Source organism: Miniopterus schreibersii (genome assembly GCF_964146895.1).
Source record: "Miniopterus schreibersii genome assembly, chromosome: Y".
NCBI classification, from domain to species: domain Eukaryota; kingdom Metazoa; phylum Chordata; class Mammalia; order Chiroptera; family Miniopteridae; genus Miniopterus; species Miniopterus schreibersii.
Genome location: NC_138120.1, coordinates 10110412 through 10182500, shown reverse-complemented (window position 1 = coordinate 10182500; position 72089 = coordinate 10110412).

The window sequence follows — 72089 nt, the reverse complement described above, 5'->3', positions numbered from 1 at the left end:
TTGGTCATGGTGTATGATCTTATTTAATGTATTGCTGGATAAAATTTGGTAATATATTTTCTGAGGATTTTGGCACCTATGTTCATGAGGGACGTTGGTCTGTGAAATTCTTTATTTGCAGGATCTTCATCTGGTTTTGGGATTTATTATAATACTGGTCTCATAAAAATATCTCCCTCCTCTGGAATTTTCTAAAATATTTTGAGGAGAGTGGGTTTTAATTCTTCTTTAAATGTTTAGGTAAGCTCGCATGTAAATCCATCTGGCCCCAGACACTTGTTTGCTGGAAGTTTTTTTCTTATTACTTCTTCAATTGCATCCATTTTTACTGGCCCTCCAGGTTTTCTGATTCTTTCCGATTGAGTTTTAGCAGATTGTAGTTTTGAGGAATGTGTCCATTTTACGCAGCTTCCCCACTTTATTGTTGTGCATAGTGTTTTCTTAGTATTCTTTCTGTTTCTGTCATGTCAGTTGTTATATCGCCTCTTTCACATCTGATTTTGTTTTCTTGGGTCCTCACCGTTTGTTTTTTGGTGCGTCTGGCTAAAGACTCATCGATCTTATTTCTGTCAGAAAACTAGTTCTTACTTTCATTGATATTTTGTACTGTGTTTTTGGTCTCTGTGTCGTTCATTTCTGTTCTGATCTTCACTATTTTCTTTCTTCTACATCTCCTCGAAATGTTCAGGTCCTCTTCCCTTTTTAATATTGGGTTGTTGTTTTTGTTTTGTTACTTACATAAGAAATAAAAATGACTTTACATTCTGAATTCTGTGTTTTATTTTAATCTCTGATAGCAGATTTATGCCCCTTCAGAAATTGATGTAGAATATACGTCATCTAAAACTAAACATTTTAAACTATACGCTCCAGTGGTTTTAAAATTGGAATAATGTAGAACTGTTACAGCATAACAAGAAGCTAGAAAAATTCCAGGACAAGTTGAAAGGGAAACTGAGATAGATTTTTAGACAGCAGTTTGAGTTAAGCCTATCTTCCCTAAGCCAAAGGCACTGGAGAATAAATAGTTTGTATTAGATGGGAAAGATGCAGAAACCCAGGTGCAGAGACTAGGGCACAGGAAACCACCTGGACAGGAACCCCCAGAGGCCTACAAGGGACAAAGACTGGGAAAACAAGAACTTTGTCCCCAGGTAATCTATTCTCCCAGAGCATGTCATGGGTCATGCGGTGGAGACCCCCTAAGCATTCCTCCCTAAAGATACCTTTTAAGTCTCAGTTGTATTTCAGCTCCAGGCCCATAAAAGCATTAAGACAAGACAAGTGGCATTGGAGTGGACTCAGGACCAGACACATTGACAAATGAGGCCCTTCCTGGCATGGACTAATCAGTGGCGACCAGCACCCTGAAAGGGCACCCCTGGAAAGCTGATGAATATTCTCTTGAGAACTCCCCTGAAGCCTCCCATAAGATTTTCCACCTGCAAGGGAGATAAATATGCTCAGGACAAAGGACCAAGTGTGAGCTCCCCTACACCACAGGAAAGCGTGACAGCGCCAGTTTCCTCCTTCCTTCTGCGGGGGCCCCATGGTGCTTTCAACCAGGGGAGCAATGGGCAGTGGCAGCTCATCCCAGGCTTGTCTTCTGAAACTGTCTGAAAGGTCTTGGAAATGTGTCCAAGGCCCCCTTTTCTCTGACTTCCCAGTGAGCAAAGGCAGCCCAGCCTAGGCTATCCTGTTACTTCGTCTATGCACCTGCCTTGGTTCACCATCCTAAGTACATTTTTATTACAGCCATTAAAGCTTTGGGTTTTTTTCTTCATTTTTTTCTCTTGATTGAAATCTTTCCTTCAAGATGACAAGAGCTGAGGCCTTCTGCCTGTATCCCCTGTAACACAACCGTCATCTTTTCACTTCGGAAACCTTAATGTCAACATAAAAGAAAGCCTCATCCCATTTAAAGAGTATACCCAATTCTACTCTGGACTATTTCCTCATTTACACTGATGTCTTTCCCATCTCCATGGCTATGCTATTGCTATTGCCGTTGTTGTTAACCCTCACTAGAGGATATTTTTTTCATTGACTTCCAGAGAGAGTGGCATGGAAGAAGGGGTAGAGAGAGAGAGGTGCCTCAGTGTTAGAGACACAGACATTGGTTGCTTTTCTAATTCGCTGCACACCTGGGATGAGGAATGAATCTACAACCTAGGTATGTGCCCTCAACTGGGAATCAAACCTGAGACCCTTCAGTGTGCAGGCCGACACTATACCACTGAGCCCCGCTGCCCAGGGTAGATATGCCTTTTTAAATATGAAGTTTGTAGGTATATTTAACTTGAAATTGGTAGAGGTTTTAAAATGATTTCTTTAGTTTTACTCATGTTTTCATTGGTGATTTGCCACTATTATATTACTGGCATTAATTTTGCAACAGTTTGTATGTAGCAGGGAGGAAACACTTTTAGATCAGGGTCCAAATAGAGTAGTGTATACGAACTTTTTTTGTTAAAAACTTTTATAGCAATGAGAACCAGAAAAATTTCTACTAAACTATCTAACACTACAACTGAAAGATTTAGAAAGAGAACAGAAAACAAGAAAGGGCCCAGAGGAAGTAAAAGGAAGAAAATAATAAAGAACCAGAGCCTAAATAAATAACGTAGAGACTAAAAAATTAAAAAAGGTCAATGCAACCAAGAGCTTGTCTTTGAATAGACAATCAGTGTGATGAACTTTTAACCCAACTCACCAAAAACCAAAGACAGAGGTCAAAAATAAATAAATTGAGGAACAAAAGAAGTGAAGTAACAACTGATACCACTGAAATACAAAGGGTTGTAAGCAAATACCCTGAACAACTATATGCCAACAACCTGGATGAAATAGACAAATTTCTGGAAATACACAACCTTCCAATACTCAGTGAGGAAGAATCAGGCATGCTGAACACGTTGATAAAAAATGGTGAAATTGGAACAGTGATTTTTTAAAAAATGCCCAAGAGAAAAAGGGCCAGGCCCAGACAGTTTCAGAGGGGAGTTTTATCAAACATTCAAAAAATAATTCAAATTGTTCCAAAAAGTCCGAGAGGAACAAACACTCCCAAGCTCTTTTTAGGCAGCCTGAATAATCCCAACTACAAATCCAGGTAAAGACCTTGCAAAGAAAGAATTACAGGCCAATATCCGTGATAAACAGAGATGCTAAAATCTTCAAACAAATATTAGCAAATTGGATCAAGCAATATGTTAAACAGATCACACCCCATGACCAAGTGGGGTTTATTCCAGGGATGCAGGTTTGGTACAGTATTCACAAATCTACAAATGTGATGCATCACAGGAACCATTTGACAAACAAAAATCTCATGATCATCTCAGTAGGTGCAGAAAGAGAAACAAAACCCAGCGCCCATTTTTGAGAAAAACTCTCAGCACAGTGGGGATAGAGGGATCATGCCTAAACACATTAAAGTCCTTATAGGACAAACCTTCAGTCAACTTCATACTCAATGGGCAAAAACTAAAACATATCCCCTAATAAGAGGAACAAGACAGGGACGTCCACTTTCACCATCTTTTATTCAACAGAGTGTTGGAAGTCCTTGCCACAGCGATCAGACAAGGAGAAAACATAAAAGGCATCCAAATTGGAAAGGAGAAATAAAACTGTCACTGTTTGCAGATGACCTGATATTGTATGCTGAGAACACTAAAGACGTCACCAAAAGACTTCTAGATTTAATAATAAATGAACCCAGCTATGCAGCAGGATGGAAAATTAATGCCCAGAAGTAAATGGCATTTTTAAACAACATTCATGATCTCTCAGAAAGAGAAACTAAAACAAACAAACAAACAAACAAAAACACATTTAACGTGCAACAATAAAATTAAGATACTTAGGAATTAACTTAACCAAAGGGGTGAAAGACGTGTACTTGCAAAACAAATATGTTCAAAAAAGAGATAGAGGAAGCTATAAACAAGTGTAAGAATATACCATGCTAATGGATTGCTAGAATCAACCTCATTCAGATGTCCGTACTCCCCAAAGCAATCTATAGATTCAAACTATTCATAAAATACCAATGTCCGATATCACAGACCTAGAAGAAGTAGTGCAAAAATTTAAAGGACACAAAAAGGACAGGACCCCAAATCGCTGCAGCAATTTTGGGAGGAAGAAAAAAGTGGAAGGAATCAAAATAATACATATCAAGATATAGTAAAGCCATTTTAATCGAAACAGAATGGAACTGGCAGAAGAACAGACTTAATGACATAAATGGAACTGAACAGAGAACCCAGGAATTGACCCAACTCATTACACTCAATTGAGATTTTACAAAGGAGGCAGAGCATACAGTGGAGTAAAGGAAGTCTCTTCAATAAATGGTGTTGGGAAAATTGGACAGGAACTTTCAAAATAATGCAACTAGACCACTATCTTGCACCGCACACAAGGATCAACTCCAACTGGATAAAAAACTTAAAGGTAAAACATGAAACCATTAAAAATCCTAGAAGGAAATGGAGGCAGCATGATCTCAGACATCTCTCATTGCAATATGCTTACCAATACACTGCCTAGGGCAATGGAAGCAAAGGAGAAAATAAACAAATGGGACTACAGCAAAATAAAAAGATTCTGCACAAAGATACCATCAACAAAATGCAAAGGGAACTCATTATATGGGAGAACATATTTGCCGATGATACATCTGATAAAGGGTTACTACCCCTAATATTTTAAGAAACACACCTTCACAAGAGGAAGACAAACGATCCAATTAAAAAACGAGCAAAGACCTAAGTAGACACTTCTCCAAAGAGCGCATAAACATGTCCAAGAGACATATGAAAACTGCTCAGTGTCACTAATCACCAGAGAGATGAAAATTAAAACAATAATGGGGTATCACCTGAGGTCTTCCAGAATGGCTATGTTTTCAATAAGTCAATAAACAGAAAGTGCCTGTGAGGGTGTGCAGAAAAGCTCACCCTAGTATACTGCTGGTGGGAATGCAGACTCGTGCAGCCTCTATGGAAAACATTATGACATAGGAGGTTTTCTCAAAAATTGAAATACAGAACTGCCATTGAACCCAGTGGCCCCACTGCTTGGAATATGTCCTACGAAACCAGGAACATCGATCAGGAAGAATATATAAACCCCTCTGTTCAGAGCAGCACAATTTACAATAGCTCACAGGAATGGGTACATGAATCTGCTTTGATTCTGAGTGACGGTAGACATGCACACTCCTGCATCTTCCTTCAGCTTCCTGCCTGAACATGATGCCACACTGCAGTTCTTCAGACTTTCTGTCTCTTCCCAATGCCGCAGTGGCCTGGCGTCATAGGCTATCCTTCCGAGCCTCAGGGTGTTCATGTGAGAGAAAAATGTCCCAGCTACCTGACAACCCAAGGGGGAGCCCCACTGGCATCTCCTCACATGTCCTCTAAGTGCCTTCTCCTGGTTCCAACATCCTCAAGTAGTCCTTACTGATTTTCTGGCAGAGCAAAAAGTGATCGTCCAGAGACGGCAGGGATCTGACTAAAAATCCAAAAGCAGGGGAACACACCAAGCTCTCTTAGGGCATTGCAAGCAAGCCTCCACCTCAGCAATCCTGTCAGACCCTGCCACGCTGTGGGCAGAGAACTAGTTGAAGTAGTTAAGGCTGCTGTTCTGGTGCCTGGAGCTGTTGGCCCATCGTTCATAATGCTGGCACCACTGAATGCAAGAGGCATAGGATGCACTGTATCCTGCAGCATGAGGAGTGTGTGGAGAAGGGCACATCACCTTTCAAGTTCTATGCACTTCCTGCTGCTGCCCATAGAGAGAGCCTGCTCCCGCCTGTGATGGTAATGAGATACTCCTTCACAGTGGCAGTACTGCATTAGTATGATTTGCTACAAAAGGACAGTTAACCTTGCCATCATCCCTGGCATGTCTGGCTCCCTCCACCTGCAGAAGGAATGTGGGTGGGGGTTAGGGACATCTCACTCCTGGACACCCAAGTGTCCCTGCTTACATGGACAGGTTATATTCTCAAGGCCCCTCCCTTTCCAGCACCAGTACCTGCAACATCACCTTCACATTGATCGTGTGGCTATGAAAGAACTAAAACATGGAGATCTACAAAACAGCCTGGCTTGGCCTGAACCACCTATCTTCTGGCCCCATTCCTTCTGCATAAGAGGCACAGAGGAACACAGAGGTTCCTGGGGTTACAGGTGCCTGCACCCATGCGGTCACACTGATTCCTCACAGGCTTTGATATCCCCACACCCTTGCCTGCACACGGCTTCACAGGATACCCTGATTCACGCACGTCACACGTTCCTGCCTCTGATGGAGGACTTGGGCATGCCCACACCATTTTGGGCTACTAAAACAGCTCTTCCAAACTGTGACTGGACAGAGGGCATCACGCTACTCAGCCCCGACCCTCACTGTCAGCCTCAGTGTATGGGCCTCAGAACTGTGGTGAAACATTCCTGAGGAAGCTCTATGTTACCCGAGCATTTGCAGCTTTCCCAGGGTTTGGTGTCTGGGGGGCTCTTGCTTACGGCTACTCACGTTTCCCACTTCAGAATCCATTTTCTCTACCGCTTTCCCACAGATCCACAGTGACCCCTAGTAATATCCACAGGGAGAAATGCCCGGGACATTACAGACTGCCCAGTCTGTGGGATATCTGAGGCTGAAGTGACAGGCAAAGGGAAGAACTGTGGCTGGAGAGGACTGTAGCCTACATTCTGGTAGAGTTGGGTGATCAGGATAACTACGGCCAAGATACGGTCTCAATCTGACTCCTTTTACATCAGTTCTCTTGTTTTTGTTTCCATTACTCTTGCTCTTTCTGTCTTTTGCTCATTCTGACTCTTTCTTCCATCTACCCATTGGGTTTCAGTGACCCGTAGAAAGAACGACTTGATGCTGCCTAAGGGTTTCTTCATTGCAGGAGAAAGGCTCGGTCTGAAGGAACAAAGTAAATAAACAATCATATTCACACGAGGCCATTGTTATGTGAGGAAATGTAATACCGTCAAAAATGCACAAGATGTACTGGCTGTGGACATCATGGTCCAGAGATTGCCCAACACAACTTCACGTACATGCCTGTGCCTCTGTGTGTGTTGTGTGTGAGGGCTATAGAACACTCTGCATCTTATTGTCCCTCTGGGCATTTACCCTTCCAGCTGGGGATTCGACCCCAAGTGAACCTAATATCCAGACTGACTGCTCACATGCCTTTGCTCTCTTCCCCACAACTCCTACATGCAATTTATACTCCCACTGGCTAAGTGTGGTTCTGAATCCTGGGCTCAGAGGATGATTCTCGCAGCAAATACAGTGCTCTCATACTTCTAGGGAGGGATTCTGCTTCAAGTGTGAAATGCACTGGGAAGCCTCCCACCGCGTTGCCTGCTGTCAGTGTGTGAGCTGACCTCCGACAGAAAGGAACCTGGAAATCCATCATCCTTTCGGAGCTCGCAGTGGACATTCAGGCCCTTGCTCCCAAATCCCTTTCCTTGAGCTACCTTATGTCCCTGGGTCCATTAGTATCACCCACTTCAATGGACTTACTCTTAGTTCTCCCTCCTCCCCAGCCTCCAGCACACAGAAAGAATTCTGTCTTCTCATACTGTCCTAAAGCATAACAACTTAACCGCCACTGCCACTGCACAGGCCCAGCCCTCACAGGCAATGGTCATTCACAGGCAGCCAGTTGTAATGCCCCAAACTAGGGACAAACACCACAGAGACAGACGCTATTGATGCTCTTGATTTATGTGTTCCAAGAACACACGACAAACAGACAAACAGAGCTGATGCTCCTGCTTTAACTTTCCATTTCATACCATGCTCCCGATCTCTCTGTGACTGAATACCTGGTCACACAGACATTCTGCTCCATTGTCCTGTGCAGGAACATAATGTCTGCTTGAAAACACATACTCATGTCAAAACCTTCTTATGTGCACTTCTCTATTTGAAGGAAAATGGATGGTCCCTCCTATTTAACTCACACTGTGGGAGATACCCTAACACAATAATTGACTATCATCTCCTAGCAAAATTCCTAAAGAGTATAGTATAATTATTGGTGGCCCTAACATGAAGAGTCGGTCATTGCTGAAATTAGGATCTCTTAAATTTCCTGCTGCCTTGTGTTGGATGCATCACACCACACCACCTTTTTAATGAGCAATGACCTCAGGATCACCCAGTTAGGAATTTGGACACACCTAAGGAAATATTTGATGGTTGCAATGATCCATAAAAGGAAGTGGTGGCACAGCAGCCTCAGCCTTTGTATGAAAAGACTCCTGGACAAGTGTGGGAAGGGTCAGAGGAAGGACATCATGGGAGCCTCCATTTAAGGAATAGTAGACGGGCCTAAGGGTGAGGGAGGTGGCCTGGAGCGAGAGTTCAGAGGAGTGGGTCAATGAATCTGCTTTGATGCTGAATGATTTTGCACATGCACACTTCCTCATTTTACATCAGGTGTCCCTGTCTGAATATAATTCCCACTGCAGTGCTACATACTTCCTTTCTCAACCTGATTCTCTGAGGACCTGACATAACAGGCTCTATTCCTCCCAGTATCAGGGCGTCCATGAGAGAAAGCAATGACCCAGCTACCTAGCAAACTAGGGGCGAGTGTCCAGGAACAGTCCCCCTCACCTGTACTCCTCTACCTTCACTCTCCTGGGGCCAAGCTCCTCGCACAGTACTTGAGATGATTAGACCACACTTCTATTACTGATGTTCTAGTAGGGCAAACAGGACTAGTCAGAAGAAGCCAGGGATCTCACTTTACGAACCCAAGAGGTAGGGGAACCCAAAGCTCTCCTTCTGCATTGCCACCGAGGCCCAACCTCAGTATCCTGTCATATCCTTCCAGGTCGCAGCATTTTTCTCCTAAATAACATTGTCGGGAATGCTGGAAAGGCATTCTCACGCTTATCCAATAGATGGCAGCTTTTCGTTTCAAATCATGTTATTGGGGATGTTGGCAATTCATTCTCATGCTTGTCAAAACATGGCAGCTTTTTTTTACAAATAAAGTTACTGAGCAGGCTGGCAATGCATATCCACACTTGTCCACGAGATGGCAGCATGACTTCACATGTCATTTCATTCGGGATGGTACCACTGCATTCCCTCGTTTCTCCACCAGGTGGCAGCACTTTTCCACCAAATGATTTCATTGGGCATGCACGGTAGGCATGCTCAGGTATGCCCAAGAGTTGTTTGCATTTACCTCAAAATGTCATTTCTTTCGTGATGCTGGAAATGGATTCTCATTCTTGAACAGTCACAGCATGCAGTTATGTCCGCACGTGCCAAAAGGCGGCTTCTAACAGAAAAATACAGTTTGCACATACTTCTACAAAGGGAATTTGGTTTAACTGTGAAATGAACGTAAAACCCCGGCCTGGTTCCCTGCTGTCTCCCTAAAGCGAGGGTATGGCAAACGCATCATCCTTTATAACTTATCACTGCAAATTCCGACCCTTGCACACAAGGCCTTTCCTTGAACTCCCTTATCACCCAAGGGAAAATGGTAAACTCTATTGGACTTTCACTGATTTCTTAATCCACCACAGTCTCTACCACACAGAAAGAATTTTGGCTTCTGATACCATCAGAAAACACAACTTAGCCACTTCTGCAATTGTAAAGGCCATGCATTCACGGGGCGGGTAATTCAGAGAGTCCATTGTCAAGGCAAACAATACATAAACAGGCACATTAGATGCTCTCGCTTTATCTTGCCATTTATTCCATGTGCTGCATATATCCATGGCTGAATGCCTTTCCACAGGGACATTCTGCACCTAATTTCTACGCAGGAAAAGGATCTTTGCTTGAAACACCTTTTAATCTGAAAAAGCTTCTCACGTGCACTACTTATATTGGAAGGTCCCTCCTATAGTTCTCACACGTTAAATACGTGCAGTTAACACAGCAAATCTGGTATCATCTCCTCTGAGGATAATCAAAAAGTATTTAAAAATCATGTCAAGCCCAAACCTGACAAAGTTGGAATCTCTTCCGTTTTCTCCAGCCATGCATTCAACAGTTCCCACCACAACTTGGTTGTGATGGGCAGTGTACCCAGGAAGGCCAGCGATACAATTCAGTAAATACTTGGTGGTTGTGATGATCAATAGAGGGATGTGGTGGCACAGCAGCCTCAGCATTTTCATGAAGGAGGATACTGGAAAATTGTGGAGGGGGTTCTAGGAAGCACATCACAGAACTTCTCTTTAATGCATGGTAGGCAGGCCTGAGGGTGGTGTTGGTGACCTGAGGTGTGAGATCAGAGAAATAGGCCAAAGAATCTACTTTCATTCTGAGTGACAGAGGAAACAGACATGACCTCATCATCCTTCAGCCTCCCCCAAGTGAACATGATTGGCACTGCAGTGCTCAGAACTTCCAGCCTCATCCTCATACCGTGATGATGTCACAGGCTGTATTTCTCCCAGCTTCAGTGTGTTCATGTGAGAAAACAATGTCCCAGCTACCTGGCAATCCAGAGGCAAGTGAAGAGTTGGTCTCTGCTCACCTGTTATCATCTATGTCCCCTCTCCTGATGCCAACATACACTCATAGTTCTCACTGTTGATCTGGAAAGGAAAAATGGGCTCCACAGGAGAGGGCAGGCGTCTAAACCACAAACCCAAAAAGCAGGGGATCACACCAAGCTCTCTAATGGCATTTCCTGCAAGGACCCACCTAAGCAATCCTGTCAGATCCCGAAACATGGTGATCAGAGACGAAGTTGAAGAAGTGAATGCTGCTGTTCTGCCTGCAGTTGTAGGCCTGTCGTTCATACTGCAGGTACCACTGAATGTGAGTGGAATGGGTCACCCTGTATCCTGCAGCTTGAGGAGTGTGTGGAGAGGAACCTGTCACCTTCCAACTTGGACACACTTCTTGCCGCAGGCCATGCAGGGAGCCTCCTCTCTCCTGTGATGGTTATGAGAGGATCCTTCACAATCACAGTATCGTGGATGTAGGGGTTTTTGTGAAAGAGCAGCACAGTCTTGCAGCGATTGCTGCCATGCCAGGCTTCCTTCACCTGCAAAAGGATAGTGGATCCGGTTTAGGGTGATAACTTATTCCAGAACTCCCGCCTATTCCTTCCTGCAGGGATAGGATTTTTTCACAAGCTCTCTACCTCCCCAGCCGTGGTCTGCACAGCCTGACCTTCAGATTGATCATGTGGCTGAGCATGGTTTCATCTTGGTCACTGATAATGGCTGACAATTCCAGATTGTTGACAAATTGCAGCAGGTCAAAACGCCTGCACGCTGCAAGCTGAACATGAAACAGCTACAAAAAGGAGCAGATCCTTAAAGCAGCTTGGATTGCTCCCACCTCTCTAACCCCTAGCCCAGCTCCTTCACCATAAGATGCAAAAAGAGAGCACAGTGGTTCTTGTGGGCTCCATGTGTTTATACACACACGGGCACACTGTTTTCCTCACAGCCTTTGACCTCGCCTACATACTTGCCTGCTGAGTGCTTAACAGGATACCTTTATTTGTGGACATCACTCATTCCTGCCTCTCACTGACTTGGATATACAGAGGACTTGGACACGCAGCCCCCCTCGAGTGCAGCATTACCCCAAGAAGAACCTGAGTGACACAGAGCAGTGTGGAGGCAATGGCCCTTGTTCTGCGCATGAGTCTGATCTGGGACGGCGCTCCTGAAGCCCAGGGAGAGTTTTTGTGGTACTGGTGAGATAAAAGGGTGTCTCTGAGATTTTGGATCACACTGTTCTCACTATCCTGAGCTTCACTCCAATGTGTCTATTTGATTCTGAGCTACCGATCCCCACTAATACATTTCTCATGCACTAGGGCAGGCATATTGCGTTCCCTTCTGTAGAGTCAAGGATACACTATTGACTCAGCATCTGGCAATGCACTGAACGTTTGTGCTTTTCAGTTCTAAACAGGGCTGCCGCCGCTGCCAGGTACTGGGCTTGAGCCAGCAGAAGGATCTGCTCACTTGTAAGTTCACGGGCTACATTCCTAACTTAAGTGCCCGGAGCACATCCAGTGGGGACCAGGTGCACTTCCCACTGAGCCAATCCTCTTCGTGCTCCTGCTCGACTGGCTCTTCTTGTGGATGTTTTGTTTCTATCTGTGCCTGAGGCTCAACATCAACCACCACCTTCATGACATTTATGGCGTCCTCTCACCCAGGACAAACTGCTCCCTGCCAATTAATTCCTCCTCAATCAATTCCTTCTCCTCTCCCTGCTCCACCCTGTCTGGCCCTTGTAGAAACTCATGATACATTTCCTCTGCCAAAGCATAACTTACCCACTTCTGCAACTGTAAGGCCCAGCCCTCCCAGGGACTGGTCGATCATTCCAAGGCAGCCAATCGTAAGGCTCAAACCAACACACAAACAACAGACAGACAGACAGACAGACAGACAGACACGGTACTTGCTCTTAATTTATCTTTCTAACTACATGCCATGCTCTGGATGTCTCCGCATCTCAATGCTTTCCCACAGGGACATTCTGCATCTATTTCCTGTGCAGGGAAACAATGTTTGCTTGAAAACACATATTTCGCTGAGAAAGCTTCTCATGTGCACGACTCTTCTTTGAAGTAAAATGGACAGTCCCTCCTATTTATCTCACAGTGTGGGAGGTCCCCTGAACACAACAAACCTCCTATTGTCTCCTCTGACTATTACTAAAGAATACTGAATAATCCCCAATCTGTAAAATGGGTCACTGCCGCCAGTGGGATCTCTTAAGTTTCCACCAGCCCTGTGTTCAACATGTGCCGCCACAACCCGTTTATAACGGGCAGTGTTTTCAGGATGACCTGTGGAGGAATAAGGAGACACTTAAGGAAATATATGGTGGTTGTGATGATCAATAGAGGCAAGTGGTTCCAGAGCAGCCTCAGCCTTTGCATTCTCATGCTGAAACACCACGTGGCAGCATTTTCTCCTCAAATGGTATTATTGCAGATGCTCACTCTGAATTCTTACTTTTGTCCAGAGGCGGCAGAAAGTTTCTTACCAACGATTGTTCTGGGGATGCTGGCAATGCATTCTCACACTTTTCCACCAGGTGTCGGCATGATTTCACGAGTAATTTTATTGGGGATGCTGGAAAAGCATTCACAATTCCATTCAACAGGTGGAAACATTTTCAACAGGATGAATCCATTGGTGAACTCGTGGATGCATTCTCACGTTTACCCACCAGGTGGCAGTATTGTTCCAACTGAGGATCATATTTGGGATGCTTGTGGAGATGCAGAAGATGCATTTTCTCGTTTGTCCACCAGGTGGTGGCATTTTGACACCACGAGATTTTATTGGCTATGCTGACAATGGAAGCTAATGTGTGTCAAGCAGGCAGCAGAATTATTTTACCGCACGATTTCGCTGGAGATGCTTGCAATGGTTCTATATTTATCAGTTGGCGTCAATATTCCACTAGTGAATATCAGGAATGTTCTGGAAGTGCATTCTCACGCTTTTCCACCAGGTGGCAGAATTTTCCCACAAAGTACTTTTACTGAGGATGCTGGCAAGGCATTCCCACGTTTTTTTCTACAGCTGTCTGCATTTTCCCTCCACTGTCCCATTTTGGGGAAACTGGCAATGCATTTTGGCGCTGAAACATGAGATGGCAGCATTTTTCCACCAACGATTCTGTTTGAGATGCTGGCAATGCTTTCCCACGTTTGTCTTAACACGTTTGTGGAAGCATTTTTACTACCAAATTATATTATTGGGGGTGTTGAAAATTCAGTCTCAAGTTTGTAAAAGACTTGGCTACATTTTCCACAAATGTGATTATTTTGTGGATGTTGACAAGGCATTCTCACGTTTTAACAGCCATTGAACCTACTTTCCCAAAAATGATTCTATTGGGAATAGTGGCATGGCACTTTCACTTTTGTTCAATAGCTGGCAACACTTTCACCACAAAGTATCGTTTGGGGAATGCTGGAAGCACGTTCGTCCAACGTACTTCGTAGAAGTACTTTTCCACAAAATGATTTTATTGCGGATGCGGGCAATGCATTCTTCAGTCTCTCAAACAAGAGGCCACATTTTCCACCAAACGATTACTTTGGTTGTGCTGGCAATGCATTCCCACATCTGTCCACAAGGTGGCCACTTTTGTTTACCAAGGGATTTTCCTGAGAACGCTGGCAATGCATTCCCTTGCTCGAATACCAGGTGACAGCATTTTCTCCACAAGTGATCTTATTGGAGATGCTGTAACTGCATTTTCACATTTGTAGAAAGGTGACTGGTTTCTTATTTACAAATGATTGTTTTAAGGCTGCTGGCAATTCCTTCTGACACTCAAACACCAGGTGCAGTATTTTCCCACCAAATGATATTATTGAGGATCCTGGCACTGCATGCTCCTCCTTGGAGAACAAGTGGCAGCTATTTTCCACCATGTAACTTCACTGGGGCTTCTGGCGATGCATTTTCACTTTTGTCCAATAGGTGGAAGCATTTTCCCACAAGTGATTTCACTGGGGATGCTGGCAATGAACACTCACACAAGTCGACAAGATAAGGGCATGTTTCCCACAAGAGATTTTCATTGTGAATCTTGGCAATGTATTTTCAAATGTGTCCGCCATTTGGCAGCCAGCATCATCTCAGAAGGGATTTTCATGAGGATGCGGGCAACGCATTCTCACACTTGTCAAACATGTGGCGGCCTTTTTCCAACAACTGATATTATTGGGGCTGCTGGCAATGCATTGTGAAGCCTGTTTACAACAAGCCCGCATTTTTCCACCAAATGTTATTATTGCACATAAAGGCAATGGTTTCTCCCGCTTGTCCACCCGTTGGCACCTTGACATCACAAGTGATTTTGTTTGGTAAGCTGAGAATGCATTCTTACGTTTGTTCAGCCAGTTGCGGAATTTTTCCACCAAGTGACTTTATTGCTGCTGGCTGTACATTCTCACGTTTGTCCAACTATTCGCCGCAGTTTTCCCCTAAAGTGATATTGTGTGTGTGGGTGTGGATGTTGGTTTTGAATTCTCACACGTGGACATTGGCTATCAGAATTTTAGGCCCAAATCACTTTATTGTGATTCCAGAGCATGCGTTCTCACTCTTGTCCACCAGTTGGCACCGTGATCTCAGTAGGGGTTTCATTGGGGATTCTGGGAAATCATTCATACAGTCCTTTAGCACCTGGTGGCCTTTTTCTCAAAGAGTGATTTTGTTGGGGATGCAGTCAATGCATGCTTCACCTTGTCCACCAGGGGGCAGAATATTTCCACCAAGTTTTTTTTAAAGGGGATGCGTTTAATGCTCTCCCACTTACCTCCACAAGGTGGCAGCATTTTTAAAACAAATGCTTTTCTTGGGAATGCCGGGAATGCTCTCTCACATTTGTAAACAATGTCAGGTAATTTCTCATCAAACGTTTTTACGGGAGATGCCTGAAATACACTATCACCTTTTATTCAAAGGGGCAGCATTTTTTCAACCAAATAATTTTACAGGGGCTGGCAATGGATGCTCACGTTTGTCCCACACTTGGCAGCATTTGTCCCACCCAGAGAAAGTTTTTTTGCGGGGATGCGTGGCAGCGTTTCGCCCCAAATGATTTTATTGAGGATGCCTGCAAGGCAGTCTCAGGTCTCTACATGAGGTCACAGTAGTTTTCAACCACATGATTGGATTGGGGATACTATCAGCGCATTCTCACCCTTTTGCATTTTGCCGACAGAGAGGTTTTGTGGTGATTCTGACAATACATTCTCAGACTTATCTGAGAATTGGCAGTATTTCCGTACAAATGACCTTACTGGGGATGCTGGCAATGTATTCTCACGATTGTCCACGGAGGACAGCATTTTCAATCAAATAATTTTATGGGAGATGCTACGCAGCCATACTTGCACTTGTCAACCAGAAGGCAGGTTTTCCCCAGTATGATTTTATTGGGCATGCTGGCACTGCATTCGTAATCTTTTTCATAGGTGGCAAAACTTTCCCCAAAACTTATTATTTAGGGGATACTGGCAATGAATTGTCATTCTCAAGCATCCGTTGGCAGCATTTTTTAGCTAATGATTTTGTTGGGGATGCTCGCCGTGCGTTTTCCTATTTGTCGACCAGTGCACCTGGTGCCCGCTGGAGGTGCTCCAGGCACATAAGTTAGAGATGGAGAATATGGACTTGCAAGGAAGCAGAGCCTAACGGAAAATCTTGATAATGCATTGCCAGATTTCTCAGTAAAATCCCTGTGAGAGCTCAGTTCCGTATTATGTTCGAACGTTGGAAGCAAATGCCAGGATCCCCAATAAAATTGTTTGGGTCAAAGATGCCGCTTCCATGTGGGCAAGCGTAAGACTGCCTTGACGTTATTCCCAATAAAATCATTCTAGGAACAGTGCTGCCTCTTAATGGATAATCTTGAGAATGCATTTTCAGCATCTACAAAATAATCACCAGAGTGAACACATAGGCCATCGGCTGGACAAATGTAAGAATGCCTTCTGAGCCTACCAAATAAACTTGCATAAATGTCCAGTGTTGGGTCCTAAAAAATGATGGATTTCTAAGTATCCTCCCTGTAGGGAGTCGGTCACACATTAGGAACAGGCAACCAGGTGGGAGACTTCACAGTTGAACCAAAGTCCCTCTCTAGAAGTATGACTGCACAGTGTTTTGCTGAGAGAATCAGTCTCTGAGGCCGAAGATCCCAAGCGACATTTAGCAAGGGGTGGAATAAGGTGCACAGATACCTGTGGCGAATTGAGTCAAGGCGTGTGGGAAGTCAGAAGTGTATTAGGTTCATTTGGGCAAGAATCCCCTGCTGGAAGAGTAAATGAGCAGAGGGACAATAAGAAGGAGAGTGTGCCACAGCCCTCACACACAAGCACACACAAGCACACACACACACATGCACACACACAGAGGCAAAGGCATGGACATGAATTTGTGTTGGGCAATCTCTGGACTATGATGTCCACAGTCAGTACACCTTGCCCGTTTTTGACACTTTTTACGTTTCCTCAAATGGAAATGGCCTCCTGTGAATATGATTGTTTATTGACTTTGTTCCTTCAGACCAAGCCCTTGTGCAACCAACTATTCCTTAAGCAATATCAAGTCATCCTTGCTACTCGTCACTGAAACCCAAGGAGTGGATGAGAGAAAGTCAGAATGAGAGAAAGACCAAAAGAGCAAAAGCAACGGAAACAAATAAAAAGTTACTAATCTTAAAGCAGTCAGACTGAGACCTTATCTTGGCGGTAATAATCCTGATGATCCAACTCTACCAGAATGTAGGCTACAGTCCTCTCCAGCCACAGTTCTTCCCTTTGACTCTCACTTCAGTCTCAGATATCCCTTATACTGGAATAGCCTCTACTGCCCGGGCATTTCTCCCTGTGGATATTACCAGGGGTCCCTGTGGATGTGTGGGAAGTGTTAAAGAAAACGAATTCTGAAGTGGGAAACGTGAGTTGCCTTAAGAAAGAGCCCACTAGACACCGAACCGAAGGAAACCTAAAGATGCTAAGGCAAAATAGGACTTCCTCAGGAACGTTTCTCTACAGGTACAAGGCCCATACACTGAGGCTCACAGTGAGGGGCGGGGCTGAATACGATGATGCCTGCTGTAGTCTCACAGTTTGGAAGAAATGTTTCAGAAGCCCAACAGCAAAGGGGAGCGAGTGGGGTGTCCAGGAGCCTTTTCCACGCTACCTGACCACATCCCAAGCCCCTGTCTGTAGGCTCAGTGAGACCACACTGAGCACAGCAAGAACCCATATCCGGACCTGAAGTGTCTGTCTTTACTGTATGGCTTATTCTTGACCCTTTGGTCAAATATTAATTGACCATGATGGCATGGGTCAATTTCAGGATTCTGTACTTTTCCATTGATCTATGTGCCTGTTCCTGTGCCAGAAGCAGGTTGTTCTGATCACAGTGGCTTTGCCCTACAGCAGGATATTCAGTAATGTGATCCTACAACTCTGTTCTTTCTCAAGAATACTGTGGGTGCACGGGGTCTTTTTTGGTTTCCTATAAATTTTCGAAACATTTTTTCCAGCTCTGTGAAACACACTGTTGGGATTGATGACAATTGTGTTGAATTTATAGATTGTTTTGGGTAGCATGGATATTTTGATAATGTTAATTCTTTCAGTCTATAATTCTTTCACTCCTTTGTATCTTCCTCTATTTCTCTTTTCAATGTCCTGTTTCTGAATACAAGTCTTTTACATCCTTCTTTGACTTTACTCCTAGGTGTCTTATTTTTTCAGTTGCAATGGTAAATGGTATAGTCTTTTTCTAAGAGTTCATAATCGGTGTAAAAAAAATGCCATCAATGTGTTGATGTTAATTTTGCTTCCAGCTTCCTTGCCAAATTCATTAATTATATCCACAAGTACTCGGTGGACTCTTTAGTTTTTTATGTACAATATCATGTCATCTGCAAGTAATGACAGTTAACCTTCTCTCTTCCGATACGGATGCCTTTTATGTTCTCTTTTTGTCTGCTCGCTGTGGCTAGGACTTCCAGTAGTATGCTGAGCAGTAGTGGTGAAACGGGCAACCGTGTCTTATTCCTCTTCTTAGGGGATATGGTTTTAGCCTTTGCACGTTGAGTATGATTTTGGCCCCAGGTATGTTGTATATGGCCTTTATTATGTTGAGATATATTCCCTCTATTTCCACTTTGCTCCCAGTTTTTTCCAAAATGGGTGCTGGATTTTCTAGAATATTTTCTCTGTATCTATTGATATGATCATAAGATTTTTGTCCTTCATTTTGTTTAGCTCTCACATTTCTTGATTTGCGAATATTATACCAGCGCTGCGTCTCCAGAATAAATCACACTTGGTCATGGTGTATGATCTTATTTAATGTATTGCTGGATAAAATTTGGTAATATATTTTCTGAGGATTTTGGCACCTATGTTCATGAGGGACGTTGGTCTGTGAAATTCTTTATTTGCAGGATCTTCATCTGGTTTTGGGATTTATTATAATACTGGTCTCATAAAAATATCTCCCTCCTCTGGAATTTTCTAAAATATTTTGAGGAGAGTGGGTTTTAATTCTTCTTTAAATGTTTAGGTAAGCTCGCATGTAAATCCATCTGGCCCCAGACACTTGTTTGCTGGAAGTTTTTTTCTTATTACTTCTTCAATTGCATCCATTTTTACTGGCCCTCCAGGTTTTCTGATTCTTTCCGATTGAGTTTTAGCAGATTGTAGTTTTGAGGAATGTGTCCATTTTACGCAGCTTCCCCACTTTATTGTTGTGCATAGTGTTTTCTTAGTATTCTTTCTGTTTCTGTCATGTCAGTTGTTATATCGCCTCTTTCACATCTGATTTTGTTTTCTTGGGTCCTCACCGTTTGTTTTTTGGTGCGTCTGGCTAAAGACTCATCGATCTTATTTCTGTCAGAAAACTAGTTCTTACTTTCATTGATATTTTGTACTGTGTTTTTGGTCTCTGTGTCGTTCATTTCTGTTCTGATCTTCACTATTTTCTTTCTTCTGCATCTCCTCGAAATGTTCAGGTCCTCTTCCCTTTTTAATATTGGGTTGTTGTTTTTGTTTTGTTACTTACATAAGAAATAAAAATGACTTTACATTCTGAATTCTGTGTTTTATTTTAATCTCTGATAGCAGATTTATGCCCCTTCAGAAATTGATGTAGAATATACGTCATCTAAAACTAAACATTTTAAACTATACGCTCCAGTGGTTTTAAAATTGGAATAATGTAGAACTGTTACAGCATAACAAGAAGCTAGAAAAATTCCAGGACAAGTTGAAAGGGAAACTGAGATAGATTTTTAGACAGCAGTTTGAGTTAAGCCTATCTTCCCTAAGCCAAAGGCACTGGAGAATAAATAGTTTGTATTAGATGGGAAAGATGCAGAAACCCAGGTGCAGAGACTAGGGCACAGGAAACCACCTGGACAGGAACCCCCAGAGGCCTACAAGGGACAAAGACTGGGAAAACAAGAACTTTGTCCCCAGGTAATCTATTCTCCCAGAGCATGTCATGGGTCATGCGGTGGAGACCCCCTAAGCATTCCTCCCTAAAGATACCTTTTAAGTCTCAGTTGTATTTCAGCTCCAGGCCCATAAAAGCATTAAGACAAGACAAGTGGCATTGGAGTGGACTCAGGACCAGACACATTGACAAATGAGGCCCTTCCTGGCATGGACTAATCAGTGGCGACCAGCACCCTGAAAGGGCACCCCTGGAAAGCTGATGAATATTCTCTTGAGAACTCCCCTTAAGCCTCCCATAAGATTTTCCACCTGCAAGGGAGATAAATATGCTCAGGACAAAGGACCAAGTGTGAGCTCCCCTACACCACAGGAAAGCGTGACAGCGCCAGTTTCCTCCTTCCTTCTGCGGGGGCCCCATGGTGCTTTCAACCAGGGGAGCAATGGGCAGTGGCAGCTCATCCCAGGCTTGTCTTCTGAAACTGTCTGAAAGGTCTTGGAAATGTGTCCAAGGCCCCCTTTTCTCTGACTTCCCAGTGAGCAAAGGCAGCCCAGCCTAGGCTATCCTGTTACTTCGTCTATGCACCTGCCTTGGTTCACCAGCCTAAGTACATTTTTATTACAGCCATTAAAGCTTTGGGTTTTTTTCTTCATTTTTTTCTCTTGATTGAAATCTTTCCTTCAAGATGACAAGAGCTGAGGCCTTCTGCCTGTATCCCCTGTAACACAACCGTCATCTTTTCACTTCGGAAACCTTAATGTCAACATAAAAGAAAGCCTCATCCCATTTAAAGAGTATACCCAATTCTACTCTGGACTATTTCCTCATTTACACTGATGTCTTTCCCATCTCCATGGCTATGCTATTGCTATTGTCGTTGTTGTTAACCCTCACTAGAGGATATTTTTTTCATTGACTTCCAGAGAGAGTGGCATGGAAGAAGGGGTAGAGAGAGAGAGGTGCCTCAGTGTTAGAGACACAGACATTGGTTGCTTTTCTAATTCGCTGCACACCTGGGATGAGGAATGAATCTACAACCTAGGTATGTGCCCTCAACTGGGAATCAAACCTGAGACCCTTCAGTGTGCAGGCCGACACTATACCACTGAGCCCCGCTGCCCAGGGTAGATATGCCTTTTTAAATATGAAGTTTGTAGGTATATTTAACTTGAAATTGGTAGAGGTTTTAAAATGATTTCTTTAGTTTTACTCATGTTTTCATTGGTGATTTGCCACTATTATATTACTGGCATTAATTTTGCAACAGTTTGTATGTAGCAGGGAGGAAACACTTTTAGATCAGGGTCCAAATAGAGTAGTGTATACGAACTTTTTTTGTTAAAAACTTTTATAGCAATGAGAACCAGAAAAATTTCTACTAAACTATCTAACACTACAACTGAAAGATTTAGAAAGAGAACAGAAAACAAGAAAGGGCCCAGAGGAAGTAAAAGGAAGAAAATAATAAAGAACCAGAGCCTAAATAAATAACGTAGAGACTAAAAAATTAAAAAAGGTCAATGCAACCAAGAGCTTGTCTTTGAATAGACAATCAGTGTGATGAACTTTTAACCCAACTCACCAAAAACCAAAGACAGAGGTCAAAAATAAATAAATTGAGGAACAAAAGAAGTGAAGTAACAACTGATACCACTGAAATACAAAGGGTTGTAAGCAAATACCCTGAACAACTATATGCCAACGACCTGGATGAAATAGACAAATTTCTGGAAATACACAACCTTCCAATACTCAGTGAGGAAGAATCAGGCATGCTGAACACGTTGATAAAAACTGGTGAAATTGGAACAGTGATTTTTTAAAAAATGCCCAAGAAAAAAAGGGCCAGGCCCAGACAGTTTCAGAGGGGAGTTTTATCAAACATTCAAAAAATAATTCAAATTGTTCCAAAAAGTCCGAGAGGAACAAACACTCCCAAGCTCTTTTTAGGCAGCCTGAATAATCCCAACTACAAATCCAGGTAAAGACCTTGCAAAGAAAGAATTACAGGCCAATATCCGTGATAAACAGAGATGCTAAAATCTTCAAACAAATATTAGCAAATTGGATCAAGCAATATGTTAAACAGATCACACCCCATGACCAAGTGGGGTTTATTCCAGGGATGCAGGTTTGGTACAGTATTCACAAATCTATAAATGTGATGCATCACAGGAACCATTTGACAAACAAAAATCTCATGATCATCTCAGTAGGTGCAGAAAGAGCAACAAAACCCAGCGCCCATTTTTGAGAAAAACTCTCAGCACAGTGGGGATAGAGGGATCATGCCTAAACACATTAAAGTCCTTATAGGACAAACCTTCAGTCAACTTCATACTCAATGGGCAAAAACTAAAACATATCCCCTAATAAGAGGAACAAGACAGGGACGTCCACTTTCACCATCTTTTATTCAACAGAGTGTTGGAAGTCCTTGCCACAGCGATCAGACAAGGAGAAAACATAAAAGGCATCCAAATTGGAAAGGAGAAATAAAACTGTCACTGTTTGCAGATGACCTGATATTGTATGCTGAGAACACTAAAGAGGTCACCAAAAGACTTCTAGATTTAATAATAAATGAACTCAGCTATGCAGCAGGATGGAAAATTAATGCCCAGAAGTAAATGGCATTTTTAAACAACATTCATGATCTCTCAGAAAGAGAAACTAAAACAAACAAACAAACAAACAAAAACACATTTAACGTGCAACAATAAAATTAAGATACTTAGGAATTAACTTAACCAAAGGGGTGAAAGACGTGTACTTGCAAAACAAATATGTTCAAAAAAGAGATAGAGGAAGCTATAAACAAGTGTAAGAATATACCATGCTAATGGATTGCTAGAATCAACCTCATTCAGATGTCCGTACTCCCCAAAGCAATCTATAGATTCAAACTATTCATAAAATACCAATGTCCGATATCACAGACCTAGAAGAAGTAGTGCAAAAATTTAAAGGACACAAAAAGGACAGGACCCCAAATCGCTGCAGCAATTTTGGGAGGAAGAAAAAAGTGGAAGGAATCAAAATAATACATATCAAGATATAGTAAAGCCATTTTAATCGAAACAGAATGGAACTGGCAGAAGAACAGACTTAATGACATAAATGGAACTGAACAGAGAACCCAGGAATTGACCCAACTCATTACACTCAATTGAGATTTTACAAAGGAGGCAGAGCATACAGTGGAGTAAAGGAAGTCTCTTCAATAAATGGTGTTGGGAAAATTGGACAGGAACTTTCAAAATAATGCAACTAGACCACTATCTTGCACCGCACACAAGGATCAACTCCAACTGGATAAAAAACTTAAAGGTAAAACATGAAACCATTAAAAATCCTAGAAGGAAATGGAGGCAGCATGATCTCAGACATCTCTCATTGCAATATGCTTACCAATACACTGCCTAGGGCAATGGAAGCAAAGGAGAAAATAAACAAATGGGACTACAGCAAAATAAAAAGATTCTGCACAAAGATACCATCAACAAAATGCAAAGGGAACTCATTATATGGGAGAACATATTTGCCGATGATACATCTGATAAAGGGTTACTACCCCTAATATTTTAAGAAACACACCTTCACAAGAGGAAGACAAAAGATCCAATTAAAAAACGAGCAAAGACCTAAGTAGACACTTCTCCAAAGAGCGCATAAACATGTCCAAGAGACATATGAAAACTGCTCAGTGTCACTAATCACCAGAGAGATGAAAATTAAAGCAATAATGGGGTATCACCTGAGGTCTTCCAGAATGGCTATGTTTTCAATAAGTCAATAAACAGAAAGTGCCTGTGAGGGTGTGCAGAAAAGCTCACCCTAGTATACTGCTGGTGGGAATGCAGACTCGTGCAGCCTCTATGGAAAACCTTATGACATAGGAGGTTTTCTCAAAAATTGAAATACAGAACTGCCATTGAACCCAGTGGCCCCACTGCTTGGAATATGTCCTACGAAACCAGGAACATCGATCAGGAAGAATATATAAACCCCTCTGTTCAGAGCAGCACAATTTACAATAGCTCACAGGAATGGGTACATGAATCTGCTTTGATTCTGAGTGACAGTAGACATGCACACTCCTGCATCTTCCTTCAGCTTCCTGCCTGAACATGATGCCACACTGCAGTTCTTCAGACTTTCTGTCTCTTCCCAATGCCGCAGTGGCCTGGCGTCATAGGCTATCCTTCCGAGCCTCAGGGTGTTCATGTGAGAGAAAAATGTCCCAGCTACCTGACAACCCAAGGGGGAGCCCCACTGGCATCTCCTCACATGTCCTCTAAGTGCCTTCTCCTGGTTCCAACATACTCAAGTAGTCCTTACTGATTTTCTGGCAGAGCAAAAAGTGATCGTCCAGAGACGGCAGGGATCTGACTAAAAATCCAAAAGCAGGGGAACACACCAAGCTCTCTTAGGGCATTGCAAGCAAGCCTCCACCTCAGCAATCCTGTCAGACCCTGCCACGCTGTGGGCAGAGAACTAGTTGAAGTAGTTAAGGCTGCTGTTCTGGTGCCTGGAGCTGTTGGCCCATCGTTCATAATGCTGGCACCACTGAATGCAAGAGGCATAGGATGCACTGTATCCTGCAGCATGAGGAGTGTGTGGAGAAGGGCACATCACCTTTCAAGTTCTATGCACTTCCTGCTGCTGCCCATAGAGAGAGCCTGCTCCCGCCTGTGATGGTAATGAGATACTCCTTCACAGTGGCAGTACTGCATTAGTATGATTTGCTACAAAAGGACAGTTAACCTTGCCATCATCCCTGGCATGTCTGGCTCCCTCCACCTGCAGAAGGAATGTGGGTGGGGGTTAGGGACATCTCACTCCTGGACACCCAAGTGTCCCTGCTTACATGGACAGGTTATATTCTCAAGGCCCCTCCCTTTCCAGCACCAGTACCTGCAACATCACCTTCACATTGATCGTGTGGCTATGAAAGAACTAAAACATGGAGATCTACAAAACAGCCTGGCTTGGCCTGAACCACCTATCTTCTGGCCCCATTCCTTCTGCATAAGAGGCACAGAGGAACACAGAGGTTCCTGGGGTTACAGGTGCCTGCACCCATGCGGTCACACTGATTCCTCACAGGCTTTGATATCCCCACACCCTTGCCTGCACACGGCTTCACAGGATACCCTGATTCACGCACGTCACACGTTCCTGCCTCTGATGGAGGACTTGGGCATGCCCACACCATTTTGGGCTACTAAAACAGCTCTTCCAAACTGTGACTGGACAGAGGGCATCACGCTACTCAGCCCCGCCCCTCACTGTCAGCCTCAGTGTATGGGCCTCAGAACTGTGGTGAAACATTCCTGAGGAAGCTCTATGTTACCCGAGCATTTGCAGCTTTCCCAGGGTTTGGTGTCTGGGGGGCTCTTGCTTACGGCTGCTCACGTTTCCCACTTCAGAATCCATTTTCTCTACCGCTTTCCCACAGATCCACAGTGACCCCTAGTAATATCCACAGGGAGAAATGCCCGGGACATTACAGGCTGCCCAGTCTGTGGGATATCTGAGGCTGAAGTGACAGGCAAAGGGAAGAACTGTGGCTGGAGAGGACTGTAGCCTACATTCTGGTAGAGTTGGGTGATCAGGATAACTACGGCCAAGATACGGTCTCAATCTGACTCCTTTTACATCAGTTCTCTTGTTTTTGTTTCCATTACTCTTGCTCTTTCTGTCTTTTCCTCATTCTGACTCTTTCTTCCATCTACCCATTGGGTTTCAGTGACCCGTAGAAAGAATGACTTGATGCTGCCTAAGGGTTTCTTCATTGCAGGAGAAAGGCTCGGTCTGAAGGAACAAAGTAAATAAACAATCATATTCACACGAGGCCATTGTTATGTGAGGAAATGTAATACCGTCAAAAATGCACAAGATGTACTGGCTGTGGACACCATGGTCCAGAGATTGCCCAACACAACTTCACGTACATGCCTGTGCCTCTGTGTGTGTTGTGTGTGAGGGCTATAGCACACTCTGCATCTTATTGTCCCTCTGGTCATTTACCCTTCCAGCTGGGGATTCGACCCCAAGTGAACCTAATATCCAGACTGACTGCTCACATGCCTTTGCTCTCTTCCCCACAACTCCTACATGCAATTTATACTCCCACTGGCTAAGTGTGGTTCTGAATCCTGGGCTCAGAGGATGATTCTCGCAGCAAATACAGTGCTCTCATACTTCTAGGGAGGGCTTCCGCTTCAAGTGTGAAATGTACTGGGAAGCCTCCCACCGCGTTGCCTGCTGTCAATGTGTGAGCTGACCTCCGACAGAAAGGAACCTGGAAATCCATCATCCTTTCGGAGCTCGCAGTGGACATTCAGGCCCTTGCTCCCAAATCCCTTTCCTTGAGCTACCTTATGTCCCTGGGTCCATTAGTATCACCCACTTCAATGGACTTACTCTTAGTTCTCCCTCCTCCCCAGCTTCCAGCACACAGAAAGAATTCTGTCTTCTCATACTGTCCTAAAGCATAACAACTTAACCGCCACTGCAACTGCACAGGCCCAGCCCTCACAGGCAATGGTCATTCACAGGCAGCCAGTTGTAATGCCCCAAACTAGGGACAAACACCACAGAGACAGACGCTATTGATGCTCTTGATTTATGTGTTTCAAGAACACACGACAAACAGACAAACAGAGCTGATGCTCCTGCTTTAACTTTCCATTTCATACCATGCTCCCGATCTCTCTGTGACTGAATTCCTGGTCACACAGACATTCTGCTCCATTGTCCTGTGCAGGAACATAATGTCTGCTTGAAAACACATACTCATGTCAAAACCTTCTTATGTGCACTTCTCTATTTGAAGGAAAATGGATGGTCCCTCCTATTTAACTCACACTGTGGGAGATACCCTAACACAATAATTGACTATCATCTCCTAGCAAAATTCCTAAAGAGTATAGTATAATTATTGGTGGCCCTAACATGAAGAGTCGGTCATTGCTGAAATTAGGATCTCTTAAATTTCCTGCTGCCTTGTGTTGGATGCATCACACCACACCACCTTTTTAATGAGCAATGACCTCAGGATCACCCAGTTAGGAATTTGGACACACCTAAGGAAATATTTGATGGTTGCAATGATCCATAAAAGGAAGTGGTGGCACAGCAGCCTCAGCCTTTGTATGAAAAGACTCCTGGACAAGTGTGGGAAGGGTCAGAGGAAGGACATCATGGGAGCCTCCATTTAAGGAATAGTAGACGGGCCTAAGGGTGAGGGAGGTGGCCTGGAGCGAGAGTTCAGAGGAGTGGGTCAATGAATCTGCTTTGATGCTGAATGATTTTGCACATGCACACTTCCTCATTTTACATCAGGTGTCCCTGTCTGAATATAATTCCCACTGCAGTGCTACATACTTCCTTTCTCAACCTGATTCTCTGAGGACCTGACATAACAGGCTCTACTCCTCCCAGTATCAGGGCGTCCATGAGAGAAAGCAATGACCCAGCTACCTAGCAAACTAGGGGCGAGTGTCCAGGAACAGTCCCCCTCACCTGTACTCCTCTACCTTCACTCTCCTGGGGCCAAGCTCCTCGCACAGTACTTGAGATGATTAGACCACACTTCTATTACTGATGTTCTAGTAGGGCAAACAGGACTAGTCAGAAGAAGCCAGGGATCTCACTTTACGAACCCAAGAGGTAGGGGAACCCAAAGCTCTCCTTCTGCATTGCCACCGAGGCCCAACCTCAGTATCCTGTCATATCCTTCCAGGTCGCAGCATTTTTCTCCTAAATAACATTGTCGGGAATGCTGGAAAGGCATTCTCACGCTTATCCAATAGATGGCAGCTTTTCGTTTCAAATCATGTTATTGGGGATGTTGGCAATTCATTCTCATGCTTGTCAAAACATGGCAGCTTTTTTTTACAAATAAAGTTACTGAGCAGGCTGGCAATGCATATCCACACTTGTCCACGAGATGGCAGCATGACTTCACATGTCATTTCATTCGGGATGGTACCACTGCATTCCCTCGTTTCTCCACCAGGTGGCAGCACTTTTCCACCAAATGATTTCATTGGGCATGCACGGTAGGCATGCTCAGGTATGCCCAAGAGTTGTTTGCATTTACCTCAAAATGTCATTTCTTTCGTGATGCTGGAAATGGATTCTCATTCTTGAACAGTCACAGCATGCAGTTATGTCCGCACGTGCCAAAAGGCGGCTTCTAACAGAAAAATACAGTTTGCACATACTTCTACAAAGGGAATTTGGTTTAACTGTGAAATGAACGTAAAACCCCGGCCTGGTTCCCTGCTGTCTCCCTAAAGCGAGGGTATGGCAAACGCATCATCCTTTATAACTTATCACTGCAAATTCCGACCCTTGCACACAAGGCCTTTCCTTGAACTCCCTTATCACCCAAGGGAAAATGGTAAACTCTATTGGACTTTCACTGATTTCTTAATCCACCACAGTCTCTACCACACAGAAAGAATTTTGGCTTCTGATACCATCAGAAAACACATCTTAGCCACTTCTGCAATTGTAAAGGCCATGCATTCACGGGGCGGGTAATTCAGAGAGTCCATTGTCAAGGCAAACAATACATAAACAGGCACATTAGATGCTCTCGCTTTATCTTGCCATTTATTCCATGTGCTGCATATATCCATGGCTGAATGCCTTTCCACAGGGACATTCTGCACCTAATTTCTACGCAGGAAAAGAATCTTTGCTTGAAACACCTTTTAATCTGAAAAAGCTTCTCACGTGCACTACTTATATTGGAAGGTCCCTCCTATAGTTCTCACACGTTAAATACGTGCAGTTAACACAGCAAATCTGGTATCATCTCCTCTGAGGATAATCAAAAAGTATTTAAAAATCATGTCAAGCCCAAACCTGACAAAGTTGGAATCTCTTCCGTTTTCTCCAGCCATGCATTCAACAGCTCCCACCACAACTTGGTTGTGATGGGCAGTGTACCCAGGAAGGCCAGCGATACAATTCAGTAAATACATGGTGGTTGTGATGATCAATAGAGGGATGTGGTGGCACAGCAGCCTCAGCATTTTCATGAAGGAGGATACTGGAAAATTGTGGAGGGGGTTCTAGGAAGCACATCACAGAACTTCTCTTTAATGCATGGTAGGCAGGCCTGAGGGTGGTGTTGGTGACCTGAGGTGTGAGATCAGAGAAATAGGCCAAAGAATCTACTTTCATTCTGAGTGACAGAGGAAACAGACATGACCTCATCATCCTTCAGCCTCCCCCAAGTGAACATGATTGGCACTGCGGTGCTCAGAACTTCCAGCCTCATCCTCATACCGTGATGATGTCACAGGCTGTATTTCTCCCAGCTTCAGTGTGTTCATGTGAGAAAACAATGTCCCAGCTACCTGGCAATCCAGAGGCAAGTGAAGAGTTGGTCTCTGCTCACCTGTTATCATCTATGTCCCCTCTCCTGATGCCAACATACACTCATAGTTCTCACTGTTGATCTGGAAAGGAAAAATGGGCTCCACAGGAGAGGGCAGGCGTCTAAACCACAAACCCAAAAAGCAGGGGATCACACCAAGCTCTCTAATGGCATTTCCTGCAAGGACCCACCTAAGCAATCCTGTCAGATCCCGAAACATGGTGATCAGAGACGAAGTTGAAGAAGTGAATGCTGCTGTTCTGCCTGCAGTTGTAGGCCTGTCGTTCATACTGCAGGTACCACTGAATGTGAGTGGAATGGGTCACCCTGTATCCTGCAGCTTGAGGAGTGTGTGGAGAGGAACCTGTCACCTTCCAACTTGGACACACTTCTTGCCGCAGGCCATGCAGGGAGCCTCCTCTCTCCTGTGATGGTTATGAGAGGATCCTTCACAATCACAGTATCGTGGATGTAGGGGTTTTTGTGAAAGAGCAGCACAGTCTTGCAGCGATTGCTGCCATGCCAGGCTTCCTTCACCTGCAAAAGGATAGTGGATCCGGTTTAGGGTGATAACTTATTCCAGAACTCCCGCCTATTCCTTCCTGCAGGGATAGGATTTTTTCACAAGCTCTCTACCTCCCCAGCCGTGGTCTGCACAGCCTGACCTTCAGATTGATCATGTGGCTGAGCATGGTTTCATCTTGGTCACTGATAATGGCTGACAATTCCAGATTGTTGACAAATTGCAGCAGGTCAAAACGCCTGCACGCTGCAAGCTGAACATGAAACAGCTACAAAAAGGAGCAGATCCTTAAAGCAGCTTGGATTGCTCCCACCTCTCTAACCCCTAGCCCAGCTCCTTCACCATAAGATGCAAAAAGAGAGCACAGTGGTTCTTGTGGGCTCCATGTGTTTATACACACACGGGCACACTGTTTTCCTGACAGCCTTTGACCTCGCCTACATACTTGCCTGCTGAGTGCTTAACAGGATACCTTTATTTGAGGACATCACTCATTCCTGCCTCTCACTGACTTGGATATACAGAGGACTTGGACACGCAGCCCCCCTCGAGTGCAGCATTACCCCAAGAAGAACCTGAGTGACACAGAGCAGTGTGGAGGCAATGGCCCTTGTTCTGCGCATGAGTCTGATCTGGGACGGCGCTCCTGAAGCCCAGGGAGAGTTTTTGTGGTACTGGTGAGATAAAAGGGTGTCTCTGAGATTTTGGATCACACTGTTCTCACTATCCTGAGCTTCACTCCAATGTGTCTATTTGATTCTGAGCTACCGATCCCCACTAATACATTTCTCATGCACTAGGGCAGGCATATTGCGTTCCCTTCTGTAGAGTCAAGGATACACTATTGACTCAGCATCTGGCAATGCACTGAACGTTTGTGCTTTTCAGTTCTAAACAGGGCTGCCGCCGCTGCCAGGTACTGGGCTTGAGCCAGCAGAAGGATCTGCTCACTTGTAAGTTCACGGGCTACATTCCTAACTTAAGTGCCCGGAGCACATCCAGTGGGGACCAGGTGCACTTCCCACTGAGCCAATCCTCTTCGTGCTCCTGCTCGACTGGCTCTTCTTGTGGATGTTTTGTTTCTATCTGTGCCTGAGGCTCAACATCAACCACCACCTTCATGACTTTTATGACGTCCTCTCACCCTGGACAAACTGCTCCCTGCCAATTAATTCCTCCTCAATCAATTCCTTCTCCTCTCCCTGCTCCACCCTGTCTGGCCCTTGTAGAAACTCATGATACATTTCCTCTGCCAAAGCATAACTTACCCACTTCTGCAACTGTAAGGCCCAGCCCTCCCAGGGACTGGTCGATCATTCCAAGGCAGCCAATCGTAAGGCTCAAACCAACACACAAACAACAGACAGACAGACAGACAGACAGACAGACACGGTACTTGCTCTTAATTTATCTTTCTAACTACATGCCATGCTCTGGATGTCTCCGCATCTCAATGCTTTCCCACAGGGACATTCTGCATCTATTTCCTGTGCAGGGAAACAATGTTTGCTTGAAAACACATATTTCGCTGAGAAAGCTTCTCATGTGCACGACTCTTCTTTGAAGTAAAATGGACAGTCCCTCCTATTTATCTCACAGTGTGGGAGGTCCCCTGAACACAACAAACCTCCTATTGTCTCCTCTGACTATTACTAAAGAATACTGAATAATCCCCAATCTGTAAAATGGGTCACTGCCGCCAGTGGGATCTCTTAAGTTTCCACCAGCCCTGTGTTCAACATGTGCCGCCACAACCCGTTTATAACGGGCAGTGTTTTCAGGATGACCTGTGGAGGAATAAGGAGACACTTAAGGAAATATATGGTGGTTGTGATGATCAATAGAGGCAAGTGGTTCCAGAGCAGCCTCAGCCTTTGCATTCTCATGCTGAAACACCACGTGGCAGCATTTTCTCCTCAAATGGTATTATTGCAGATGCTCACTCTGAATTCTTACTTTTGTCCAGAGGCGGCAGAAAGTTTCTTACCAACGATTGTTCTGGGGATGCTGGCAATGCATTCTCACACTTTTCCACCAGGTGTCGGCATGATTTCACGAGTAATTTTATTGGGGATGCTGGAAAAGCATTCACAATTCCATTCAACAGGTGGAAACATTTTCAACAGGATGAATCCATTGGTGAACTCGTGGATGCATTCTCACGTTTACCCACCAGGTGGCAGTATTGTTCCAACTGAGGATCATATTTGGGATGCTTGTGGAGATGCAGAAGATGCATTTTCTCGTTTGTCCACCAGGTGGTGGCATTTTGACACCACGAGATTTTATTGGCTATGCTGACAATGGAAGCTAATGTGTGTCAAGCAGGCAGCAGAATTATTTTACCGCACGATTTCGCTGGAGATGCTTGCAATGGTTCTATATTTATCAGTTGGCGTCAATATTCCACTAGTGAATATCAGGAATGTTCTGGAAGTGCATTCTCACGCTTTTCCACCAGGTGGCAGAATTTTCCCACAAAGTACTTTTACTGAGGATGCTGGCAAGGCATTCCCACGTTTTTTTCTACAGCTGTCTGCATTTTCCCTCCACTGTCCCATTTTGGGGAAACTGGCAATGCATTTTGGCGCTGAAACATGAGATGGCAGCATTTTTCCACCAACGATTCTGTTTGAGATGCTGGCAATGCTTTCCCACGTTTGTCTTAACACGTTTGTGGAAGCATTTTTACTACCAAATTATATTATTGGGGGTGTTGAAAATTCAGTCTCAAGTTTGTAAAAGACTTGGCTACATTTTCCACAAATGTGATTATTTTGTGGATGTTGACAAGGCATTCTCACGTTTTAACAGCCATTGAACCTACTTTCCCAAAAATGATTCTATTGGGAATAGTGGCATGGCACTTTCACTTTTGTTCAATAGCTGGCAACACTTTCACCACAAAGTATCGTTTGGGGAATGCTGGAAGCACGTTCGTCCAACGTACTTCGTAGAAGTACTTTTCCACAAAATGATTTTATTGCGGATGCGGGCAATGCATTCTTCAGTCTCTCAAACAAGAGGCCACATTTTCCACCAAACGATTACTTTGGTTGTGCTGGCAATGCATTCCCACATCTGTCCACAAGGTGGCCACTTTTGTTTACCAAGGGATTTTCCTGAGAACGCTGGCAATGCATTCCCTTGCTCGAATACCAGGTGACAGCATTTTCTCCACAAGTGATCTTATTGGAGATGCTGTAACTGCATTTTCACATTTGTAGAAAGGTGACTGGTTTCTTATTTACAAATGATTGTTTTAAGGCTGCTGGCAATTCCTTCTGACACTCAAACACCAGGTGCAGTATTTTCCCACCAAATGATATTATTGAGGATCCTGGCACTGCATGCTCCTCCTTGGAGAACAAGCGGCAGCTATTTTCCACCATGTAACTTCACTGGGGCTTCTGGCGATGCATTTTCATTCTTGTCCAATAGGTGGAAGCATTTTCCCACAAGTGATTTCACTGGGGATGCTGGCAATGAACACTCACACAAGTCGACAAGATAAGGGCATGTTTCCCACAAGAGATTTTCATTGTGAATCTTGGCAATGTATTTTCAAATGTGTCCGCCATTTGGCAGCCAGCATCATCTCAGAAGGGATTTTCATGAGGATGCGGGCAACGCATTCTCACACTTGTCAAACATGTGGCGGCCTTTTTCCAACAACTGATATTATTGGGGCTGCTGGCAATGCATTGTGAAGCCTGTTTACAACAAGCCCGCATTTTTCCACCAAATGTTATTATTGCACATAAAGGCAATGGTTTCTCCCGCTTGTCCACCCGTTGGCACCTTGACATCACAAGTGATTTTGTTTGGTAAGCTGAGAATGCATTCTTACGTTTGTTCAGCCAGTTGCGGAATTTTTCCACCAAGTGACTTTATTGCTGCTGGCTGTACATTCTCACGTTTGTCCAACTATTCGCCGCAGTTTTCCCCTAAAGTGATATTGTGTGTGTGGGTGTGGATGTTGGTTTTGAATTCTCACACGTGGACATTGGCTATCAGAATTTTAGGCCCAAATCACTTTATTGTGATTCCAGAGCATGCGTTCTCACTCTTGTCCACCAGTTGGCACCGTGATCTCAGTAGGGGTTTCATTGGGGATTCTGGGAAATCATTCATACAGTCCTTTAGCACCTGGTGGCCTTTTTCTCAAAGAGTGATTTTGTTGGGGATGCAGTCAATGCATGCTTCACCTTGTCCACCAGGGGGCAGAATATTTCCACCAAGTTTTTTTTAAAGGGGATGCGTTTAATGCTCTCCCACTTACCTCCACAAGGTGGCAGCATTTTTAAAACAAATGCTTTTCTTGGGAATGCCGGGAATGCTCTCTCACATTTGTAAACAATGTCAGGTAATTTCTCATCAAACGTTTTTACGGGAGATGCCTGAAATACACTATCACCTTTTATTCAAAGGGGCAGCATTTTTTCAACCAAATAATTTTACAGGGGCTGGCAATGGATGCTCACGTTTGTCCCACACTTGGCAGCATTTGTCCCACCCAGAGAAAGTTTTTTTGCGGGGATGCGTGGCAGCGTTTCGCCCCAAATGATTTTATTGAGGATGCCTGCAAGGCAGTCTCAGGTCTCTACATGAGGTCACAGTAGTTTTCAACCACATGATTGGATTGGGGATACTATCAGCGCATTCTCACCCTTTTGCATTTTGCCGACAGAGAGGTTTTGTGGTGATTCTGACAATACATTCTCAGACTTATCTGAGAATTGGCAGTATTTCCGTACAAATGACCTTACTGGGGATGCTGGCAATGTATTCTCACGATTGTCCACGGAGGACAGCATTTTCAATCAAATAATTTTATGGGAGATGCTACGCAGCCATACTTGCACTTGTCAACCAGAAGGCAGGTTTTCCCCAGTATGATTTTATTGGGCATGCTGGCACTGCATTCGTAATCTTTTTCATAGGTGGCAAAACTTTCCCCAAAACTTATTATTTAGGGGATACTGGCAATGAATTGTCATTCTCAAGCATCCGTTGGCAGCATTTTTTAGCTAATGATTTTGTTGGGGATGCTCGCCGTGCGTTTTCCTATTTGTCGACCAGTGCACCTGGTGCCCGCTGGAGGTGCTCCAGGCACATAAGTTAGAGATGGAGAATATGGACTTGCAAGGAAGCAGAGCCTAACGGAAAATCTTGATAATGCATTGCCAGATTTCTCAGTAAAATCCCTGTGAGAGCTCAGTTCCGTATTATGTTCGAACGTTGGAAGCAAATGCCAGGATCCCCAATAAAATTGTTTGGGTCAAAGATGCCGCTTCCATGTGGGCAAGCGTAAGACTGCCTTGACGTTATTCCCAATAAAATCATTCTAGGAACAGTGCTGCCTCTTAATGGATAATCTTGAGAATGCATTTTCAGCATCTACAAAATAATCACCAGAGTGAACACATAGGCCATCGGCTGGACAAATGTAAGAATGCCTTCTGAGCCTACCAAATAAACTTGCATAAATGTCCAGTGTTGGGTCCTAAAAAATGATGGATTTCTAAGTATCCTCCCTGTAGGGAGTCGGTCACACATTAGGAACAGGCAACCAGGTGGGAGACTTCACAGTTGAACCAAAGTCCCTCTCTAGAAGTATGACTGCACAGTGTTTTGCTGAGAGAATCAGTCTCTGAGGCCGAAGATCCCAAGCGACATTTAGCAAGGGGTGGAATAAGGTGCACAGATACCTGTGGCGAATTGAGTCAAGGCGTGTGGGAAGTCAGAAGTGTATTAGGTTCATTTGGGCAAGAATCCCCTGCTGGAAGAGTAAATGAGCAGAGGGACAATAAGAAGGAGAGTGTGCCACAGCCCTCACACACAAGCACACACAAGCACACACACACACATGCACACACACAGAGGCAAAGGCATGGACATGAATTTGTGTTGGGCAATCTCTGGACTATGATGTCCACAGTCAGTACACCTTGCCCGTTTTTGACACTTTTTACGTTTCCTCAAATGGAAATGGCCTCCTGTGAATATGATTGTTTATTGACTTTGTTCCTTCAGACCAAGCCCTTGTGCAACCAACTATTCCTTAAGCAATATCAAGTCATCCTTGCTACTCGTCACTGAAACCCAAGGAGTGGATGAGAGAAAGTCAGAATGAGAGAAAGACCAAAAGAGCAAAAGCAACGGAAACAAATAAAAAGTTACTAATCTTAAAGCAGTCAGACTGAGACCTTATCTTGGCGGTAATAATCCTGATGATCCAACTCTACCAGAATGTAGGCTACAGTCCTCTCCAGCCACAGTTCTTCCCTTTGACTCTCACTTCAGTCTCAGATATCCCTTATACTGGAATAGCCTCTACTGCCCGGGCATTTCTCCCTGTGGATATTACCAGGGGTCCCTGTGGATGTGTGGGAAGTGTTAAAGAAAACGAATTCTGAAGTGGGAAACGTGAGTTGCCTTAAGAAAGAGCCCACTAGACACCGAACCGAAGGAAACCTAAAGATGCTAAGGCAAAATAGGACTTCCTCAGGAACGTTTCTCTACAGGTACAAGGCCCATACACTGAGGCTCACAGTGAGGGGCGGGGCTGAATACGATGATGCCTGCTGTAGTCTCACAGTTTGGAAGAAATGTTTCAGAAGCCCAACAGCAAAGGGGAGCGAGTGGGGTGTCCAGGAGCCTTTTCCACGCTACCTGACCACATCCCAAGCCCCTGTCTGTAGGCTCAGTGAGACCACACTGAGCACAGCAAGAACCCATATCCGGACCTGAAGTGTCTGTCTTTACTGTATGGCTTATTCTTGACCCTTTGGTCAAATATTAATTGACCATGATGGCATGGGTCAATTTCAGGATTCTGTACTTTTCCATTGATCTATGTGCCTGTTCCTGTGCCAGAAGCAGGTTGTTCTGATCACAGTGGCTTTGCCCTACAGCAGGATATTCAGTAATGTGATCCTACAACTCTGTTCTTTCTCAAGAATACTGTGGGTGCACGGGGTCTTTTTTGGTTTCCTATAAATTTTCGAAACATTTTTTCCAGCTCTGTGAAACACACTGTTGGGATTGATGACAATTGTGTTGAATTTATAGATTGTTTTGGGTAGCATGGATATTTTGATAATGTTAATTCTTTCAGTCTATAATTCTTTCACTCCTTTGTATCTTCCTCTATTTCTCTTTTCAATGTCCTGTTTCTGAATACAAGTCTTTTACATCCTTCTTTGACTTTACTCCTAGGTGTCTTATTTTTTCAGTTGCAATGGTAAATGGTATAGTCTTTTTCTAAGAGTTCATAATCGGTGTAAAAAAAATGCCATCAATGTGTTGATGTTAATTTTGCTTCCAGCTTCCTTGCCAAATTCATTAATTATATCCACAAGTACTCGGTGGACTCTTTAGTTTTTTATGTACAATATCATGTCATCTGCAAGTAATGACAGTTAACCTTCTCTCTTCCGATACGGATGCCTTTTATGTTCTCTTTTTGTCTGCTCGCTGTGGCTAGGACTTCCAGTAGTATGCTGAGCAGTAGTGGTGAAAGGGGCAACCGTGTCTTATTCCTCTTCTTAGGGGATATGGTTTTAGCCTTTGCACGTTGAGTATGATTTTGGCCCCAGGTATGTTGTATATGGCCTTTATTATGTTGAGATATATTCCCTCTATTTCCACTTTGCTCCCAGTTTTTTCCAAAATGGGTGCTGGATTTTCTAGAATATTTTCTCTGTATCTATTGATATGATCATAAGATTTTTGTCCTTCATTTTGTTTAGCTCTCACATTTCTTGATTTGCGAATATTATACCAGCGCTGCGTCTCCAGAATAAATCACACTTGGTCATGGTGTATGATCTTATTTAATGTATTGCTGGATAAAATTTGGTAATATATTTTCTGAGGATTTTGGCACCTATGTTCATGAGGGACGTTGGTCTGTGAAATTCTTTATTTGCAGGATCTTCATCTGGTTTTGGGATTTATTATAATACTGGTCTCATAAAAATATCTCCCTCCTCTGGAATTTTCTAAAATATTTTGAGGAGAGTGGGTTTTAATTCTTCTTTAAATGTTTAGGTAAGCTCGCATGTAAATCCATCTGGCCCCAGACACTTGTTTGCTGGAAGTTTTTTTCTTATTACTTCTTCAATTGCATCCATTTTTACTGGCCCTCCAGGTTTTCTGATTCTTTCCGATTGAGTTTTAGCAGATTGTAGTTTTGAGGAATGTGTCCATTTTACGCAGCTTCCCCACTTTATTGTTGTGCATAGTGTTTTCTTAGTATTCTTTCTGTTTCTGTCATGTCAGTTGTTATATCGCCTCTTTCACATCTGATTTTGTTTTCTTGGGTCCTCACCGTTTGTTTTTTGGTGCGTCTGGCTAAAGACTCATCGATCTTATTTCTGTCAGAAAACTAGTTCTTACTTTCATTGATATTTTGTACTGTGTTTTTGGTCTCTGTGTCGTTCATTTCTGTTCTGATCTTCACTATTTTCTTTCTTCTGCATCTCCTCGAAATGTTCAGGTCCTCTTCCCTTTTTAATATTGGGTTGTTGTTTTTGTTTTGTTACTTACATAAGAAATAAAAATGACTTTACATTCTGAATTCTGTGTTTTATTTTAATCTCTGATAGCAGATTTATGCCCCTTCAGAAATTGATGTAGAATATACGTCATCTAAAACTAAACATTTTAAACTATACGCTCCAGTGGTTTTAAAATTGGAATAATGTAGAACTGTTACAGCATAACAAGAAGCTAGAAAAATTCCAGGACAAGTTGAAAGGGAAACTGAGATAGATTTTTAGACAGCAGTTTGAGTTAAGCCTATCTTCCCTAAGCCAAAGGCACTGGAGAATAAATAGTTTGTATTAGATGGGAAAGATGCAGAAACCCAGGTGCAGAGACTAGGGCACAGGAAACCACCTGGACAGGAACCCCCAGAGGCCTACAAGGGACAAAGACTGGGAAAACAAGAACTTTGTCCCCAGGTAATCTATTCTCCCAGAGCATGTCATGGGTCATGCGGTGGAGACCCCCTAAGCATTCCTCCCTAAAGATACCTTTTAAGTCTCAGTTGTATTTCAGCTCCAGGCCCATAAAAGCATTAAGACAAGACAAGTGGCATTGGAGTGGACTCAGGACCAGACACATTGACAAATGAGGCCCTTCCTGGCATGGACTAATCAGTGGCGACCAGCACCCTGAAAGGGCACCCCTGGAAAGCTGATGAATATTCTCTTGAGAACTCCCCTTAAGCCTCCCATAAGATTTTCCACCTGCAAGGGAGATAAATATGCTCAGGACAAAGGACCAAGTGTGAGCTCCCCTACACCACAGGAAAGCGTGACAGCGCCAGTTTCCTCCTTCCTTCTGCGGGGGCCCCATGGTGCTTTCAACCAGGGGAGCAATGGGCAGTGGCAGCTCATCCCAGGCTTGTCTTCTGAAACTGTCTGAAAGGTCTTGGAAATGTGTCCAAGGCCCCCTTTTCTCTGACTTCCCAGTGAGCAAAGGCAGCCCAGCCTAGGCTATCCTGTTACTTCGTCTATGCACCTGCCTTGGTTCACCATCCTAAGTACATTTTTATTACAGCCATTAAAGCTTTGGGTTTTTTTCTTCATTTTTTTCTCTTGATTGAAATCTTTCCTTCAAGATGACAAGAGCTGAGGCCTTCTGCCTGTATCCCCTGTAACACAACCGTCATCTTTTCACTTCGGAAACCTTAATGTCAACATAAAAGAAAGCCTCATCCCATTTAAAGAGTATACCCAATTCTACTCTGGACTATTTCCTCATTTACACTGATGTCTTTCCCATCTCCATGGCTATGCTATTGCTATTGTCGTTGTTGTTAACCCTCACTAGAGGATATTTTTTTCATTGACTTCCAGAGAGAGTGGCATGGAAGAAGGGGTAGAGAGAGAGAGGTGCCTCAGTGTTAGAGACACAGACATTGGTTGCTTTTCTAATTCGCTGCACACCTGGGATGAGGAATGAATCTACAACCTAGGTATGTGCCCTCAACTGGGAATCAAACCTGAGACCCTTCAGTGTGCAGGCCGACACTATACCACTGAGCCCCGCTGCCCAGGGTAGATATGCCTTTTTAAATATGAAGTTTGTAGGTATATTTAACTTGAAATTGGTAGAGGTTTTAAAATGATTTCTTTAGTTTTACTCATGTTTTCATTGGTGATTTGCCACTATTATATTACTGGCATTAATTTTGCAACAGTTTGTATGTAGCAGGGAGGAAACACTTTTAGATCAGGGTCCAAATAGAGTAGTGTATACGAACTTTTTTTGTTAAAAACTTTTATAGCAATGAGAACCAGAAAAATTTCTACTAAACTATCTAACACTACAACTGAAAGATTTAGAAAGAGAACAGAAAACAAGAAAGGGCCCAGAGGAAGTAAAAGGAAGAAAATAATAAAGAACCAGAGCCTAAATAAATAACGTAGAGACTAAAAAATTAAAAAAGGTCAATGCAACCAAGAGCTTGTCTTTGAATAGACAATCAGTGTGATGAACTTTTAACCCAACTCACCAAAAACCAAAGACAGAGGTCAAAAATAAATAAATTGAGGAACAAAAGAAGTGAAGTAACAACTGATACCACTGAAATACAAAGGGTTGTAAGCAAATACCCTGAACAACTATATGCCAACGACCTGGATGAAATAGACAAATTTCTGGAAATACACAACCTTCCAATACTCAGTGAGGAAGAATCAGGCATGCTGAACACGTTGATAAAAACTGGTGAAATTGGAACAGTGATTTTTTTAAAAATGCCCAAGAAAAAAAGGGCCAGGCCCAGACAGTTTCAGAGGGGAGTTTTATCAAACATTCAAAAAATAATTCAAATTGTTCCAAAAAGTCCGAGAGGAACAAACACTCCCAAGCTCTTTTTAGGCAGCCTGAATAATCCCAACTACAAATCCAGGTAAAGACCTTGCAAAGAAAGAATTACAGGCCAATATCCGTGATAAACAGAGATGCTAAAATCTTCAAACAAATATTAGCAAATTGGATCAAGCAATATGTTAAACAGATCACACCCCATGACCAAGTGGGGTTTATTCCAGGGATGCAGGTTTGGTACAGTATTCACAAATCTATAAATGTGATGCATCACAGGAACCATTTGACAAACAAAAATCTCATGATCATCTCAGTAGGTGCAGAAAGAGCAACAAAACCCAGCGCCCATTTTTGAGAAAAACTCTCAGCACAGTGGGGATAGAGGGATCATGCCTAAACACATTAAAGTCCTTATAGGACAAACCTTCAGTCAACTTCATACTCAATGGGCAAAAACTAAAACATATCCCCTAATAAGAGGAACAAGACAGGGACGTCCACTTTCACCATCTTTTATTCAACAGAGTGTTGGAAGTCCTTGCCACAGCGATCAGACAAGGAGAAAACATAAAAGGCATCCAAATTGGAAAGGAGAAATAAAACTGTCACTGTTTGCAGATGACCTGATATTGTATGCTGAGAACACTAAAGAGGTCACCAAAAGACTTCTAGATTTAATAATAAATGAACTCAGCTATGCAGCAGGATGGAAAATTAATGCCCAGAAGTAAATGGCATTTTTAAACAACATTCATGATCTCTCAGAAAGAGAAACTAAAACAAACAAACAAACAAACAAAAACACATTTAACGTGCAACAATAAAATTAAGATACTTAGGAATTAACTTAACCAAAGGGGTGAAAGACGTGTACTTGCAAAACAAATATGTTCAAAAAAGAGATAGAGGAAGCTATAAACAAGTGTAAGAATATACCATGCTAATGGATTGCTAGAATCAACCTCATTCAGATGTCCGTACTCCCCAAAGCAATCTATAGATTCAAACTATTCATAAAATACCAATGTCCGATATCACAGACCTAGAAGAAGTAGTGCAAAAATTTAAAGGACACAAAAAGGACAGGACCCCAAATCGCTGCAGCAATTTTGGGAGGAAGAAAAAAGTGGAAGGAATCAAAATAATACATATCAAGATATAGTAAAGCCATTTTAATCGAAACAGAATGGAACTGGCAGAAGAACAGACTTAATGACATAAATGGAACTGAACAGAGAACCCAGGAATTGACCCAACTCATTACACTCAATTGAGATTTTACAAAGGAGGCAGAGCATACAGTGGAGTAAAGGAAGTCTCTTCAATAAATGGTGTTGGGAAAATTGGACAGGAACTTTCAAAATAATGCAACTAGACCACTATCTTGCACCGCACACAAGGATCAACTCCAACTGGATAAAAAACTTAAAGGTAAAACATGAAACCATTAAAAATCCTAGAAGGAAATGGAGGCAGCATGATCTCAGACATCTCTCATTGCAATATGCTTACCAATACACTGCCTAGGGCAATGGAAGCAAAGGAGAAAATAAACAAATGGGACTACAGCAAAATAAAAAGATTCTGCACAAAGATACCATCAACAAAATGCAAAGGGAACTCATTATATGGGAGAACATATTTGCCGATGATACATCTGATAAAGGGTTACTACCCCTAATATTTTAAGAAACACACCTTCACAAGAGGAAGACAAACGATCCAATTAAAAAACGAGCAAAGACCTAAGTAGACACTTCTCCAAAGAGCGCATAAACATGTCCAAGAGACATATGAAAACTGCTCAGTGTCACTAATCACCAGAGAGATGAAAATTAAAGCAATAATGGGGTATCACCTGAGGTCTTCCAGAATGGCTATGTTTTCAATAAGTCAATAAACAGAAAGTGCCTGTGAGGGTGTGCAGAAAAGCTCACCCTAGTATACTGCTGGTGGGAATGCAGACTCGTGCAGCCTCTATGGAAAACCTTATGACATAGGAGGTTTTCTCAAAAATTGAAATACAGAACTGCCATTGAACCCAGTGGCCCCACTGCTTGGAATATGTCCTACGAAACCAGGAACATCGATCAGGAAGAATATATAAACCCCTCTGTTCAGAGCAGCACAATTTACAATAGCTCACAGGAATGGGTACATGAATCTGCTTTGATTCTGAGTGACAGTAGACATGCACACTCCTGCATCTTCCTTCAGCTTCCTGCCTGAACATGATGCCACACTGCAGTTCTTCAGACTTTCTGTCTCTTCCCAATGCCGCAGTGGCCTGGCGTCATAGGCTATCCTTCCGAGCCTCAGGGTGTTCATGTGAGAGAAAAATGTCCCAGCTACCTGACAACCCAAGGGGGAGCCCCACTGGCATCTCCTCACATGTCCTCTAAGTGCCTTCTCCTGGTTCCAACATACTCAAGTAGTCCTTACTGATTTTCTGGCAGAGCAAAAAGTGATCGTCCAGAGACGGCAGGGATCTGACTAAAAATCCAAAAGCAGGGGAACACACCAAGCTCTCTTAGGGCATTGCAAGCAAGCCTCCACCTCAGCAATCCTGTCAGACCCTGCCACGCTGTGGGCAGAGAACTAGTTGAAGTAGTTAAGGCTGCTGTTCTGGTGCCTGGAGCTGTTGGCCCATCGTTCATAATGCTGGCACCACTGAATGCAAGAGGCATAGGATGCACTGTATCCTGCAGCATGAGGAGTGTGTGGAGAAGGGCACATCACCTTTCAAGTTCTATGCACTTCCTGCTGCTGCCCATAGAGAGAGCCTGCTCCCGCCTGTGATGGTAATGAGATACTCCTTCACAGTGGCAGTACTGCATTAGTATGATTTGCTACAAAAGGACAGTTAACCTTGCCATCATCCCTGGCATGTCTGGCTCCCTCCACCTGCAGAAGGAATGTGGGTGGGGGTTAGGGACATCTCACTCCTGGACACCCAAGTGTCCCTGCTTACATGGACAGGTTATATTCTCAAGGCCCCTCCCTTTCCAGCACCAGTACCTGCAACATCACCTTCACATTGATCGTGTGGCTATGAAAGAACTAAAACATGGAGATCTACAAAACAGCCTGGCTTGGCCTGAACCACCTATCTTCTGGCCCCATTCCTTCTGCATAAGAGGCACAGAGGAACACAGAGGTTCCTGGGGTTACAGGTGCCTGCACCCATGCGGTCACACTGATTCCTCACAGGCTTTGATATCCCCACACCCTTGCCTGCACACGGCTTCACAGGATACCCTGATTCACGCACGTCACACGTTCCTGCCTCTGATGGAGGACTTGGGCATGCCCACACCATTTTGGGCTACTAAAACAGCTCTTCCAAACTGTGACTGGACAGAGGGCATCACGCTACTCAGCCCCGCCCCTCACTGTCAGCCTCAGTGTATGGGCCTCAGAACTGTGGTGAAACATTCCTGAGGAAGCTCTATGTTACCCGAGCATTTGCAGCTTTCCCAGGGTTTGGTGTCTGGGGGGCTCTTGCTTACGGCTGCTCACGTTTCCCACTTCAGAATCCATTTTCTCTACCGCTTTCCCACAGATCCACAGTGACCCCTAGTAATATCCACAGGGAGAAATGCCCGGGACATTACAGGCTGCCCAGTCTGTGGGATATCTGAGGCTGAAGTGACAGGCAAAGGGAAGAACTGTGGCTGGAGAGGACTGTAGCCTACATTCTGGTAGAGTTGGGTGATCAGGATAACTACGGCCAAGATACGGTCTCAATCTGACTCCTTTTACATCAGTTCTCTTGTTTTTGTTTCCATTACTCTTGCTCTTTCTGTCTTTTCCTCATTCTGACTCTTTCTTCCATCTACCCATTGGGTTTCAGTGACCCGTAGAAAGAATGACTTGATGCTGCCTAAGGGTTTCTTCATTGCAGGAGAAAGGCTCGGTCTGAAGGAACAAAGTAAATAAACAATCATATTCACACGAGGCCATTGTTATGTGAGGAAATGTAATACCGTCAAAAATGCACAAGATGTACTGGCTGTGGACACCATGGTCCAGAGATTGCCCAACACAACTTCACGTACATGCCTGTGCCTCTGTGTGTGTTGTGTGTGAGGGCTATAGCACACTCTGCATCTTATTGTCCCTCTGGTCATTTACCCTTCCAGCTGGGGATTCGACCCCAAGTGAACCTAATATCCAGACTGACTGCTCACATGCCTTTGCTCTCTTCCCCACAACTCCTACATGCAATTTATACTCCCACTGGCTAAGTGTGGTTCTGAATCCTGGGCTCAGAGGATGATTCTCGCAGCAAATACAGTGCTCTCATACTTCTAGGGAGGGCTTCCGCTTCAAGTGTGAAATGTACTGGGAAGCCTCCCACCGCGTTGCCTGCTGTCAATGTGTGAGCTGACCTCCGACAGAAAGGAACCTGGAAATCCATCATCCTTTCGGAGCTCGCAGTGGACATTCAGGCCCTTGCTCCCAAATCCCTTTCCTTGAGCTACCTTATGTCCCTGGGTCCATTAGTATCACCCACTTCAATGGACTTACTCTTAGTTCTCCCTCCTCCCCAGCTTCCAGCACACAGAAAGAATTCTGTCTTCTCATACTGTCCTAAAGCATAACAACTTAACCGCCACTGCAACTGCACAGGCCCAGCCCTCACAGGCAATGGTCATTCACAGGCAGCCAGTTGTAATGCCCCAAACTAGGGACAAACACCACAGAGACAGACGCTATTGATGCTCTTGATTTATGTGTTTCAAGAACACACGACAAACAGACAAACAGAGCTGATGCTCCTGCTTTAACTTTCCATTTCATACCATGCTCCCGATCTCTCTGTGACTGAATTCCTGGTCACACAGACATTCTGCTCCATTGTCCTGTGCAGGAACATAATGTCTGCTTGAAAACACATACTCATGTCAAAACCTTCTTATGTGCACTTCTCTATTTGAAGGAAAATGGATGGTCCCTCCTATTTAACTCACACTGTGGGAGATACCCTAACACAATAATTGACTATCATCTCCTAGCAAAATTCCTAAAGAGTATAGTATAATTATTGGTGGCCCTAACATGAAGAGTCGGTCATTGCTGAAATTAGGATCTCTTAAATTTCCTGCTGCCTTGTGTTGGATGCATCACACCACACCACCTTTTTAATGAGCAATGACCTCAGGATCACCCAGTTAGAAATTTGGACACACCTAAGGAAATATTTGATGGTTGCAATGATCCATAAAAGGAAGTGGTGGCACAGCAGCCTCAGCCTTTGTATGAAAAGACTCCTGGACAAGTGTGGGAAGGGTCAGAGGAAGGACATCATGGGAGCCTCCATTTAAGGAATAGTAGACGGGCCTAAGGGTGAGGGAGGTGGCCTGGAGCGAGAGTTCAGAGGAGTGGGTCAATGAATCTGCTTTGATGCTGAATGATTTTGCACATGCACACTTCCTCATTTTACATCAGGTGTCCCTGTCTGAATATAATTCCCACTGCAGTGCTACATACTTCCTTTCTCAACCTGATTCTCTGAGGACCTGACATAACAGGCTCTACTCCTCCCAGTATCAGGGCGTCCATGAGAGAAAGCAATGACCCAGCTACCTAGCAAACTAGGGGCGAGTGTCCAGGAACAGTCCCCCTCACCTGTACTCCTCTACCTTCACTCTCCTGGGGCCAAGCTCCTCGCACAGTACTTGAGATGATTAGACCACACTTCTATTACTGATGTTCTAGTAGGGCAAACAGGACTAGTCAGAAGAAGCCAGGGATCTCACTTTACGAACCCAAGAGGTAGGGGAACCCAAAGCTCTCCTTCTGCATTGCCACCGAGGCCCAACCTCAGTATCCTGTCATATCCTTCCAGGTCGCAGCATTTTTCTCCTAAATAACATTGTCGGGAATGCTGGAAAGGCATTCTCACGCTTATCCAATAGATGGCAGCTTTTCGTTTCAAATCATGTTATTGGGGATGTTGGCAATTCATTCTCATGCTTGTCAAAACATGGCAGCTTTTTTTTACAAATAAAGTTACTGAGCAGGCTGGCAATGCATATCCACACTTGTCCACGAGATGGCAGCATGACTTCACATGTCATTTCATTCGGGATGGTACCACTGCATTCCCTCGTTTCTCCACCAGGTGGCAGCACTTTTCCACCAAATGATTTCATTGGGCATGCACGGTAGGCATGCTCAGGTATGCCCAAGAGTTGTTTGCATTTACCTCAAAATGTCATTTCTTTCGTGATGCTGGAAATGGATTCTCATTCTTGAACAGTCACAGCATGCAGTTATGTCCGCACGTGCCAAAAGGCGGCTTCTAACAGAAAAATACAGTTTGCACATACTTCTACAAAGGGAATTTGGTTTAACTGTGAAATGAACGTAAAACCCCGGCCTGGTTCCCTGCTGTCTCCCTAAAGCGAGGGTATGGCAAACGCATCATCCTTTATAACTTATCACTGCAAATTCCGACCCTTGCACACAAGGCCTTTCCTTGAACTCCCTTATCACCCAAGGGAAAATGGTAAACTCTATTGGACTTTCACTGATTTCTTAATCCACCACAGTCTCTACCACACAGAAAGAATTTTGGCTTCTGATACCATCAGAAAACACAACTTAGCCACTTCTGCAATTGTAAAGGCCATGCATTCACGGGGCGGGTAATTCAGAGAGTCCATTGTCAAGGCAAACAATACATAAACAGGCACATTAGATGCTCTCGCTTTATCTTGCCATTTATTCCATGTGCTGCATATATCCATGGCTGAATGCCTTTCCACAGGGACATTCTGCACCTAATTTCTACGCAGGAAAAGAATCTTTGCTTGAAACACCTTTTAATCTGAAAAAGCTTCTCACGTGCACTACTTATATTGGAAGGTCCCTCCTATAGTTCTCACACGTTAAATACGTGCAGTTAACACAGCAAATCTGGTATCATCTCCTCTGAGGATAATCAAAAAGTATTTAAAAATCATGTCAAGCCCAAACCTGACAAAGTTGGAATCTCTTCCGTTTTCTCCAGCCATGCATTCAACAGCTCCCACCACAACTTGGTTGTGATGGGCAGTGTACCCAGGAAGGCCAGCGATACAATTCAGTAAATACATGGTGGTTGTGATGATCAATAGAGGGATGTGGTGGCACAGCAGCCTCAGCATTTTCATGAAGGAGGATACTGGAAAATTGTGGAGGGGGTTCTAGGAAGCACATCACAGAACTTCTCTTTAATGCATGGTAGGCAGGCCTGAGGGTGGTGTTGGTGACCTGAGGTGTGAGATCAGAGAAATAGGCCAAAGAATCTACTTTCATTCTGAGTGACAGAGGAAACAGACATGACCTCATCATCCTTCAGCCTCCCCCAAGTGAACATGATTGGCACTGCGGTGCTCAGAACTTCCAGCCTCATCCTCATACCGTGATGATGTCACAGGCTGTATTTCTCCCAGCTTCAGTGTGTTCATGTGAGAAAACAATGTCCCAGCTACCTGGCAATCCAGAGGCAAGTGAAGAGTTGGTCTCTGCTCACCTGTTATCATCTATGTCCCCTCTCCTGATGCCAACATACACTCATAGTTCTCACTGTTGATCTGGAAAGGAAAAATGGGCTCCACAGGAGAGGGCAGGCGTCTAAACCACAAACCCAAAAAGCAGGGGATCACACCAAGCTCTCTAATGGCATTTCCTGCAAGGACCCACCTAAGCAATCCTGTCAGATCCCGAAACATGGTGATCAGAGACGAAGTTGAAGAAGTGAATGCTGCTGTTCTGCCTGCAGTTGTAGGCCTGTCGTTCATACTGCAGGTACCACTGAATGTGAGTGGAATGGGTCACCCTGTATCCTGCAGCTTGAGGAGTGTGTGGAGAGGAACCTGTCACCTTCCAACTTGGACACACTTCTTGCCGCAGGCCATGCAGGGAGCCTCCTCTCTCCTGTGATGGTTATGAGAGGATCCTTCACAATCACAGTATCGTGGATGTAGGGGTTTTTGTGAAAGAGCAGCACAGTCTTGCAGCGATTGCTGCCATGCCAGGCTTCCTTCACCTGCAAAAGGATAGTGGATCCGGTTTAGGGTGATAACTTATTCCAGAACTCCCGCCTATTCCTTCCTGCAGGGATAGGATTTTTTCACAAGCTCTCTACCTCCCCAGCCGTGGTCTGCACAGCCTGACCTTCAGATTGATCATGTGGCTGAGCATGGTTTCATCTTGGTCACTGATAATGGCTGACAATTCCAGATTGTTGACAAATTGCAGCAGGTCAAAACGCCTGCACGCTGCAAGCTGAACATGAAACAGCTACAAAAAGGAGCAGATCCTTAAAGCAGCTTGGATTGCTCCCACCTCTCTAACCCCTAGCCCAGCTCCTTCACCATAAGATGCAAAAAGAGAGCACAGTGGTTCTTGTGGGCTCCATGTGTTTATACACACACGGGCACACTGTTTTCCTGACAGCCTTTGACCTCGCCTACATACTTGCCTGCTGAGTGCTTAACAGGATACCTTTATTTGAGGACATCACTCATTCCTGCCTCTCACTGACTTGGATATACAGAGGACTTGGACACGCAGCCCCCCTCGAGTGCAGCATTACCCCAAGAAGAACCTGAGTGACACAGAGCAGTGTGGAGGCAATGGCCCTTGTTCTGCGCATGAGTCTGATCTGGGACGGCGCTCCTGAAGCCCAGGGAGAGTTTTTGTGGTACTGGTGAGATAAAAGGGTGTCTCTGAGATTTTGGATCACACTGTTCTCACTATCCTGAGCTTCACTCCAATGTGTCTATTTGATTCTGAGCTACCGATCCCCACTAATACATTTCTCATGCACTAGGGCAGGCATATTGCGTTCCCTTCTGTAGAGTCAAGGATACACTATTGACTCAGCATCTGGCAATGCACTGAACGTTTGTGCTTTTCAGTTCTAAACAGGGCTGCCGCCGCTGCCAGGTACTGGGCTTGAGCCAGCAGAAGGATCTGCTCACTTGTAAGTTCACGGGCTACATTCCTAACTTAAGTGCCCGGAGCACATCCAGTGGGGACCAGGTGCACTTCCCACTGAGCCAATCCTCTTCGTGCTCCTGCTCGACTGGCTCTTCTTGTGGATGTTTTGTTTCTATCTGTGCCTGAGGCTCAACATCAACCACCACCTTCATGACTTTTATGACGTCCTCTCACCCTGGACAAACTGCTCCCTGCCAATTAATTCCTCCTCAATCAATTCCTTCTCCTCTCCCTGCTCCACCCTGTCTGGCCCTTGTAGAAACTCATGATACATTTCCTCTGCCAAAGCATAACTTACCCACTTCTGCAACTGTAAGGCCCAGCCCTCCCAGGGACTGGTCGATCATTCCAAGGCAGCCAATCGTAAGGCTCAAACCAACACACAAACAACAGACAGACAGACAGACAGACAGACAGACAGACACGGTACTTGCTCTTAATTTATCTTTCTAACTACATGCCATGCTCTGGATGTCTCCGCATCTCAATGCTTTCCCACAGGGACATTCTGCATCTATTTCCTGTGCAGGGAAACAATGTTTGCTTGAAAACACATATTTCGCTGAGAAAGCTTCTCATGTGCACGACTCTTCTTTGAAGTAAAATGGACAGTCCCTCCTATTTATCTCACAGTGTGGGAGGTCCCCTGAACACAACAAACCTCCTATTGTCTCCTCTGACTATTACTAAAGAATACTGAATAATCCCCAATCTGTAAAATGGGTCACTGCCGCCAGTGGGATCTCTTAAGTTTCCACCAGCCCTGTGTTCAACATGTGCCGCCACAACCCGTTTATAACGGGCAGTGTTTTCAGGATGACCTGTGGAGGAATAAGGAGACACTTAAGGAAATATATGGTGGTTGTGATGATCAATAGAGGCAAGTGGTTCCAGAGCAGCCTCAGCCTTTGCATTCTCATGCTGAAACACCACGTGGCAGCATTTTCTCCTCAAATGGTATTATTGCAGATGCTCACTCTGAATTCTTACTTTTGTCCAGAGGCGGCAGAAAGTTTCTTACCAACGATTGTTCTGGGGATGCTGGCAATGCATTCTCACACTTTTCCACCAGGTGTCGGCATGATTTCACGAGTAATTTTATTGGGGATGCTGGAAAAGCATTCACAATTCCATTCAACAGGTGGAAACATTTTCAACAGGATGAATCCATTGGTGAACTCGTGGATGCATTCTCACGTTTACCCACCAGGTGGCAGTATTGTTCCAACTGAGGATCATATTTGGGATGCTTGTGGAGATGCAGAAGATGCATTTTCTCGTTTGTCCACCAGGTGGTGGCATTTTGACACCACGAGATTTTATTGGCTATGCTGACAATGGAAGCTAATGTGTGTCAAGCAGGCAGCAGAATTATTTTACCGCACGATTTCGCTGGAGATGCTTGCAATGGTTCTATATTTATCAGTTGGCGTCAATATTCCACTAGTGAATATCAGGAATGTTCTGGAAGTGCATTCTCACGCTTTTCCACCAGGTGGCAGAATTTTCCCACAAAGTACTTTTACTGAGGATGCTGGCAAGGCATTCCCACGTTTTTTTCTACAGCTGTCTGCATTTTCCCTCCACTGTCCCATTTTGGGGAAACTGGCAATGCATTTTGGCGCTGAAACATGAGATGGCAGCATTTTTCCACCAACGATTCTGTTTGAGATGCTGGCAATGCTTTCCCACGTTTGTCTTAACACGTTTGTGGAAGCATTTTTACTACCAAATTATATTATTGGGGGTGTTGAAAATTCAGTCTCAAGTTTGAAAAAGACTTGGCTACATTTTCCACAAATGTGATTATTTTGTGGATGTTGACAAGGCATTCTCACGTTTTAACAGCCATTGAACCTACTTTCCCAAAAATGATTCTATTGGGAATAGTGGCATGGCACTTTCACTTTTGTTCAATAGCTGGCAACACTTTCACCACAAAGTATCGTTTGGGGAATGCTGGAAGCACGTTCGTCCAACGTACTTCGTAGAAGTACTTTTCCACAAAATGATTTTATTGCGGATGCGGGCAATGCATTCTTCAGTCTCTCAAACAAGAGGCCACATTTTCCACCAAACGATTACTTTGGTTGTGCTGGCAATGCATTCCCACATCTGTCCACAAGGTGGCCACTTTTGTTTACCAAGGGATTTTCCTGAGAACGCTGGCAATGCATTCCCTTGCTCGAATACCAGGTGACAGCATTTTCTCCACAAGTGATCTTATTGGAGATGCTGTAACTGCATTTTCACATTTGTAGAAAGGTGACTGGTTTCTTATTTACAAATGATTGTTTTAAGGCTGCTGGCAATTCCTTCTGACACTCAAACACCAGGTGCAGTATTTTCCCACCAAATGATATTATTGAGGATCCTGGCACTGCATGCTCCTCCTTGGAGAACAAGTGGCAGCTATTTTCCACCATGTAACTTCACTGGGGCTTCTGGCGATGCATTTTCACTTTTGTCCAATAGGTGGAAGCATTTTCCCACAAGTGATTTCACTGGGGATGCTGGCAATGAACACTCACACAAGTCGACAAGATAAGGGCATGTTTCCCACAAGAGATTTTCATTGTGAATCTTGGCAATGTATTTTCAAATGTGTCCGCCATTTGGCAGCCAGCATCATCTCAGAAGGGATTTTCATGAGGATGCGGGCAACGCATTCTCACACTTGTCAAACATGTGGCGGCCTTTTTCCAACAACTGATATTATTGGGGCTGCTGGCAATGCATTGTGAAGCCTGTTTACAACAAGCCCGCATTTTTCCACCAAATGTTATTATTGCACATAAAGGCAATGGTTTCTCCCGCTTGTCCACCCGTTGGCACCTTGACATCACAAGTGATTTTGTTTGGTAAGCTGAGAATGCATTCTTACGTTTGTTCAGCCAGTTGCGGAATTTTTCCACCAAGTGACTTTATTGCTGCTGGCTGTACATTCTCACGTTTGTCCAACTATTCGCCGCAGTTTTCCCCTAAAGTGATATTGTGTGTGTGGGTGTGGATGTTGGTTTTGAATTCTCACACGTGGACATTGGCTATCAGAATTTTAGGCCCAAATCACTTTATTGTGATTCCAGAGCATGCGTTCTCACTCTTGTCCACCAGTTGGCACCGTGATCTCAGTAGGGGTTTCATTGGGGATTCTGGGAAATCATTCATACAGTCCTTTAGCACCTGGTGGCCTTTTTCTCAAAGAGTGATTTTGTTGGGGATGCAGTCAATGCATGCTTCACCTTGTCCACCAGGGGGCAGAATATTTCCACCAAGTTTTTTTTAAAGGGGATGCGTTTAATGCTCTCCCACTTACCTCCACAAGGTGGCAGCATTTTTAAAACAAATGCTTTTCTTGGGAATGCCGGGAATGCTCTCTCACATTTGTAAACAATGTCAGGTAATTTCTCATCAAACGTTTTTACGGGAGATGCCTGAAATACACTATCACCTTTTATTCAAAGGGGCAGCATTTTTTCAACCAAATAATTTTACAGGGGCTGGCAATGGATGCTCACGTTTGTCCCACACTTGGCAGCATTTGTCCCACCCAGAGAAAGTTTTTTTGCGGGGATGCGTGGCAGCGTTTCGCCCCAAATGATTTTATTGAGGATGCCTGCAAGGCAGTCTCAGGTCTCTACATGAGGTCACAGTAGTTTTCAACCACATGATTGGATTGGGGATACTATCAGCGCATTCTCACCCTTTTGCATTTTGCCGACAGAGAGGTTTTGTGGTGATTCTGACAATACATTCTCAGACTTATCTGAGAATTGGCAGTATTTCCGTACAAATGACCTTACTGGGGATGCTGGCAATGTATTCTCACGATTGTCCACGGAGGACAGCATTTTCAATCAAATAATTTTATGGGAGATGCTACGCAGCCATACTTGCACTTGTCAACCAGAAGGCAGGTTTTCCCCAGTATGATTTTATTGGGCATGCTGGCACTGCATTCGTAATCTTTTTCATAGGTGGCAAAACTTTCCCCAAAACTTATTATTTAGGGGATACTGGCAATGAATTGTCATTCTCAAGCATCCGTTGGCAGCATTTTTTAGCTAATGATTTTGTTGGGGATGCTCGCCGTGCGTTTTCCTATTTGTCGACCAGTGCACCTGGTGCCCGCTGGAGGTGCTCCAGGCACATAAGTTAGAGATGGAGAATATGGACTTGCAAGGAAGCAGAGCCTAACGGAAAATCTTGATAATGCATTGCCAGATTTCTCAGTAAAATCCCTGTGAGAGCTCAGTTCCGTATTATGTTCGAACGTTGGAAGCAAATGCCAGGATCCCCAATAAAATTGTTTGGGTCAAAGATGCCGCTTCCATGTGGGCAAGCGTAAGACTGCCTTGACGTTATTCCCAATAAAATCATTCTAGGAACAGTGCTGCCTCTTAATGGATAATCTTGAGAATGCATTTTCAGCATCTACAAAATAATCACCAGAGTGAACACATAGGCCATCGGCTGGACAAATGTAAGAATGCCTTCTGAGCCTACCAAATAAACTTGCATAAATGTCCAGTGTTGGGTCCTAAAAAATGATGGATTTCTAAGTATCCTCCCTGTAGGGAGTCGGTCACACATTAGGAACAGGCAACCAGGTGGGAGACTTCACAGTTGAACCAAAGTCCCTCTCTAGAAGTATGACTGCACAGTGTTTTGCTGAGAGAATCAGTCTCTGAGGCCGAAGATCCCAAGCGACATTTAGCAAGGGGTGGAATAAGGTGCACAGATACCTGTGGCGAATTGAGTCAAGGCGTGTGGGAAGTCAGAAGTGTATTAGGTTCATTTGGGCAAGAATCCCCTGCTGGAAGAGTAAATGAGCAGAGGGACAATAAGAAGGAGAGTGTGCCACAGCCCTCACACACAAGCACACACAAGCACACACACACACATGCACACACACAGAGGCAAAGGCATGGACATGAATTTGTGTTGGGCAATCTCTGGACTATGATGTCCACAGTCAGTACACCTTGCCCGTTTTTGACACTTTTTACGTTTCCTCAAATGGAAATGGCCTCCTGTGAATATGATTGTTTATTGACTTTGTTCCTTCAGACCAAGCCCTTGTGCAACCAACTATTCCTTAAGCAATATCAAGTCATCCTTGCTACTCGTCACTGAAACCCAAGGAGTGGATGAGAGAAAGTCAGAATGAGAGAAAGACCAAAAGAGCAAAAGCAACGGAAACAAATAAAAAGTTACTAATCTTAAAGCAGTCAGACTGAGACCTTATCTTGGCGGTAATAATCCTGATGATCCAACTCTACCAGAATGTAGGCTACAGTCCTCTCCAGCCACAGTTCTTCCCTTTGACTCTCACTTCAGTCTCAGATATCCCTTATACTGGAATAGCCTCTACTGCCCGGGCATTTCTCCCTGTGGATATTACCAGGGGTCCCTGTGGATGTGTGGGAAGTGTTAAAGAAAACGAATTCTGAAGTGGGAAACGTGAGTTGCCTTAAGAAAGAGCCCACTAGACACCGAACCGAAGGAAACCTAAAGATGCTAAGGCAAAATAGGACTTCCTCAGGAACGTTTCTCTACAGGTACAAGGCCCATACACTGAGGCTCACAGTGAGGGGCGGGGCTGAATACGATGATGCCTGCTGTAGTCTCACAGTTTGGAAGAAATGTTTCAGAAGCCCAACAGCAAAGGGGAGCGAGTGGGGTGTCCAGGAGCCTTTTCCACGCTACCTGACCACATCCCAAGCCCCTGTCTGTAGGCTCAGTGAGACCACACTGAGCACAGCAAGAACCCATATCCGGACCTGAAGTGTCTGTCTTTACTGTATGGCTTATTCTTGACCCTTTGGTCAAATATTAATTGACCATGATGGCATGGGTCAATTTCAGGATTCTGTACTTTTCCATTGATCTATGTGCCTGTTCCTGTGCCAGAAGCAGGTTGTTCTGATCACAGTGGCTTTGCCCTACAGCAGGATATTCAGTAATGTGATCCTACAACTCTGTTCTTTCTCAAGAATACTGTGGGTGCACGGGGTCTTTTTTGGTTTCCTATAAATTTTCGAAACATTTTTTCCAGCTCTGTGAAACACACTGTTGGGATTGATGACAATTGTGTTGAATTTATAGATTGTTTTGGGTAGCATGGATATTTTGATAATGTTAATTCTTTCAGTCTATAATTCTTTCACTCCTTTGTATCTTCCTCTATTTCTCTTTTCAATGTCCTGTTTCTGAATACAAGTCTTTTACATCCTTCTTTGACTTTACTCCTAGGTGTCTTATTTTTTCAGTTGCAATGGTAAATGGTATAGTCTTTTTCTAAGAGTTCATAATCGGTGTAAAAAAAATGCCATCAATGTGTTGATGTTAATTTTGCTTCCAGCTTCCTTGCCAAATTCATTAATTATATCCACAAGTACTCGGTGGACTCTTTAGTTTTTTATGTACAATATCATGTCATCTGCAAGTAATGACAGTTAACCTTCTCTCTTCCGATACGGATGCCTTTTATGTTCTCTTTTTGTCTGCTCGCTGTGGCTAGGACTTCCAGTAGTATGCTGAGCAGTAGTGGTGAAAGGGGCAACCGTGTCTTATTCCTCTTCTTAGGGGATATGGTTTTAGCCTTTGCACGTTGAGTATGATTTTGGCCCCAGGTATGTTGTATATGGCCTTTATTATGTTGAGATATATTCCCTCTATTTCCACTTTGCTCCCAGTTTTTTCCAAAATGGGTGCTGGATTTTCTAGAATATTTTCTCTGTATCTATTGATATGATCATAAGATTTTTGTCCTTCATTTTGTTTAGCTCTCACATTTCTTGATTTGCGAATATTATACCAGCGCTGCGTCTCCAGAATAAATCACACTTGGTCATGGTGTATGATCTTATTTAATGTATTGCTGGATAAAATTTGGTAATATATTTTCTGAGGATTTTGGCACCTATGTTCATGAGGGACGTTGGTCTGTGAAATTCTTTATTTGCAGGATCTTCATCTGGTTTTGGGATTTATTATAATACTGGTCTCATAAAAATATCTCCCTCCTCTGGAATTTTCTAAAATATTTTGAGGAGAGTGGGTTTTAATTCTTCTTTAAATGTTTAGGTAAGCTCGCATGTAAATCCATCTGGCCCCAGACACTTGTTTGCTGGAAGTTTTTTTCTTATTACTTCTTCAATTGCATCCATTTTTACTGGCCCTCCAGGTTTTCTGATTCTTTCCGATTGAGTTTTAGCAGATTGTAGTTTTGAGGAATGTGTCCATTTTACGCAGCTTCCCCACTTTATTGTTGTGCATAGTGTTTTCTTAGTATTCTTTCTGTTTCTGTCATGTCAGTTGTTATATCGCCTCTTTCACATCTGATTTTGTTTTCTTGGGTCCTCACCATTTGTTTTTTGGTGCGTCTGGCTAAAGACTCATCGATCTTATTTCTGTCAGAAAACTAGTTCTTACTTTCATTGATATTTTGTACTGTGTTTTTGGTCTCTGTGTCGTTCATTTCTGTTCTGATCTTCACTATTTTCTTTCTTCTGCATCTCCTCGAAATGTTCAGGTCCTCTTCCCTTTTTAATATTGGGTTGTTGTTTTTGTTTTGTTACTTACATAAGAAATAAAAATGACTTTACATTCTGAATTCTGTGTTTTATTTTAATCTCTGATAGCAGATTTATGCCCCTTCAGAAATTGATGTAGAATATACGTCATCTAAAACTAAACATTTTAAACTATACGCTCCAGTGGTTTTAAAATTGGAATAATGTAGAACTGTTACAGCATAACAAGAAGCTAGAAAAATTCCAGGACAAGTTGAAAGGGAAACTGAGATAGATTTTTAGACAGCAGTTTGAGTTAAGCCTATCTTCCCTAAGCCAAAGGCACTGGAGAATAAATAGTTTGTATTAGATGGGAAAGATGCAGAAACCCAGGTGCAGAGACTAGGGCACAGGAAACCACCTGGACAGGAACCCCCAGAGGCCTACAAGGGACAAAGACTGGGAAAACAAGAACTTTGTCCCCAGGTAATCTATTCTCCCAGAGCATGTCATGGGTCATGCGGTGGAGACCCCCTAAGCATTCCTCCCTAAAGATACCTTTTAAGTCTCAGTTGTATTTCAGCTCCAGGCCCATAAAAGCATTAAGACAAGACAAGTGGCATTGGAGTGGACTCAGGACCAGACACATTGACAAATGAGGCCCTTCCTGGCATGGACTAATCAGTGGCGACCAGCACCCTGAAAGGGCACCCCTGGAAAGCTGATGAATATTCTCTTGAGAACTCCCCTTAAGCCTCCCATAAGATTTTCCACCTGCAAGGGAGATAAATATGCTCAGGACAAAGGACCAAGTGTGAGCTCCCCTACACCACAGGAAAGCGTGACAGCGCCAGTTTCCTCCTTCCTTCTGCGGGGGCCCCATGGTGCTTTCAACCAGGGGAGCAATGGGCAGTGGCAGCTCATCCCAGGCTTGTCTTCTGAAACTGTCTGAAAGGTCTTGGAAATGTGTCCAAGGCCCCCTTTTCTCTGACTTCCCAGTGAGCAAAGGCAGCCCAGCCTAGGCTATCCTGTTACTTCGTCTATGCACCTGCCTTGGTTCACCATCCTAAGTACATTTTTATTACAGCCATTAAAGCTTTGGGTTTTTTTCTTCATTTTTTTCTCTTGATTGAAATCTTTCCTTCAAGATGACAAGAGCTGAGGCCTTCTGCCTGTATCCCCTGTAACACAACCGTCATCTTTTCACTTCGGAAACCTTAATGTCAACATAAAAGAAAGCCTCATCCCATTTAAAGAGTATACCCAATTCTACTCTGGACTATTTCCTCATTTACACTGATGTCTTTCCCATCTCCATGGCTATGCTATTGCTATTGTCGTTGTTGTTAACCCTCACTAGAGGATATTTTTTTCATTGACTTCCAGAGAGAGTGGCATGGAAGAAGGGGTAGAGAGAGAGAGGTGCCTCAGTGTTAGAGACACAGACATTGGTTGCTTTTCTAATTCGCTGCACACCTGGGATGAGGAATGAATCTACAACCTAGGTATGTGCCCTCAACTGGGAATCAAACCTGAGACCCTTCAGTGTGCAGGCCGACACTATACCACTGAGCCCCGCTGCCCAGGGTAGATATGCCTTTTTAAATATGAAGTTTGTAGGTATATTTAACTTGAAATTGGTAGAGGTTTTAAAATGATTTCTTTAGTTTTACTCATGTTTTCATTGGTGATTTGCCACTATTATATTACTGGCATTAATTTTGCAACAGTTTGTATGTAGCAGGGAGGAAACACTTTTAGATCAGGGTCCAAATAGAGTAGTGTATACGAACTTTTTTTGTTAAAAACTTTTATAGCAATGAGAACCAGAAAAATTTCTACTAAACTATCTAACACTACAACTGAAAGATTTAGAAAGAGAACAGAAAACAAGAAAGGGCCCAGAGGAAGTAAAAGGAAGAAAATAATAAAGAACCAGAGCCTAAATAAATAACGTAGAGACTAAAAAATTAAAAAAGGTCAATGCAACCAAGAGCTTGTCTTTGAATAGACAATCAGTGTGATGAACTTTTAACCCAACTCACCAAAAACCAAAGACAGAGGTCAAAAATAAATAAATTGAGGAACAAAAGAAGTGAAGTAACAACTGATACCACTGAAATACAAAGGGTTGTAAGCAAATACCCTGAACAACTATATGCCAACGACCTGGATGAAATAGACAAATTTCTGGAAATACACAACCTTCCAATACTCAGTGAGGAAGAATCAGGCATGCTGAACACGTTGATAAAAACTGGTGAAATTGGAACAGTGATTTTTTAAAAAATGCCCAAGAAAAAAAGGGCCAGGCCCAGACAGTTTCAGAGGGGAGTTTTATCAAACATTCAAAAAATAATTCAAATTGTTCCAAAAAGTCCGAGAGGAACAAACACTCCCAAGCTCTTTTTAGGCAGCCTGAATAATCCCAACTACAAATCCAGGTAAAGACCTTGCAAAGAAAGAATTACAGGCCAATATCCGTGATAAACAGAGATGCTAAAATCTTCAAACAAATATTAGCAAATTGGATCAAGCAATATGTTAAACAGATCACACCCCATGACCAAGTGGGGTTTATTCCAGGGATGCAGGTTTGGTACAGTATTCACAAATCTATAAATGTGATGCATCACAGGAACCATTTGACAAACAAAAATCTCATGATCATCTCAGTAGGTGCAGAAAGAGCAACAAAACCCAGCGCCCATTTTTGAGAAAAACTCTCAGCACAGTGGGGATAGAGGGATCATGCCTAAACACATTAAAGTCCTTATAGGACAAACCTTCAGTCAACTTCATACTCAATGGGCAAAAACTAAAACATATCCCCTAATAAGAGGAACAAGACAGGGACGTCCACTTTCACCATCTTTTATTCAACAGAGTGTTGGAAGTCCTTGCCACAGCGATCAGACAAGGAGAAAACATAAAAGGCATCCAAATTGGAAAGGAGAAATAAAACTGTCACTGTTTGCAGATGACCTGATATTGTATGCTGAGAACACTAAAGAGGTCACCAAAAGACTTCTAGATTTAATAATAAATGAACTCAGCTATGCAGCAGGATGGAAAATTAATGCCCAGAAGTAAATGGCATTTTTAAACAACATTCATGATCTCTCAGAAAGAGAAACTAAAACAAACAAACAAACAAACAAAAACACATTTAACGTGCAACAATAAAATTAAGATACTTAGGAATTAACTTAACCAAAGGGGTGAAAGACGTGTACTTGCAAAACAAATATGTTCAAAAAAGAGATAGAGGAAGCTATAAACAAGTGTAAGAATATACCATGCTAATGGATTGCTAGAATCAACCTCATTCAGATGTCCGTACTCCCCAAAGCAATCTATAGATTCAAACTATTCATAAAATACCAATGTCCGATATCACAGACCTAGAAGAAGTAGTGCAAAAATTTAAAGGACACAAAAAGGACAGGGCCCCAAATCGCTGCAGCAATTTTGGGAGGAAGAAAAAAGTGGAAGGAATCAAAATAATACATATCAAGATATAGTAAAGCCATTTTAATCGAAACAGAATGGAACTGGCAGAAGAACAGACTTAATGACATAAATGGAACTGAACAGAGAACCCAGGAATTGACCCAACTCATTACACTCAATTGAGATTTTACAAAGGAGGCAGAGCATACAGTGGAGTAAAGGAAGTCTCTTCAATAAATGGTGTTGGGAAAATTGGACAGGAACTTTCAAAATAATGCAACTAGACCACTATCTTGCACCGCACACAAGGATCAACTCCAACTGGATAAAAAACTTAAAGGTAAAACATGAAACCATTAAAAATCCTAGAAGGAAATGGAGGCAGCATGATCTCAGACATCTCTCATTGCAATATGCTTACCAATACACTGCCTAGGGCAATGGAAGCAAAGGAGAAAATAAACAAATGGGACTACAGCAAAATAAAAAGATTCTGCACAAAGATACCATCAACAAAATGCAAAGGGAACTCATTATATGGGAGAACATATTTGCCGATGATACATCTGATAAAGGGTTACTACCCCTAATATTTTAAGAAACACACCTTCACAAGAGGAAGACAAACGATCCAATTAAAAAACGAGCAAAGACCTAAGTAGACACTTCTCCAAAGAGCGCATAAACATGTCCAAGAGACATATGAAAACTGCTCAGTGTCACTAATCACCAGAGAGATGAAAATTAAAGCAATAATGGGGTATCACCTGAGGTCTTCCAGAATGGCTATGTTTTCAATAAGTCAATAAACAGAAAGTGCCTGTGAGGGTGTGCAGAAAAGCTCACCCTAGTATACTGCTGGTGGGAATGCAGACTCGTGCAGCCTCTATGGAAAACCTTATGACATAGGAGGTTTTCTCAAAAATTGAAATACAGAACTGCCATTGAACCCAGTGGCCCCACTGCTTGGAATATGTCCTACGAAACCAGGAACATCGATCAGGAAGAATATATAAACCCCTCTGTTCAGAGCAGCACAATTTACAATAGCTCACAGGAATGGGTACATGAATCTGCTTTGATTCTGAGTGACAGTAGACATGCACACTCCTGCATCTTCCTTCAGCTTCCTGCCTGAACATGATGCCACACTGCAGTTCTTCAGACTTTCTGTCTCTTCCCAATGCCGCAGTGGCCTGGCGTCATAGGCTATCCTTCCGAGCCTCAGGGTGTTCATGTGAGAGAAAAATGTCCCAGCTACCTGACAACCCAAGGGGGAGCCCCACTGGCATCTCCTCACATGTCCTCTAAGTGCCTTCTCCTGGTTCCAACATACTCAAGTAGTCCTTACTGATTTTCTGGCAGAGCAAAAAGTGATCGTCCAGAGACGGCAGGGATCTGACTAAAAATCCAAAAGCAGGGGAACACACCAAGCTCTCTTAGGGCATTGCAAGCAAGCCTCCACCTCAGCAATCCTGTCAGACCCTGCCACGCTGTGGGCAGAGAACTAGTTGAAGTAGTTAAGGCTGCTGTTCTGGTGCCTGGAGCTGTTGGCCCATCGTTCATAATGCTGGCACCACTGAATGCAAGAGGCATAGGATGCACTGTATCCTGCAGCATGAGGAGTGTGTGGAGAAGGGCACATCACCTTTCAAGTTCTATGCACTTCCTGCTGCTGCCCATAGAGAGAGCCTGCTCCCGCCTGTGATGGTAATGAGATACTCCTTCACAGTGGCAGTACTGCATTAGTATGATTTGCTACAAAAGGACAGTTAACCTTGCCATCATCCCTGGCATGTCTGGCTCCCTCCACCTGCAGAAGGAATGTGGGTGGGGGTTAGGGACATCTCACTCCTGGACACCCAAGTGTCCCTGCTTACATGGACAGGTTATATTCTCAAGGCCCCTCCCTTTCCAGCACCAGTACCTGCAACATCACCTTCACATTGATCGTGTGGCTATGAAAGAACTAAAACATGGAGATCTACAAAACAGCCTGGCTTGGCCTGAACCACCTATCTTCTGGCCCCATTCCTTCTGCATAAGAGGCACAGAGGAACACAGAGGTTCCTGGGGTTACAGGTGCCTGCACCCATGCGGTCACACTGATTCCTCACAGGCTTTGATATCCCCACACCCTTGCCTGCACACGGCTTCACAGGATACCCTGATTCACGCACGTCACACGTTCCTGCCTCTGATGGAGGACTTGGGCATGCCCACACCATTTTGGGCTACTAAAACAGCTCTTCCAAACTGTGACTGGACAGAGGGCATCACGCTACTCAGCCCCGCCCCTCACTGTCAGCCTCAGTGTATGGGCCTCAGAACTGTGGTGAAACATTCCTGAGGAAGCTCTATGTTACCCGAGCATTTGCAGCTTTCCCAGGGTTTGGTGTCTGGGGGGCTCTTGCTTACGGCTGCTCACGTTTCCCACTTCAGAATCCATTTTCTCTACCGCTTTCCCACAGATCCACAGTGACCCCTAGTAATATCCACAGGGAGAAATGCCCGGGACATTACAGGCTGCCCAGTCTGTGGGATATCTGAGGCTGAAGTGACAGGCAAAGGGAAGAACTGTGGCTGGAGAGGACTGTAGCCTACATTCTGGTAGAGTTGGGTGATCAGGATAACTACGGCCAAGATACGGTCTCAATCTGACTCCTTTTACATCAGTTCTCTTGTTTTTGTTTCCATTACTCTTGCTCTTTCTGTCTTTTCCTCATTCTGACTCTTTCTTCCATCTACCCATTGGGTTTCAGTGACCCGTAGAAAGAATGACTTGATGCTGCCTAAGGGTTTCTTCATTGCAGGAGAAAGGCTCGGTCTGAAGGAACAAAGTAAATAAACAATCATATTCACACGAGGCCATTGTTATGTGAGGAAATGTAATACCGTCAAAAATGCACAAGATGTACTGGCTGTGGACACCATGGTCCAGAGATTGCCCAACACAACTTCACGTACATGCCTGTGCCTCTGTGTGTGTTGTGTGTGAGGGCTATAGCACACTCTGCATCTTATTGTCCCTCTGGTCATTTACCCTTCCAGCTGGGGATTCGACCCCAAGTGAACCTAATATCCAGACTGACTGCTCACATGCCTTTGCTCTCTTCCCCACAACTCCTACATGCAATTTATACTCCCACTGGCTAAGTGTGGTTCTGAATCCTGGGCTCAGAGGATGATTCTCGCAGCAAATACAGTGCTCTCATACTTCTAGGGAGGGCTTCCGCTTCAAGTGTGAAATGTACTGGGAAGCCTCCCACCGCGTTGCCTGCTGTCAATGTGTGAGCTGACCTCCGACAGAAAGGAACCTGGAAATCCATCATCCTTTCGGAGCTCGCAGTGGACATTCAGGCCCTTGCTCCCAAATCCCTTTCCTTGAGCTACCTTATGTCCCTGGGTCCATTAGTATCACCCACTTCAATGGACTTACTCTTAGTTCTCCCTCCTCCCCAGCTTCCAGCACACAGAAAGAATTCTGTCTTCTCATACTGTCCTAAAGCATAACAACTTAACCGCCACTGCAACTGCACAGGCCCAGCCCTCACAGGCAATGGTCATTCACAGGCAGCCAGTTGTAATGCCCCAAACTAGGGACAAACACCACAGAGACAGACGCTATTGATGCTCTTGATTTATGTGTTTCAAGAACACACGACAAACAGACAAACAGAGCTGATGCTCCTGCTTTAACTTTCCATTTCATACCATGCTCCCGATCTCTCTGTGACTGAATTCCTGGTCACACAGACATTCTGCTCCATTGTCCTGTGCAGGAACATAATGTCTGCTTGAAAACACATACTCATGTCAAAACCTTCTTATGTGCACTTCTCTATTTGAAGGAAAATGGATGGTCCCTCCTATTTAACTCACACTGTGGGAGATACCCTAACACAATAATTGACTATCATCTCCTAGCAAAATTCCTAAAGAGTATAGTATAATTATTGGTGGCCCTAACATGAAGAGTCGGTCATTGCTGAAATTAGGATCTCTTAAATTTCCTGCTGCCTTGTGTTGGATGCATCACACCACACCACCTTTTTAATGAGCAATGACCTCAGGATCACCCAGTTAGAAATTTGGACACACCTAAGGAAATATTTGATGGTTGCAATGATCCATAAAAGGAAGTGGTGGCACAGCAGCCTCAGCCTTTGTATGAAAAGACTCCTGGACAAGTGTGGGAAGGGTCAGAGGAAGGACATCATGGGAGCCTCCATTTAAGGAATAGTAGACGGGCCTAAGGGTGAGGGAGGTGGCCTGGAGCGAGAGTTCAGAGGAGTGGGTCAATGAATCTGCTTTGATGCTGAATGATTTTGCACATGCACACTTCCTCATTTTACATCAGGTGTCCCTGTCTGAATATAATTCCCACTGCAGTGCTACATACTTCCTTTCTCAACCTGATTCTCTGAGGACCTGACATAACAGGCTCTACTCCTCCCAGTATCAGGGCGTCCATGAGAGAAAGCAATGACCCAGCTACCTAGCAAACTAGGGGCGAGTGTCCAGGAACAGTCCCCCTCACCTGTACTCCTCTACCTTCACTCTCCTGGGGCCAAGCTCCTCGCACAGTACTTGAGATGATTAGACCACACTTCTATTACTGATGTTCTAGTAGGGCAAACAGGACTAGTCAGAAGAAGCCAGGGATCTCACTTTACGAACCCAAGAGGTAGGGGAACCCAAAGCTCTCCTTCTGCATTGCCACCGAGGCCCAACCTCAGTATCCTGTCATATCCTTCCAGGTCGCAGCATTTTTCTCCTAAATAACATTGTCGGGAATGCTGGAAAGGCATTCTCACGCTTATCCAATAGATGGCAGCTTTTCGTTTCAAATCATGTTATTGGGGATGTTGGCAATTCATTCTCATGCTTGTCAAAACATGGCAGCTTTTTTTTACAAATAAAGTTACTGAGCAGGCTGGCAATGCATATCCACACTTGTCCACGAGATGGCAGCATGACTTCACATGTCATTTCATTCGGGATGGTACCACTGCATTCCCTCGTTTCTCCACCAGGTGGCAGCACTTTTCCACCAAATGATTTCATTGGGCATGCACGGTAGGCATGCTCAGGTATGCCCAAGAGTTGTTTGCATTTACCTCAAAATGTCATTTCTTTCGTGATGCTGGAAATGGATTCTCATTCTTGAACAGTCACAGCATGCAGTTATGTCCGCACGTGCCAAAAGGCGGCTTCTAACAGAAAAATACAGTTTGCACATACTTCTACAAAGGGAATTTGGTTTAACTGTGAAATGAACGTAAAACCCCGGCCTGGTTCCCTGCTGTCTCCCTAAAGCGAGGGTATGGCAAACGCATCATCCTTTATAACTTATCACTGCAAATTCCGACCCTTGCACACAAGGCCTTTCCTTGAACTCCCTTATCACCCAAGGGAAAATGGTAAACTCTATTGGACTTTCACTGATTTCTTAATCCACCACAGTCTCTACCACACAGAAAGAATTTTGGCTTCTGATACCATCAGAAAACACAACTTAGCCACTTCTGCAATTGTAAAGGCCATGCATTCACGGGGCGGGTAATTCAGAGAGTCCATTGTCAAGGCAAACAATACATAAACAGGCACATTAGATGCTCTCGCTTTATCTTGCCATTTATTCCATGTGCTGCATATATCCATGGCTGAATGCCTTTCCACAGGGACATTCTGCACCTAATTTCTACGCAGGAAAAGAATCTTTGCTTGAAACACCTTTTAATCTGAAAAAGCTTCTCACGTGCACTACTTATATTGGAAGGTCCCTCCTATAGTTCTCACACGTTAAATACGTGCAGTTAACACAGCAAATCTGGTATCATCTCCTCTGAGGATAATCAAAAAGTATTTAAAAATCATGTCAAGCCCAAACCTGACAAAGTTGGAATCTCTTCCGTTTTCTCCAGCCATGCATTCAACAGCTCCCACCACAACTTGGTTGTGATGGGCAGTGTACCCAGGAAGGCCAGCGATACAATTCAGTAAATACATGGTGGTTGTGATGATCAATAGAGGGATGTGGTGGCACAGCAGCCTCAGCATTTTCATGAAGGAGGATACTGGAAAATTGTGGAGGGGGTTCTAGGAAGCACATCACAGAACTTCTCTTTAATGCATGGTAGGCAGGCCTGAGGGTGGTGTTGGTGACCTGAGGTGTGAGATCAGAGAAATAGGCCAAAGAATCTACTTTCATTCTGAGTGACAGAGGAAACAGACATGACCTCATCATCCTTCAGCCTCCCCCAAGTGAACATGATTGGCACTGCGGTGCTCAGAACTTCCAGCCTCATCCTCATACCGTGATGATGTCACAGGCTGTATTTCTCCCAGCTTCAGTGTGTTCATGTGAGAAAACAATGTCCCAGCTCCCTGGCAATCCAGAGGCAAGTGAAGAGTTGGTCTCTGCTCACCTGTTATCATCTATGTCCCCTCTCCTGATGCCAACATACACTCATAGTTCTCACTGTTGATCTGGAAAGGAAAAATGGGCTCCACAGGAGAGGGCAGGCGTCTAAACCACAAACCCAAAAAGCAGGGGATCACACCAAGCTCTCTAATGGCATTTCCTGCAAGGACCCACCTAAGCAATCCTGTCAGATCCCGAAACATGGTGATCAGAGACGAAGTTGAAGAAGTGAATGCTGCTGTTCTGCCTGCAGTTGTAGGCCTGTCGTTCATACTGCAGGTACCACTGAATGTGAGTGGAATGGGTCACCCTGTATCCTGCAGCTTGAGGAGTGTGTGGAGAGGAACCTGTCACCTTCCAACTTGGACACACTTCTTGCCGCAGGCCATGCAGGGAGCCTCCTCTCTCCTGTGATGGTTATGAGAGGATCCTTCACAATCACAGTATCGTGGATGTAGGGGTTTTTGTGAAAGAGCAGCACAGTCTTGCAGCGATTGCTGCCATGCCAGGCTTCCTTCACCTGCAAAAGGATAGTGGATCCGGTTTAGGGTGATAACTTATTCCAGAACTCCCGCCTATTCCTTCCTGCAGGGATAGGATTTTTTCACAAGCTCTCTACCTCCCCAGCCGTGGTCTGCACAGCCTGACCTTCAGATTGATCATGTGGCTGAGCATGGTTTCATCTTGGTCACTGATAATGGCTGACAATTCCAGATTGTTGACAAATTGCAGCAGGTCAAAACGCCTGCACGCTGCAAGCTGAACATGAAACAGCTACAAAAAGGAGCAGATCCTTAAAGCAGCTTGGATTGCTCCCACCTCTCTAACCCCTAGCCCAGCTCCTTCACCATAAGATGCAAAAAGAGAGCACAGTGGTTCTTGTGGGCTCCATGTGTTTATACACACACGGGCACACTGTTTTCCTGACAGCCTTTGACCTCGCCTACATACTTGCCTGCTGAGTGCTTAACAGGATACCTTTATTTGAGGACATCACTCATTCCTGCCTCTCACTGACTTGGATATACAGAGGACTTGGACACGCAGCCCCCCTCGAGTGCAGCATTACCCCAAGAAGAACCTGAGTGACACAGAGCAGTGTGGAGGCAATGGCCCTTGTTCTGCGCATGAGTCTGATCTGGGACGGCGCTCCTGAAGCCCAGGGAGAGTTTTTGTGGTACTGGTGAGATAAAAGGGTGTCTCTGAGATTTTGGATCACACTGTTCTCACTATCCTGAGCTTCACTCCAATGTGTCTATTTGATTCTGAGCTACCGATCCCCACTAATACATTTCTCATGCACTAGGGCAGGCATATTGCGTTCCCTTCTGTAGAGTCAAGGATACACTATTGACTCAGCATCTGGCAATGCACTGAACGTTTGTGCTTTTCAGTTCTAAACAGGGCTGCCGCCGCTGCCAGGTACTGGGCTTGAGCCAGCAGAAGGATCTGCTCACTTGTAAGTTCACGGGCTACATTCCTAACTTAAGTGCCCGGAGCACATCCAGTGGGGACCAGGTGCACTTCCCACTGAGCCAATCCTCTTCGTGCTCCTGCTCGACTGGCTCTTCTTGTGGATGTTTTGTTTCTATCTGTGCCTGAGGCTCAACATCAACCACCACCTTCATGACTTTTATGACGTCCTCTCACCCTGGACAAACTGCTCCCTGCCAATTAATTCCTCCTCAATCAATTCCTTCTCCTCTCCCTGCTCCACCCTGTCTGGCCCTTGTAGAAACTCATGATACATTTCCTCTGCCAAAGCATAACTTACCCACTTCTGCAACTGTAAGGCCCAGCCCTCCCAGGGACTGGTCGATCATTCCAAGGCAGCCAATCGTAAGGCTCAAACCAACACACAAACAACAGACAGACAGACAGACAGACAGACAGACACGGTACTTGCTCTTAATTTATCTTTCTAACTACATGCCATGCTCTGGATGTCTCCGCATCTCAATGCTTTCCCACAGGGACATTCTGCATCTATTTCCTGTGCAGGGAAACAATGTTTGCTTGAAAACACATATTTCGCTGAGAAAGCTTCTCATGTGCACGACTCTTCTTTGAAGTAAAATGGACAGTCCCTCCTATTTATCTCACAGTGTGGGAGGTCCCCTGAACACAACAAACCTCCTATTGTCTCCTCTGACTATTACTAAAGAATACTGAATAATCCCCAATCTGTAAAATGGGTCACTGCCGCCAGTGGGATCTCTTAAGTTTCCACCAGCCCTGTGTTCAACATGTGCCGCCACAACCCGTTTATAACGGGCAGTGTTTTCAGGATGACCTGTGGAGGAATAAGGAGACACTTAAGGAAATATATGGTGGTTGTGATGATCAATAGAGGCAAGTGGTTCCAGAGCAGCCTCAGCCTTTGCATTCTCATGCTGAAACACCACGTGGCAGCATTTTCTCCTCAAATGGTATTATTGCAGATGCTCACTCTGAATTCTTACTTTTGTCCAGAGGCGGCAGAAAGTTTCTTACCAACGATTGTTCTGGGGATGCTGGCAATGCATTCTCACACTTTTCCACCAGGTGTCGGCATGATTTCACGAGTAATTTTATTGGGGATGCTGGAAAAGCATTCACAATTCCATTCAACAGGTGGAAACATTTTCAACAGGATGAATCCATTGGTGAACTCGTGGATGCATTCTCACGTTTACCCACCAGGTGGCAGTATTGTTCCAACTGAGGATCATATTTGGGATGCTTGTGGAGATGCAGAAGATGCATTTTCTCGTTTGTCCACCAGGTGGTGGCATTTTGACACCACGAGATTTTATTGGCTATGCTGACAATGGAAGCTAATGTGTGTCAAGCAGGCAGCAGAATTATTTTACCGCACGATTTCGCTGGAGATGCTTGCAATGGTTCTATATTTATCAGTTGGCGTCAATATTCCACTAGTGAATATCAGGAATGTTCTGGAAGTGCATTCTCACGCTTTTCCACCAGGTGGCAGAATTTCCCCACAAAGTACTTTTACTGAGGATGCTGGCAAGGCATTCCCACGTTGTTTTCTACAGCTGTCTGCATTTTCCCTCCACTGTCCCATTTTGGGGAAACTGGCAATGCATTTTGGCGCTGAAACATGAGATGGCAGCATTTTTCCACCAACGATTCTGTTTGAGATGCTGGCAATGCTTTCCCACGTTTGTCTTAACACGTTTGTGGAAGCATTTTTACTACCAAATTATATTATTGGGGGTGTTGAAAATTCAGTCTCAAGTTTGAAAAAGACTTGGCTACATTTTCCACAAATGTGATTATTTTGTGGATGTTGACAAGGCATTCTCACGTTTTAACAGCCATTGAACCTACTTTCCCAAAAATGATTCTATTGGGAATAGTGGCATGGCACTTTCACTTTTGTTCAATAGCTGGCAACACTTTCACCACAAAGTATCGTTTGGGGAATGCTGGAAGCACGTTCGTCCAACGTACTTCGTAGAAGTACTTTTCCACAAAATGATTTTATTGCGGATGCGGGCAATGCATTCTTCAGTCTCTCAAACAAGAGGCCACATTTTCCACCAAACGATTCCTTTGGTTGTGCTGGCAATGCATTCCCACATCTGTCCACAAGGTGGCCACTTTTGTTTACCAAGGGATTTTCCTGAGAACGCTGGCAATGCATTCCCTTGCTCGAATACCAGGTGACAGCATTTTCTCCACAAGTGATCTTATTGGAGATGCTGTAACTGCATTTTCACATTTGTAGAAAGGTGACTGGTTTCTTATTTACAAATGATTGTTTTAAGGCTGCTGGCAATTCCTTCTGACACTCAAACACCAGGTGCAGTATTTTCCCACCAAATGATATTATTGAGGATCCTGGCACTGCATGCTCCTCCTTGGAGAACAAGCGGCAGCTATTTTCCACCATGTAACTTCACTGGGTCTTCTGGCGATGCATTTTCACTCTTGTCCAATAGGTGGAAGCATTTTCCCACAAGTGATTTCACTGGGGATGCTGGCAATGAACACTCACACAAGTCGACAAGATAAGGGCATTTTTCCCACAAGAGATTTTCATTGTGAATCTTGGCAATGTATTTTCAAATGTGTCCGCCATTTGGCAGCCAGCATCATCTCAGAAGGGATTTTCATGAGGATGCGGGCAACGCATTCTCACACTTGTCAAACATGTGGCGGCCTTTTTCCAACAACTGATATTATTGGGGCTGCTGGCAATGCATTGTGAAGCCTGTTTACAACAAGCCCGCATTTTTCCACCAAATGTTATTATTGCACATAAAGGCAATGGTTTCTCCCGCTTGTCCACCCGTCGGCACCTTGACATCACAAGTGATTTTGTTTGGTAAGCTGAGAATGCATTCTTACGTTTGTTCAGCCAGTTGAGGAATTTTTCCACCAAGCGACTTTATTGCTGCTGGCTGTACATTCTCACGTTTGTCCAACTATTCGCCGCAGTTTTCCCCTAAAGTGATATTGTGTGTGTGGGTGTGGATGTTGGTTTTGAATTCTCACACGTGGACATTGGCTATCAGAATTTTAGGCCCAAATCACTTTATTGTGATTCCAGAGCATGCGTTCTCACTCTTGTCCACCAGTTGGCACCTTGATCTCAGTAGGGGTTTCATTGGGGATTCTGGGAAATCATTCATACAGTCCTTTAGCACCTGGTGGCCTTTTTCTCAAAGAGTGATTTTGTTGGGGATGCAGTCAATGCATGCTTCACCTTGTCCACCAGGGGGCAGAATATTTCCACCAAGTTTTTTTTAAAGGGGATGCGTTTAATGCTCTCCCACTTACCTCCACAAGGTGGCAGCATTTTTAAAACAAACGCTTTTCTTGGGAATGCCGGGAATGCTCTCTCACATTTGTAAACAATGTCAGGTAATTTCTCATCAAACGTTTTTACGGGAGATGCCTGAAATACACTATCACCTTTTAT